General features: G+C 40.8%; 2 protein-coding genes across 6 annotated transcripts in view; both read left to right on the top strand.

Moving 5' to 3' along the window:
* Nucleotides 1-23,390, top strand: part of RNF217 (ring finger protein 217) — a 79,361-nt gene extending 55,971 nt beyond the window's left edge. For 2 of the 3 annotated variants that reach the window (XM_074990629.1, XM_074990627.1), the window contains 2 exons: nucleotides 8,838-8,909; nucleotides 13,468-23,390. In XM_074990629.1, coding sequence (XP_074846730.1) covers nucleotides 8,838-8,909; nucleotides 13,468-13,541 — 146 coding nt within the window. In that variant the 3' untranslated portion in view covers nucleotides 13,542-23,390. Of the gene's footprint in view, nucleotides 1-8,837; nucleotides 8,910-10,192; nucleotides 10,225-13,467 lie in introns of those variants that run through there. The other variant, XM_074990628.1, reaches the window with a different exon arrangement.
* Nucleotides 23,391-27,419: 4,029 nt separating this feature from the next.
* Nucleotides 27,420-71,767, top strand: LOC142011336 (uncharacterized). Of its 3 annotated transcripts, none has more exons than XM_074990625.1 (11): nucleotides 27,420-27,478; nucleotides 37,083-37,173; nucleotides 37,365-37,443; nucleotides 40,591-40,705; nucleotides 49,814-49,998; nucleotides 51,928-52,082; nucleotides 54,041-54,203; nucleotides 62,117-62,275; nucleotides 65,678-65,845; nucleotides 67,371-67,594; nucleotides 68,365-71,767. In XM_074990625.1, the coding sequence occupies exons 2-10, from the start codon at nucleotides 37,085-37,087 to the stop codon at nucleotides 67,590-67,592; spliced, it is 1,335 nt and encodes a 444-aa protein (XP_074846726.1). In that variant the 5' UTR covers nucleotides 27,420-27,478; nucleotides 37,083-37,084; the 3' UTR covers nucleotides 67,593-67,594; nucleotides 68,365-71,767. The 3 variants fall into 3 exon arrangements, with proteins under 3 accessions (XP_074846726.1, XP_074846725.1, XP_074846727.1); XM_074990624.1 differs by having other exon boundaries at nucleotides 67,371-67,597; XM_074990626.1 differs by lacking the exon at nucleotides 27,420-27,478 and adding an exon at nucleotides 30,815-30,860 and having other exon boundaries at nucleotides 67,371-67,597.
* Nucleotides 71,768-72,089: the final 322 nt, after the last annotated feature.

Raw genomic sequence — 72,089 nt, 5'->3', positions numbered from 1 at the left:
CACTGAAAGCCGGAAGAAAATGCCGAGCTCATTTAAATTTGAGGGATCGTTTGACTCCAGTTAAGTGAATTAAATGGTAACTCATGCTGCACTACTGATTACATGCCATCTAATATGGCAAAGCAACAAACTATAAATCAGATTCTATTACAACTGAAGTTTTTATATCAGAAATAACTGTTTAAACTTGTTCTTGTTCTAAGCCTTAGAAATAGTATGTTTTTATGCCTTCCCCGCCCCCATCTTCTGCTCCCTGTTCCCTTTTCATGACTGAGTGCCTGGTTTAAAAGAGTGCATACATGCAGTGCTTTTTCGTGCTGGTACTTGCCAGTACTGAGTACCAGCACCTCAGCAGCCAGAGACATGGGATTGGCAGGGGGTGGGAGGCAAGGAGCCAGCTGACTACCTGCACCCCCCGCCCTTTTTTTAAATATGAAAAAGCACTGCGTATATGCAACGTCTGCACTGCAGAAACCAGTGAATGTCCCCAGTGTGCAGTCTTCATTAGACATCTATATGCAGATGCCAAACTTATTTGCAATTGACATGGTAATAAGTCTTCATGTATGAGATGCTGAGAGTAGTAATTGCCTGGACTAGCTAGACCTGCATGTATTTGTGTTTTCCATGTATTTATGAATACAGTAGTTTCTCAAGTTATGCGAGGGTTGCATTCCCATGCACCCTCGTATAACTGTAATGTCGCATAAGTCGGGAGGCAGCTTTTTTTCCCTGGTGAAATGCACATTCTGCAGCCAGGGAAGCAGCAGGAGCACCTGGAGCTCCTTTTGACAGGTATTCCCTTGTAGGGACAGTTGGGGAAGGCTTAGTCTGGTGGTGGGTGGGTGCAGTGGGGTGGTCGGGGGGTGAAGCATTGGGTGGGTTAGGACTGCAGTGGGTTTTGGGGGGTGGAGTTGAGCCAGAGCTGCGTGTGGGGGGGGCAGTTGAACTGGGGTGGGAGGTTTGTGCCAGAGCCATGCACGGGGATGGTGAGTTGAGGGGGTTCGAACCAGGGCCAGACCAGGGCAGGGGGTGTTGAGCTGGAACTGTGCTCAGGTGGTGAACCGGGGGAGAAGGGGGGAGTTGAACCAGGACAGTGGGGGCAGTTGAACGAGAGCCACACACAGGGGTGATGAGCCAGAGCCAGCGCCATGCATGGGGCTTTGAACCCAGGCAGGGGAGTGGGAGGGTGTGTTTGAGCTGGAGCCATGCTCAGGTGGTGAGTTGCCTGGGGGCTTGAGCTAGAGCCCTGCGTGAGGGGTGGAGGGGTGAGCTGGGGTGGTGAGCGGTGCTGCGGGGTGGGGGGGTTGAGCCAGGGCTGGGGGGAGCGGGATTTTGAGTTGCACTTAACTTGCATTAATGCCAGTTAAGCACAAACCGAAATCGTGCATTTTAAGGGTTTACTGTACAGATGTTGTAGTGAATCCATGGTTAAGAATGTATTCAGATTTTTGCACAAATGGATGTAACGCGCTCAGTATCACATTAGTGGTTGAATTCAATCTCTAAATTTGTCTATATAACTCAATAGAACAATGGTTTTTATTTTAAGTAATGTTAATAATGCATGCACAGTAACATTATTTTGAAGGAGTAAATTTAGGTGTGCAGTGATTTGCAGTGGATTTGGAGTTCTCGTTCTCTCTTCTCAAAAAGCTCTCAACATGATATGTGCCAAAATATAGAAGGAACATAAGAACATAAGAATGGCCATACTGGGTCAGACCAAAGGTCCATCGAGCCCAGCATCCCATCTGCCGACGGTGGCCAATGCCAGGTGCCCCAGAGAAGGAGAACAGAAGACAATGATCAAGTGATTTATCTCCTGCCATCCATCTCCTGCCCTTGTTCTGAAGGCTAGGGCACCATACTTTATCCCTGGCTAATAGCCATTTATGGACCTAACCTGCAAAAATTTATCAAGCTCTTTTTTAAACACTGATAGAGTCCTGGCCTTCACAGCCTCCTCGGGCAAGGAGTTCCACAGGTTGACTGTGCGCTGTGTGAAGAAAAATTTCCTTTTATTAGTTTTGAACCTACTACCCATCAATTTCATTTGGTGTCCCCTAGTTCTTGTATTATGGGAAAAGGTAAATAATTTTTCTATATTCACTTTCTCCACACCATTCATGATTTTATATACCTCTATCATATCGCCCCTCAATCGCCTCTTTTCCAAACTGAAAAGTCCCAGTCTCTCTAGCCTCTCCCCATATGGGACCCTTTCCAAGCCCCTAATCATCTTAGTCGCCCTTTTCTGAACCTTTTCTAATGCCAATATATCTTTTTTGAGGTGAGGAGACCACATCTGCACGCAGTACTCAAGATGTGGGCGTACCATAGTTTTATATAGGGGAAGTATGATATCTTTTGTCTTATTATCGATCCCTTTTTTAATAATTCCTAACATCCTATTTGCCTTACTAACTGCCGCTGCACACTGCGTGGATGTCTTCAGAGAACTATCCACTATAACTCCAAGATCCCTTTCCTGATTAGCTAAATTTGACCCCATCATGTAGTACGTGTAATTTGGGTTATTTTTTCCAACATGCATTACCTTACACTTACCCACATTAAATTTCATTTGCCATTTTGCTGCCCAATCACTCAGTTTGCTGAGATCTTTTTGTAGTTCTTCACAATCCCTTTTGGTTTTGACTGTCCTGAACAACTTGGTGTCATCTGCAAACTTTGCCACCTCACTGCTTACCTCAGTAAGACAGTGCTTACCTCAGGAGACAGTAGAACTTCAGTGTTAGGAGCAGCCTGTGTACCACACACCTCATTTGGAACTCGATGCGCATAATCAAAGATCAAAAAACGCCAAACCAAATCCTGTGTAGCAGAGTACTGTGGGAAATGTTAGCTCCTTTAAAAAAAAAAAAAAAAAAAAAAAAAAAGTTTAAAAAGAGATTTGATATGGTAAAGTTCTTGTTTCATTTAAATTCAGATGTCCAAAAGCGTCATTTTAATTCTGAATAGAAACTTTTGAAAGCACAAACATAATTTGTAGTGTTTATGAACAACCTCCATTTCTGACATATTCTTAACTTTGCTTTAACAATGAAGGTGTAGAATTCTATTTTATTTTAAGTTTGGTTGTTTAGTTTCCAGTGTTTCTCAGCATTTAAGGTTTCCTGTTATAGTAATTGACAGTGTCATGATCCTTTTGTGTTTATTTGGGCTAGATTCTCAGTAAGTGTAAATTGACAAATATTTCACTTTAAGGCAGTGGGTCTATACCAGTTTATACCATCCATGTGTCTTGCCCAGTGTGATTTGTGTAGAGGTCATACCTATAAAGTGCATTCTGTTTACAATGAGAAACCAGTTCTTTAGTGGTGCCTGTAATAGACCCCTTTTTAGTGATGTAATTCATTATAATTTATTCTTTTATTTCATATGACTCATCACAAATATTCTGTTGTGGACTTGCATCCTATCTGCTTCTCAGCTTAAAGTCAACACTGGATATACCTGTAGAAAATATTCCCCAATGGACAATCTCTGAACTGGCAGTACAAAGGATTAATTGTCCTAAATACATCTTGCAACTGTAACTTCAGAAACTATATTAACTGAATTTGAAGCCGCAAATGGACTGGTTACAAGCAGTATTCTAGATACTCCTCTCCAGGGATGAGAAATCTCCTCTTTCCCTTCCTGCATCACTGACTGAAGTTTTCTCCTTATTACTTCCATTCATTCTGACAGAGAGGTTCTGTTGCATTCCTTCACCTTTTAAAAATGTAGTTACTTTATACATTTTATACAAATACTCTTTTTTCAGCTAAATCCCACAAAAGGTGATCTGTTAAGCAGTAAATGGGGGGATTTTTTACTGCCACTTAGCATGCTGACCAACATAAACTGGAGTGGATTGATTTAAATCACCAATTTTAATTGCAATTTATATCAGAAAATAGGAGATTTTTCTGGTTTGTTAATTTAAGTAACTATAGAGAGATGACATTCCATTGGGTACAGCTGGAGAATTTGAGCAGCATTGTCCTCTCAACCTTCCAGTCTCGGGTGCCTTTCACCCTGCTTTGCTGTGAGAACAGCTGTTGTTGACCAGTTCACATACAGCCTCTAGAGCTGTGGTGTTCAATACATTCACTACTCGCCACATGCGTATAGGACACGGCATTGATGCAAAAATCTCTCCCAAATGAATTATATAAATGGTTTTAGCCAGCCACTGCTGAATTTTGTTGCCAAGAGACACCAGCAAATTCTCAGATCCACGCTTGTCCCTAGAAATGTGCATCTTGCACTGCACTGCTCAACTCTTTGTTTTGGTGGAATACAAGCTCATAGAAAGTCAGTTTCATTAACAGAAAATTATATGCACAAACACTTATTACCTCAGGTTCCAGGCTCTTCAATCCAAACACACACTGTGTTTATTTGTTTTTTAGACAAAAATAAGTTTATTAACTACAGAAAGATTAAGTGATAAGTAATGAGGTATAAAACTCAGAATTGGTTACAAAGAAGTAAGATATCTAATTTCTGATGCCAAGGCTTTTCCTGCATTGGCAGATGCAAAGTGCTGGAAGTTACTGCGCTACTCAGAGTACTGCAGTTGAACTACTGTTGCGTGTCCCCACTGTCAGCTGCCAGAGCAGTAGTGTTATCACACTTGCCATGGCATTTGGAATGCTGCACTCCAGACAGCTATCCCACAGAGCACCTTTTCCTTCTCTGTTGCTGTGGCTTGTGGGAAGGTTGAGGAGGGGTTGTGGAGCATTCTGGATCCAGTCCCAATGTCCTGTGATGCATCACTTTTCCCAGCAATCCTTGTGCTTCTGTCTGTATTTGGCACCATTTTTCAACTGCTATTTTGCTGCAAGCTCTGCCTCCTCTGGGAATGGATCTGGAGCTGTTGAAGAAAATGCTGATAGGTTTCACTGCATCGCGAATGGCAGCTGAGTTATTCCTTAATCTACAAAGTAATGGGGGGAGTCAGATACTAGTCTTGCTATGCTTAGTAGCTATGACGTGAGCTTTCATGTGGCTTTCACATATGTGATGACCACAGTGAAACACTGCTTTTGGGTTGGATGAGTGGCTGACTGTCTTTTTGTCTGTGAGGAACTGGTTTGCGCTTCTTTTCTAAGTTGGAACATGTCTCAATAATTTCATGCAACAATCTTGTAATTTTACATAAAATGATGCTGCTATACACATTTTAGCAGGACAATAATACTTAATAGATTTAGAGTTTTCAGTTATTAATTGCAATTCACAAGGTATAATTTGTTTAAAAAAAAAAAAAAATTATCACAGTCTCAGGGGCAATGTGTGGAAACGTGCACAGGGGTCAAATGCACCCTCCTAGTGTCTAGAGGAGGGGGGAATCCCTCAACTCACCATCAGCGCTGCACTGCTTCTGGAGAATGGATAAGGGTGGTCTCCATGGGGCAGCCCTAGAGCAGTGCAAGCTTCCTAGCTTGCGCTGCTTTTCATCTGTGCCACTCTTAGTGAGGGGTGGGACTGCCACCTCACTCACCGGAAGTGGCAGGTGAAGGGAGGAGCGATGGTGGGCAGGGGTGAGCATGGCATGGACTGAGCAGAAACAGGGAAGGGCTGGGGCAGGGACATGTGGCCGGTGTCATCCCTGGAAGCCATGTCACCAGTTACCAACCTCATATTCCTGAGAAGTGGTGAGCAAACGGGTACAGTCTGTCCCAATAGATTAACATCCATTTATTCAGATTCTTTATTTTTAAATATTTTGTTAGAAAATGGTTGAATGACACACTTTTTTTTTTCTAGATTTTTTTTTTGTATTTAATGTGTTAAGCTATTTTTTCATTGTAATTGTAATTCAATTTAAAATGCACAGGTGGTATTTTAATATTTTTATTCAGTAAACTGCCATAACTATTCTGGTTAGAGAATAAGAAAGTTTATCAATTTTTGTTAATATAAACCAAGTTGTATTAAAGGAATTATTACACGCAGTTAATTATTTGAACTTATTGTTTCTGATCAACGTATTCTTCAATGTTTTGAAACTATTAGATTTCATCCTTTCATGGCTTTCACAGATTGGAAGGCTCAGGGAGGGGGAAAGCTTTTGGACTTTTTATGACTGTGTTTCTCATTTTTGAATGAACTAGTGTTCTGAATTGAAGTGTAGAAAATACACTCTCTGCACCTGCAGAGGAGGCTACTTCTGATTTATCTCTCCAGAAACTGATTCCCCATGCTGTTCAGCTGGTTGTTTCCAAGTTCTAGCAGTTCAATGATTTGATCTTCTGTAAAACTTCAGTAGCAAACACACTGCTTACTTTAATACATTTCATATGTTTAAGCATGAGTATAGCTTGTCAATTCAAATATTTTACAAATGGTTGCTTTTTAAAAATGTATATGCCAAGTTGATGGGTTTTGTCTATATGCTTATCCTCGATTGTCTAATTTCCTTGTGGTTCCCACCTTTCTATCTGCATCCATGTATTGTGTCTTGTGTTAGATTGTAATTTATTTGGTACATATACTGTTGTTTTGTTCTTTGTACAGCACCTAGCACAATGGTGTCCTGATCCTCAGAAAGGCATCTACATTTTATGATAACACAGATAATGAATTTGCCAAGTCTTTCCTTTTAATAATTAATCAGACTTTCAGAACCCTTCTCTCCCACTCAACATGCTCCATTTTTCAGACTTGTGTTAAATGTTTGTGAAACATCTTGTTTTCCCTTCAAACTGCGAAAATTAGTGGTTCGTTTCTGGAGAAGACTACATCATTATTCTCTTGATTGTTGAAATCATTCTCTAAAACCTAATCTTAGTCACTCTGTAGTTCTGGGATATCTATTTTTAATTTTCTTCTCATTCCAAACCAAGTTCCCTCTAAGCTGCGCAGCAGCCTGTTGAGAGTTGTACAGGCACTTGGGAGCCTGTCCCCTCACTCCAGCTGTAGAGCTGCTGGAGGCAGAGAGAAGAGGAGATATTCTACCCTCCTCCCTCCAAGACCTGCCTCAGAGCTTCCATGGCTGGAGAGAGTTCTCTTTCCCCCCCCCCCCCCCCCCCCCCGCACCAACTGCAGTTTTGGGCAGCTTGCATCGAAAATCCCTCATCCTGGGGTGTATTGATTTTTACTCGCTCCCTTCCCCTACCCCCCTCACCCCTGAGGTCCACCCCACCACATGAATTTTGTTATGTGCATCAATATGGAGATCGTGGTATGTGATGCACATACATGGGGAAAATAGAGGGAACACTGCTGCCAGAGTAATTTCTCAATGTCACAACCTAATTTACTGATTTATTGAAATTTACATCTCCAGTTGAACTACTGGAGCATTAAGAAAAAAAATATTTGGCATTTACAGCCCTTTTCATGTTTTCAGGCAGCTTGACCAGAGTCCATTTTTGCTACATCCTATGCAAACCCATGGAGAGAAACTAGCGTGGTTTCGAGAGTTCAGCCTGTATCAGCTAGACAAAGTAATTGTATTGCATGGGTTCTAGTTTGATCCAGATTCTCTGTTTGGCAAGTCTTTGGCTGAACAGTCCTTCCATGCAGTTCTACAAGCCGTAAACTGAAAAAATACAAATCTGAGGAAGAATAACCCATACAGGGTAAAGTCTATGCTCCTCTACTCAGCACAACTCTTGCCACCTAGGCCTGTGAGACCCATGCCATTTTGTAGGTATTGATTGAAAACAGGCTTAGATGCTCTTAAGGATTGGCCTTGCATCATGATAGTCAGAAGGCACTACTGCTGCTTTCACATAGCGATGGATCAGACCCTAAATGAGCTAGCTATCAGTTGGTAATGTCTGTATGAGATGCTGGTGCTGCTGCTGTGTAGTGAGGTTCATGTAGATCTGGGCTGAGGATCTCCAAGATGCCTGTTTCAGTGGGCATCTTCCTCGTGATGGTATTGGGGTGAATGAAGTAGACTTGTAGAGCCTCCCCAGAGGATGCCAGAAGTACTGAGTGGTGAATGCCTGTTGTTTTGCCCTTAGTCCTGAAATGTCTTAAAATTAGAACTAGTAATAGATGTAAGATCATGGTGAGAGCTGAGATAGGCACAAAGGTATGTGGTATGTGTGTGAGAAGTTAGCCTTCAGGAAGAGCAAAAGATTGGTTTGCTACAAATAGTATCTCACTGGAGTTAAACATACAGTAAACCCTTGATTTAACGGACTTTGGAAATAATAGATGCTGTACACCAGCGCCTGCTCCACTCCCCTGTGAATGCCAGTGACTCACTAGAGCTGGAGGAGCCACCACTGTGGCTGGGGCCGCCAGGGGTGAGTGATGAGCGACTTGTGGCAGGCAAGCCCAGAGGCTCTGCTCTGTAAACTGCACAAAGAACCCGCTGCTGAGCTCCCTCCCAAGCCTGCTGCATTCTTCCCAGGTCTCACTCCCTAATGTTCCTTGTATAGTACCCAGAGGCACTGAAACCTCATTTGGGGTGACTGAAGTCTCTGCTCTACAGCCTCAGCTCAGAGCCAGCTGGCCTTTAGCTCAGGTGGTAGAGTGCAGGGCTTTAGACCCTATGCTCGCAGGTTCTGTCCCTGGGGCCAGCAACCTGGGTCTGTCGGCAAGTTATACTTGCAAGGTGCCTCCAGTCCTGCTGATTTGGATTTAATGGACTTTATCATTAACAGATACCCCGTCACTGCATTAGTCCATTAAATCAAGGGTTTACTGTGTTACTAAGTGGAACACCAGTAAAACTTTAAAACACAAACAGTTTAATTTCAGAGGTACCTATGTGGTTAGATTATTTGAGGTATGTCTCAAGAGCCAGGAAGATAATAAAGTAAAATAACTTATTTTACTTTTTGAATGATCTTGTTTTTCAGCTGGAAAATTACTCATTGCACCCTTGATACTGGTATTGGGACTGGCACTAGGAGCTATAGCTGTTGTAATAGGTAAGAACTCATGCAACATAATAATGACTTTTCTGCTAAACATGGAATGTTTAAGTCTAAGTAGTCAGTATATCTGGAATCTGGTAATATAATTCATTTGAAACTTAGTGACTATCAAAAGGCTACACAAAACTGGGAATCGGAAGCTGCTAATCTGGGTTCTAATCCTGATTTTGTCACCAATGTGATATGCCTTTGAGCAATTCATTCAGGCTGCAGTATTGCCATTTTTAGAGATCTACATGGAGTCACAAACACATAACTCGGAAGGGTGTTGTTATGATGGATGTTTATAAAGCACTTTGCATCTTAATGCTTTCTATATGAGAATCTCTGTGCATCTTATTTTCCTGTACAAGATTGATGCCTGCCAGCTATTTAAAAAGAATAAATTCTCATCAGTGAGTCAGTGCTTGGGGCTGTTCTACACTAGAATGTTTTGTCACCTGAACTATATCAATATTGCTACAATATATTAAATATATTATATTAATCAATATATTAAAACTCCTGTTCGTGTGGATGTAGTTATACCAATATGGAAGTCTTAATCCATGTTCAGAAAACAAAATAAGATGTACAGACCCACTGACCAGGAGGTGGGGAGGGAGCAAAGGGGCTGCTTGCCCCGGGACCTTTTGGTACACCGCGAAGTGCTGTGCTGCAACTCTACGAGCAACTATGTGGGAGCATGATGAAAGCAGGGTTGACTGCTCTGTACACCATCTTTCTGCTCTTCACCACATCCCTTCCAAGGGCAGGGAGACAGCTCCCCTCCCCCTACCTTGCCCCCAGGTCCATAGTGGCTATTGGTGCTGCTGAAGATATTTACTGGTATAAAGCACTTTTATTCTGGTGTAATTGTGGCCATGCCTACATTGAGGGTGGTGGTGGTTGGTGTTCTTGTTTTGAATTTTTTGTGACATTTCTATACTGGCAAAAGCCCTAGTGTACATGATTTAGATTGACTTAAAAGTGCTCACTGAGCTATATGGTGAAAGCACTTCTTCTGCACTAAGAAGGGTTTGGGTAACTATACTGGCATAGGTGTAATGACTACATTTCTAAGTGTGAATTAGGCCTTAGCTATGATCAGATCACTAAGATGATCCTGAAGAGTAATGTGTGTGAGGTTTTAAAAAGACTCAGTGATTATATGTAATAAATTTCTGAAATAGAGGTAATTATAGCAATGTCTGGTACCAACACAGCTGTAAAAGTAATCTTAATAAGGAGTTATAAACCATTCTACACCAATAATTTCACCATCTGTATTTTGACAGTTCATTACGGTATACACTGAGCTAGGAGTAATGACTTCAGTAAATTTTCTTTATGGTATGATAGAACAGCAGTCTCTGAAAAGCACTTTTTTTTCCCTAACCAGTCCATATGGACAAAACTTACGGCACTGCTGTTTCAGTTTTGATTGAAAAGTACCTCTTCTAACAAACTGTTTGTTTTCAGTTAAAAAACACTATCAGGTTTATTGAAAATCTTGCATTTTACAGAAAGGCTTGAAAGGTAAACTAAAGTCTTGCTTGGACTAGGATCTAAAGTGTAATATTTAACACACATTTGCTGACCTGATGATAAGACAAAGTGCTTAAATTAAAACCTAGATAAGAATCTGGGCTTTAACGTGACCAATTTTAGCATGTTTCAGAACAAAACAGCAGTGTTACCCATGTTATCCAACACGTTATAAATAGCACACCTTTTAAATCCTAGTCTTGGCAAGGCATGAATGAAAACACTCCAAGTTAATTTGTATTTCTGTAGCACCTTCTCTCTGGCTAACTCAAAGTACTTTATAAATATTAATGAACTAAACCACATCCCTTTGGAGATAGAAAGGACTATAGCCTGCATACTTCTGAAAGTTGTTGTTGTTTTTCTTCCATTTTTCAAATGAATGGTGTCACTGGAAAGCCACTGATCTGCAGATGTTTAGTGCACTCATGTCTTGATGCAGACAATTGATGACCCAGAGGCCATACTTTTTCACAAGGGAAGAGCAGCATGTTTAAACTCTAGTAACAGGGAGACAGCTGTATTAGTCTTTGAAGTGCTACTGGACTGCTTTTTTGTTTTAATAGTATATAGACTAACAAAATAATTCATTAGGTGGTGAGCTTTCATGGGATAGATCCACTTCTTCAGACCACAGCCATACCAGAACAGACTTAAACTATGTTTAAACTGTGTATTTGAAACTTGATTAACCTGGAAGCAAGCCAGTTAGTTTTCTGTTAAAATATCACTTCACCTAATGTTTGGGGAAACTAAAGTTACTAATAGAAGATGACCTGTAATACTTTAAACCTCTGTTCTATGAGGAGATGAAAGGGACCAGAAAAAAATCTGTAATAGGGTAAACAGGTAATTAATTTTAAGCAAACCTATATAGTTTAATATGTATGCAAAACAATCTTTTCCACCTTGTATTCAGCTGTGATGCTTGGAGTAACTTTCCCAGACCTGAAGAAGAGCTTCTTTCTCTCACCAACAGAAGCTGGTCCAGTAAGATATTACCTCACACAACTTGTCTCTCTAATATTCTGGATCAACAGAGCTACAACATATAATCACTCCATACAGCCACTCAGTATAACATCAGTTACAATATCCTTATGACTCTAGATGTAACTTACATGTTATATTGTATTTAAGAATGACTTTTGGTCTGACCCAGTATAGCCAATCTTGTCCATTTCCAGCCTCTCAGGGAGGCTAGGGACACCATTCCTACCCATCCTGGCTAATAGCCATTGATGGACCTAACCTCCATTAATTTATCTAGTTCTTGTTTGAATCCTGTTAAAGTCCTGGTCTTCACAGCCTCCTCTGGCAAGGAGTTCCACTGGCCAGCTGTGCACTGCGTAAAGAAAAACTTCCTTTTGTTAGTCTTAAACCTGCTACCCATCAATTTCATTTGGTGACCTCATGTTACAGAAACAAATCAATAACTTTCCTTATTCACTATTTTTAGACCTCTATCATATCGCCCCTTGGTCTCCTCTTTTCTAAGGCTACGTCTACACTACGAGATAAATTCAAATTTATTAAAATTGATTTTTGTCATTTTTTAAATTCAATTTTGAGTATTCTCACTTCCCACAGGCTCCCAACAAATTCGACACGTTGCATCCACACTGAAATCACCAAACATTGACTGTTCAAGCAGTGCATTGTGGGAACCTTTCCCACAGTTCCCTCAGCCCCGCATTCTGAGCCTGGAGCCAGGTGCAGCAGTGCTGTCAGTTTTCCAGGTCTGGCAGCTTGGGTGGACCTGAGAAACTGACAGCGCAGCAGCCCCAGTCAGTTTCCCGGCTTCCACTAGTACAGTAAACCATCCATTTAATGGACTAATAGTGAGGAAGAGCTGTCCGTTCTTCTCGATAGTCCTTTAAATGTGAGGGTTTACTCCCCATCCCTGCAGGCTCCCTGAGCCCCAGTCCAACCCCCACTCCCCCCACAAACCTCCTGAAAACAACTCCCCCCAAAAAAACCAACCCTGCCACTCACCGACTCCGGTGGAAGAGCTGCTGGAGCTCACTGGCTGGGGGCACCTGGTCACAGGTGGCCAGGGTGCCTGAGGGGTGGGTGCCTGCCCATGGCATCTGGCCCCACGCTGCTTGAGCCGCCTGACCATGGGGTGCATGGCCCTGCACCATAGGAGTGCAGTAGCCCTGATCAGTTTCACAGCTCCCACTAGTAGCAGAGAGCTGGGAACCAGGTGCAGTACATGTAGCTTTGTGGGATACATAGGGGACACTTGTGGAGGCTAATAAATTCGATTTTAAGATGTGGTGCTTCCACACTGGCCTTTAATCAAACTTCTGAATTCGAGCTTGAGGCTATACCTGTCAGGTAACTGTGGTATTGTAATCTTGATATTAGGTCTCACAAAATTGAGCTAATGGTATTTAAAGTGAAGACAGTCGTGGTAATATCAAGTTAACTGCTTTAAATTCGAAATTCTCTTAGTTTACATGCAGCCTAAGATGAAAAGTCCTACTCCTTTTAATTAGTTCAGGTTATATCACCCATATAAGGTTTTCTGTTGTCAGAAATTGAGATTGTGGAAACAGAGAGTAAAATAAAATTGAGTTGAAGGTAACAATGAGGGTATTTAGATTTATGTGAAAACAAAAACTGATTTAACTTATTTGTGAATTTAAAACTGTGAGTTAAAATATTTTTTAAATCTGTGATGGAGTTCTCATGTCTTCATAGACTGGAGAGTATGGAAGCTCTTTTGAAATAAGAATATGCAAATAAGACTATGCAAACAGGGTGCCAGCTATGCAAATATGCACCTTATTTGCATTTTCAATTTACCTCATTTGCATACCTCTTTTGAAAGAGGAATGCAAGTGTTAGACACAATCTAAATGTCTTAACCTTTTAACATTTCACTGGAATTTATGGAGTAGTAATTGGATACTGGGTTGTGTGTGTGTTTTCAGATGATGCATGCACACTGAGAAATTACAATCGAATGTTTCATAACTACATACTAGTTCCTTTTAATTTTGTGTGTTCTTTTTGGCAGGTTTATTTGTGTTTCCTATCTATTGCCTTTGTAAAAAGCAGAGGAAAAGGTCACGGACAGGTATGCCCTGGTAAGATGGACCTTGCTCACCTGAACTGAGCTGGTTGTGTAAGGGCTATACAAAATTTGTGTGACAGAGCAATATAAGACTGATTAACAGCTTTGAGGCACCAAGTCTGGACAAAGAATGGGAACTTTCTGCCATATTCCTTCCACACAGTACACTACTGCAGACCAGAATGCCTCCTACTGTTGTGCACTCCAAACAAGATGGAACCCCCAACTGCTGCTTTTTAAATGTTTTTATTTTATTTTTAAAGATAAGTGTCTAAGTTTCTTTCCTAGACAATCAGTCTGTATTGTAGCCACAACTGTACTGATGAACATGTGAAGAAAGCATTTAATTGGTAACGTATTTTCCATTTAGCATCTGTATAGGCCTTTCAGGAGAAATGCCCAGAGGTGTTTGGACTTTTACTGCACACTGAATAGCCTAGACTAGTTTCAGCGTTTAATTATGTAAATACTTTTCATCATACAGTGTCATAACAAACCAATATGTAAAATCAGATGCTGGAAGATGATGGCTGGTTGTATTGTCTGCTGATTCTACAAGCGGATAAGGGAGCTGAACCACCTGTGTGGCAGAAATTGCTACTGCTAAAAATATCAGTGCCTCAAGGAGAAGTAAGGAGTAAAATTATTGGAACCAAGTCAATGACATTTGTTGTGGTATTTAAATTACATGTTAGAAGTATTAATTCTATAGATCAGTACAGCATTTCACCCCTTCCCAGCAAAAGAATGCCTGTATTAGCTAATGAAACAAATATTACTTGCTCTTTCTGTCTTTGGGTATTCTCTGAAATGAGATGGGAAACAGGTAGGAGAATTTGTTTTCATGGTGGAGCTAGAACTAATTCATATCTTCAGTTGTATTTTGGCACATGCAGTACAAACTACCTACAGTATGAAGATTCAATCTATGATATAATATTTACACAAATTGCACATGTTTGTTATGAAGCTCAAGTCTGAAAAAAATCCAGTGTCACCTGGATGGAGACAAGCAGAACATGGAGACAGGGAATTAGAAACAGTACTACTAATATTCCATGCTTTGTGTTTTTCTTCCTTGGTGTTTTGTTACTTGGATGAGATACAGTGACAGTAGTAACTTGGTTTGAAGAGCTTGGCTAGTCTATTTGTTCCTAACTTACAATCATATTATTGACTGACTGACTGACTTCTTTTTCAAGTTGCTATAACTTAAAGTACACGCACAAAAAATCCCACTAACTTACTATGATTCAGATATTTCAAATTCTTTTATGTTAGAAAGAAGAAATGAAGATATATTTAACTAAAATGTCTAAACATTATAGAAGGAAGAGGAAAGAAAAATACCAATTTTTCCATAAAGCATCAGTCAGACTTCAAAAAAATGAAAGAAGTAAGGTTGCTTAAAGTGGCCATATTAACTGACCACATTTAACCAGGTATTTGTATATGCTATTTTTTTGAGTCTCCTTGAAAGCTTCTATGTACTGTAAATTGCACCCAAATGCAGCATAGTTTTGAAAGTACGTTTTTTGCACCAGTATCCTAAAAAAAGAAAAAAAAATCTGAAACCTGAATATAATAGTAGCAGTTAGTGATCCATATTTATCCCTGCAGTGGAGAGTACACTTCAAAGCCTCAGTGGAAGAAACTGTAGTGGATTTTGTTTACTCAGCAACACAAAAATCACTTACTATTGTTGGCTAGTGTTTGTGTGTGTGTGTGTGTGTGTGTGTGTGTGTGTGTGTTTTAAACTTACCAAAAACACTGTACGCAAGAATATAATGGTAGCCAAGATAGACCCAACACCACCTCTTTGTGCACCTTCCATTTCAGTTTAAAAGTATGCTGACCCTGCAATGATTGTGAAAATAGGAACTTCTCAGTTTCATGTTAAAAGCTGAGGCAATTACCTAATTTCAAACTACAGTATTTCCAGTTAAAATACATATCTCATGGAGCTTTTAAAATCACATTTGTTATGACACATCTGTCCCTTATTTTGGTAATGCAGTTGAACTTTTCTATTCCGGCAACCCTGAGAAACGGAGTATGCCGGATTAAGGAATTTTTCAGACTAGGTAGCGGGGAAGGGTGCATGAGGGCATTGGGGTGGGGGCACTTACATGGTTCCTTGTTCCTGAGGGCACATGTGGCTCCATATCCCACCCACAGGCACCACCTCCCCCTGCTACCAGAGAAGCACGTCGTCTTGCTGCCATTCCCCCCAGCATGCAGAGCCACTTCCTAGTCCTCCTTCTGCCAGGATCCATACCACGTGTGTTCTCAGACTAGGAACACCCAGAGTATGAAGGTTCAAGTATACCTGAAAGTTGCCAGCCACCTTGAATTAGTCTGTTTTAAGAGAGTCTGTTTTCTGAAGGTCATACATATCAGTTGTCTTTGGATTACTCAGGGATTTTTTATTCCTTTTGTTTTAAAAGTCAGATCACTTTCTGGGGATATTTTTGTATTATTTAGAAAAGTTTCAAACCTTAGTGATATACACAGAGTTTGCAATGCAGACTATAAAAGTGTCAAATCAAGTATTTCATTTAAGAATATCTTACTTATATTGAGTAAGATTTTCTGTAATTGGTTACACAGTGAAATGAATCAACTGTTCTTCCTGGCTCTTTATACATGTTTGAAATATTCTTACAATGTGCAATGTATTTTTGTCAGGTTTTTTTTTTTTTCTTTTCAGTATAGGAGGTTTGAGGTAGTAACTTCAGGTTTTCCTATTGGAATGCACGCAAGATCTTAAGAGAATGGAATGAATAATATGTATTGCCACGTTTGTCCTATCTGTGCAGATAGAATAATAGGTTCAGTCAGATTTTATTATAATCAGAAAAAAAAATTCTGAACACAAAACGTGCCACTAACTTAAAAAAACAAAAAAAAACCAATATAACATCTTTCAATTCCCACAATACTGTCTGGTCTAGGGTGTTAATTTAATCAAGTTTAAAGAAATTCAAATGACATTTTCCACTTTGTTTGTTCATATAAAAAATATACAAAATTGGCCTAATGAATTTATAAAGATGAGACAGTATGCTTGTCTTTTGTATGCTCTCTCTCTCCAGAGGAATGCTAGGAACGATTGTGCTTTGTTACATGAGTGGAGAGGGATTCAGTCTTGGATTGCTTACCCACTCGATAGTTCTGTTCTTCACCTTTTCTTAAATTTAAAAAAAAAAAACAAAAAAACTTAAAAATGTGAACACTGTATTTAAAATGGCTATTTTATATTCATTGTATAAATATAAATTATCACACAAGTTAATACTATTCACGTGTGGATACTTAAGAAGTTTAACTATTTTGTGTTGATAAATTGTTGACTTTTTCCTGGGAAATAAATTTAATATTTGATCTTAAAGCTAAAATCACTATTTTCTAAACTATTTCAGATACATGTAAATTATATCACTTTCAGGAATAGAATTTATTTAGCTGCTAGGGTAGGGAAATTGAAAAATGGTTTTTCATTCATCCTTACAAAATATTTTTATATGTAATTTATATGGACTAAAACTGACATGACACCACTCTCTTGTACACAACAGTTCCACTCCACCTTTATCAGTAAATCACTTCCATTAAAAGACTAAGTTTGCCACTTGAATGATTCTAAAGACAGGTTTCATGTTAATGTATGCTGGACACACAGATTCAGTCAGTATACTGGGCAGTAGCTACACTAGATAGTAAAAGGTGGTTTTTCATTTGAGGAGCTTTTTCACACCAAAAATCATGTTCAGATGGGGATTCCACAGAGTAATTTGCAAGAGGCAGACCAGTTGAGGACATGATCGCTGCCCATTGTAGAGATTCCTGTGCAAAGATGATAGTCTTACCCTGAATTATTTTTCTCCTACTTTTCTGCAATTGGAAGCTCCCCTCAAAAGTAGGTCCCAGTATCTTCTGCCAGCTGTATAAACCCAATCATAGTGGCACCAGCTGTGGTCCCTGGTAAAACGAAGCTGGACAGAAGTCCAGGACTTCAGTGTGGAAGGCTCTGGCCTCCTGAAGATCTTCTTGAATCTGTGGATTTTGGACACCAGCTTTTTTGCCCTTCAACAAAGAGCAACTTACCATCTACAAGCCATCTTAAAACTTCCTCATCTTTTGTCCCCACAAAGACTGTCCTATCAGAAGAGAGAGTCTGGCTTTGTGTACTTATTGTCAAGGAAATAGCTTCCTTGCTATTTGAGGGCAAAACCCAGGAGGAGTTAACTCTGCAACAGCTCTACACCAGGCTATCAGAGACCGCTGAAGTTATTAACACTGGAAAAGAATTGTCTTAATCTTGCTCTCTGACTGGCTGCTCAGAATGGCTAGTGACCATCCACAGTTTCATAACAAATACTGCCACCTGGCAATCTAACTCTAGTTTTTCCAACATTTTTTGTCCCACATGCAGCTGTTTGCCCCTTGAGGAAGTCTTAGTCCCTTCCCTTCCTTCACTGTCCTATAATTAAATTGTTCATTTTTTGAGATAAATATTTTGTTTATTGCACAGCTCCTTATGACATTTTTATCATATCTGTTCACCTTGATTTGGAAGGTTGGTCAGTGTGATGTTTTAATTTTTTTTATAATGTTAATATGAGGACAGTATTGGCAATAATAGTCAAGAGCATATACGTTGCCAGGACAAATTATGTTTAACCAGTTGGCTGTTTGTTTTTGCAGTGATTTACAGCAGTTAGTGTTACTTAAAAAAGTGCAGGATAGTACCCCTCTGCTACAGATGACCGATAGTTCTATGCTTATATCTGTAGTGATGAAATGATTCTTAGAGAGTTTAATGTTTTTTCTTGCCAAGTGTATCGGGGGAAGTTGGTTCAAGTTCAGTGGCCAACTGAATTACATTTACAGGCTTTGAACTTTTAAATCTTGTGGCATTTCTTTCTAGACTGGTCCTTTTACCATTTATAGTTCTTGGCCATGGTTATGTCCACATAATTCTAAGTTGTGGATTTGAAACATCTAACTGTATTAGATAGCTTAGAATGTTGCTTATGGGAAGCATCCTACAGGAGCACTTTGAACAAAGAGCTTTTAATGGTTCCTTTGTGTAACATTTTAGTTGCCTTGGGACAAATTTGCTGCTGGTGTTTGCACAGTTCCATTGGAGCGATTGATGATGTGTCCAGTTTTATGCCAATAGTAAACTTGGTCCACAATGTTTTCACCAAGTCACATTAGCTTATGTTTAATGACTGTAACACAGCAACTGTAAAACCAGATGACTTTACATCTTCTGTAAGGGCAGAATTTTTCAGATTGGGTGCTCTTCTCTCCATCCTTGTAAGGCATCCCATCTTTTGTCTGACCATCAAACCTCTTAGCATTTTTTTTTTCTTTTTTAAACACTAGCACTAGATTTTGTGTGTTTGCAGGCTAGACTTTTTATGGTAACATTATTGAACTAAGAACATTTGATCTGGTCTCAAATTGCTTTCTGTGTAAGGTTGCACACTAACCGAATGTAGACTAGTAGTAGTGCTTCACTGTTTTTCCTCTTTGGGATGCTGGCATGCCATTATATAATGTCAATTAGGCTTTTTTTGAAGCCTGCCTTATTCAGCAGATCCATATCACTGCAGTTTAGGAACTGCAATCAGCAGCTTTCTAGTGTTTTAAAGAAGGATTTTCACACTGGGACAAACTTGAAGAGTAATCCTACTCAGCTTAGCAGTTTGAATAGCTAATATTTTTGTTATTTTGCCAATATTGTTAGTAAAAATATTTATATGAATGAAACTCAAATTTGTTTTATTTTACAATGAAGTAATCCTGTGATTCAGAAATCAGTCTGACATGGAAAACAGTCATGTCATGATTGTGTTGACATTAATTAGGTAGGAGTAATTAACTTGTTAGGAGACAAAGAAAAACTAAAATATATGAAAAGAATGTGAGTTTAAAGTGTGACTACATTTTTGTAATTTTTCATACCATTAAGCTGATCTAATCAAAATGGTCCCTACAACACATTGTGACTCCTTAAAAACAGCCCCCAGCCCCAAATTACTTTGTTTGAAGGGCTGTAATTTTTCTGGTACAGCTTCTTCCCCATCATTCCAATTGATATTAAAGGCTTTAGAGTTGTATACACTCTTTTTTCATATAAAAAGTAGAAAAATTAACATTTAAATGCATATATCGTTAATGTTCTTCTTAATATGGCAGTAAAATATTTTCTAATACCTACCGTAGAGAATAGGGCCTTGATCACAGAATGCATGATGTATTTGAGGTATGGGAATGTATAAGTAAGTTATAGTTACTTGTTTCCTTGAAAATTAAAATTTTGATGTCTAAATGTCTCTCATTTTCCTCTAAAAATTGTAACTAGTCTCATATAAAAGTAAAGGGCCCTGTTCTCAATGGTAATTAAGGAAAAATACTGAACACAGTGCAGCAGAAAGCCTTTCATTGTCTTTTTGACTCGTGAAATCCTAAATAATAAACTTGAAATTACGTGAATCAAAATCAGAATAGCAGAGGTTTATATACAAATTATTAAAGAAATAATTTTTACAACTAGGAACATGAAGAAAAAGTATGTGCAAGATCCTTTTAAACATTAGTGCCTGCTAGGTCTGTGCGTTCCTAGCAATAATTTTGAGGAACACCTGACATGGGCAAGTAGGAATTTCTTGGAGAACAGTGAGACAAAGGTACTTTGTTAAATAAAAAACTACTGTTAACTTTTTACTGAACTGATGATAATGTGATCCCACAGTTGCCTCATTTTACAAAGGAAAACAAGTGAAAAGAAAAACATACATTCAAAACAAGCTGTTAAAATACGAACTCTGCTGCTTGTAAATTGCTGAGGCAGTCAAAATGGGTTTGTATGTGATCCGAGCTCCAGAGCAAGCTAAACAGGTTGAATCTTGAGCCCATTTTTACACTGAAAATACATTGTTAAGAATATTTCATTTTAATCTTTCTTCTGCTTCAGACAGAAATTGCAAGGACAAGGAGGTAACCATTTCAGTCTGTGAGAGCCATCTCAAAATGTTTGCCTTACTGCCGGTAATACATTTTATGAAATCGTGTTCTCAGTTCACAAACCGATAGTTAAAGTGACTAAGGAAGACAATAATTGCATTTAAAACTGACCATTTGAGACTATATTGGTACAGTATTCTATTATTTAATGCAGTTTACCATATATAAATAGTATCATGTGGCATTATTATATACGGTTTATATCATTGCATAATGTCGTTCAGTTCAATAGCAATGGTTCCGAAAAACAGAATGCTTATAGGCTAGTGCAGGGGTGCACAAATTGTGGGATGCAACATTTTGCAAGGGGGGGGCACAGGGCTATTGACTTTCCCCTCCCCCATGGTTCAGAATGCTGAGGCAAGATGGAATTTGAATTCATTAAGCAGTTTCTCCAAATTTATTTTAAAATGAAATGTTACATGAGTAGGTGGCTATAATATGTCTCTTAGCCAGTCAACCAAGAGAGAAAAGCAAAGACCATTAAAAATTAGAAAAGTGGATATAATGTTAACACTTGCGTTTCAGCTTAGTGTATTGACACTTTTTATTATCCTCTGTTAGTGCCTTATTGCTTGAGTCAGATGAGTTTTCCTTTATAAAAGAGCCATATGGGAAATATTGACAGGTTGATTAAAGACATTGTTAGGCCCAAAGTCTGTTGTTCTGAAGCTGGAATATTTCCACATAATACATTTTAGGAACAGGAAAGGTAATCTAACTTGTTTAATTTTGTTTTATCTTAATCCCGTCTTTCTGTTTTTTAATCTACTATTCACTCCCCCACATTTTCTACAAATGCATCTAAATAAGTATTGCCAGTGTCCATTATGTCTTTTAATAAAAAGTACTTGTGGGTTTTCACATAACCTTTCAAGCGAATCTTAAATGAGAGAGTGGGGAAGCCAGGTTTTACAACCTAAGGGCAGAGAGGCATTGGGTTATGTATGGAAACCCCCGCTCAGTAGGTAGACTTTGCTGTGCTGTTGCCTTCTTGCCCAGCTGAGGGGGTACCTATCCTCTGCAACAGCACCCTCCATCCTGGCACCACAACCCTAATCCCTGTGAGGTGCAGGGAAGAGGCCTTGGGGTGATGGGGTGGAGGCCTGGAAAGCATACCTGCCCAACAACACATGATAGCTGTGGTTTCTGACCCACAGGGCTGGGCCTCACTCCCTGTCGGTATTGCCACCTAGCTCCAAGGGTCACAGCACCATTCAAGTTTGGCTTGGTTATCCTTTCATCATGACAGAGGGGCACTGCGATGTGGGTCATGGGATTATTACACCACTTGACCCTGTGTATCACGTTGCAACTCCTGGAATGGGTAACCAGGCCCAGCAGTACGGGACAGGAGCTGCTGCTGCTGCTGGGTGAGTATGGGGCAGGCTTGCAACGTCTATAGCATCCAAGGATGCTTGAAGAGACATACTGGCTAATATTCGACTCTTCATGATGACAATGCTGTCATATACCTCCTTTTGTCAGTTACATCATATGCTTGAAAAGGCACCACCCATATGTCTCCAAGCTGGGGCGGGTGAGGTGAGGCGTGGGTGGGACAGTTGCTCCCTACATCTCTATTAGGCCTGTTGCTGCAGATATATTGAAAGTTATCCTGAATTAAAAGCACTTTGGCTATGTCTACACTTACGAAAAACTTCAAAGTGGCCACGCTAATGGCCAAGTTGAATACTAATGAGGCACTGAAATGAATATTCAGTACCTCATTAGCATGCTGCCAGCCACTGCACTTCAAAAGTACTGTGGCTTGCTCGTCTACATGGGGGTCCTTTCTAAAAGGACCCTCATGTAGATGGGCTACAGGCAATCAAACCGCGGCACTAGCAGCATGCTAATGTGCCGCATTAGTATTCTTTGATTTGGCCATTAGCATGGCCATTTCGAAGTTTCTCATAAGTGTAGATGCAGCCTCTGTGTGTGACAAGGCTTGACTTAATCTTAATCTTGACAAGTCTTAATTTGAAACTGATGTTGGCCATACTGAATGAGTAGCATTATTTGTCCCTGTCAGTCTCAAAGGGAGGATGTGATTGCAACTTATTTTCTTTGTATGAAAATATTTGGTACAGTCCTGGCTCCCCAGTGACCTCATCGATGGCCAGGATTACCCCACTGTATTTTAGGTTGTGTGAAGTACTTACTTATGTTATACCACAAAAAGCTATTGATTACTTTTTTGTCTCTATGCTCAAATCTGGTGTCAGAATAAGGAACAAATTATGTTTCTGAATTTTTGTAGATTGTTCTAAACTGTTGAAAATTTAAAACAGTTAATGACAGTTTTCAAAAAGGAAATTATTGTAGGCAAAATGATTTTTACATGAAAACTCAGGGTTGTTTTGGAAAATTATTTCTTTACGAAACCATGACCATTAATAGGTTTCCTTTATAAATTGTTTGTATACTCTCTCGTTTGATCAAAAATAATTTGGTGGTGGTTTCGTTTTGTAGAAACTTTCCTGCTACTGAAATTTCTGAATTATAGAATTCCAGATGATGATTCATCCCATGTCATTAGCTTGAATTGCAGCAAGGAAAATCTTTGGAGAAATTCTTGTTCCCACCTTCATTTTTTCTTTTTACAAAGAAACTCGCAAGCACTTCACTAGGATTCAGTCAAATATTTCTTTATTTCAATATTCTACAGTTCTCAAGTTAATAAGAACAGGGACTCCATGGCCATGTCTACGCGAGCCAAAAACTTTGAAATTGCCATGCAAATGGCCATTTTGAAGTTTACTAATTAACTGCTGAAATACATATTCAGAACCTCATTAGCATGCGGGCGGCTGTGGCACTTCGAAATTGACACGGCTCGTCCAGACAGGGCTCCTTTTCGAAAGGACCCCAGCTACTTCAAAGTCCCCTTATTCCTATGAGCAGATACGAATAAGGGGACTTTGAAGTAGCCGGGGTCCTTTCAAAAAGGAGCCCCATCTGGATGAGCTGTGCAGCGGTGAGCCGCATCAATTTCGAAGTGCCACAGCTGCTGGCATGCTCATGAGGCGCTGAATATGTATTTCAGCGCTTCATTAGTAAACTTAGAAAGGGCTATTTTGAAGTTTTTGGCTAGTGTAGACGTAGCCCATGAGTCACAATTAAGTGAGACTCACTGAGTTACTATAACCGCTGTTTATCTACTGCCATACCAATAGCTTTACTCCTGTATCATCTTAAATTGATCAAACTAAGTACCCTACAACCTAACAAATGAGACCATGTATCATTAGACATGAGCTATTGTGAAAAGAAACATACAATATTTGCATAACAAATTGTTCCCTCAAAAGCACATTCCATGCAGCATTCAGACAACTAAAACACTGAAAGATAACAGACAATTACATTATACAGCAAAATTATTTCAAATAACATGTTAGCAAGAGTGATTGTCATCTACTAAATTTGTGAATGTTAATCTAAACATCTGTTCCAGTAATTTGACAAAAAGACTCCAAAGCCACACAACGGATGATTTTTTAACTAGTCTACCTACCAGATTGAGACTACAGACTAGTGGTCCCCAATCTTTTCACTAGTGCAAACCCCCAATAACCCCTCCCCAGATGGTTCACGAACACCCCGCCACACACACAAACCATCAAAGCAATTTAATTTTCTATGCTAATTTTTTATCTTCCTCGTCTGGGCCATGGACTCCCAGCAATACTCTCAGACCCCAGGTTAGGAACCACTGCTTTAGAATTATACCAATAGCCATTACTGAATAGGTTCCTTTTATAATTGCTTCAGTTTGTGCCAATGTTTTGTAATTAAAATATTTTTTGCTCTCCTTTTGAGTGCCTTTTGTTTTAGGTGTCCTCTATCATCTTCTGTACAATCTGCCATATTATTATCTGACTAAACTTGTCCTAATGAATGTATAACTAATATTAAAATTAATCCTGTTCAGAGATATTTAGATACAGGTATATATGCACATATACAAAAATATGGAAACCAGAAAAAGCTTTGTCCTGCTGGACAGGACTCTGAAATTAAGTGAAATTTTTAACAGTTTATTTTCAAAACTGTACCTCACTAATGTTCATTCTTAAGTATGTCACTGTACTGTTTTACTTTGCTAAATCCAATCTCACTTGTTGTAGGCACTTTCAGTTAAAAGCGTGTAGCGAATCTGGTGTATATCCTATAGGTGAGGCTCGTAAATCAGAAGCTTCAGTGTTTTTGAATGTCTAATGTCCTTCATTTATGAGGAGTGATTAAGGACATTTTTTTCCATGCTTAAATTGGAGGAGGATGTTACAAGAATCTGAAAGCACTCTACCTGTTCCAGACTTAATCTTGGAAGAGTGTTGTGAGTGTGTGTTATGGATTTTGTGAATGTATACAATGGAATTTTTCTTTACTTGCATGCTGAGGGTCATACAGTGTCATCTAGTAATGTCTACTTAATAAAGTTTTGGAGAAGAAAAGGCCGCTGATGTTTCTGAATCCTTTTTTGCAAACACAGGACCAAACTTCCACAGTTGTGCAAATTAGGCAACCAGCTCTAACAGTGGTCATGTTAGATATGATCATTTCACAGCTTAATCTCTCTTTCAAATTGGAGATACACATCTCCTAGAACTGGAATGGACCTTGGGAGATCATCTAGTCCAGTCCCCTGCCCTCTTGGCAGGACTAAGCACCATCCCTGATATCTACTTGCCCCAGTCCCTAAACGGCCTCCTCAATGATTGAGCTCACAACCCTGGGTTTAGCAGCTCAGTGCTCAAACCACTGAGCTATCCCTCCCCCCAAACACCACTAGTTACGCTCTGTTTCAGCAAGCACAGCATTTCTAGACACAGGACATGTGCTTTTGTCACTACAATTTTTACTCCAGGTGTTTGATTTCCTTTTTTAACAACAGAAGCCCATGGTTTGGGCCAAAACTTTTCTGAGTTGGCATTAGCCCTTCTTGTTATTTTGCATCTCTATCCAGCATCCCAGCCCTTGTATGTGTAACACTGACAGACGTGGGTTGCTGGCCCTAGGAATAGAACCTGCAAGTATAGGATCTAAAGCCCTGCACACTCCCACATGAGCTAAAGGCCAGCTTTGTGAAGTAATCTGGGAAAAATAAGTCATTTCAATCTATTTGTTACTTTTAAAATCTTTGCAATGCTAAATTGAATTTTCACTTCCCTATATTTTTAATTGTCAATTTAAGATTCTTAAGCTGTCCCCTTGTTAGTATCCCAACATTTTTCTTTGTTTTAAAAATATTAGTATATTCTATATTATGCTACACTTTCTGTTAAAAGGGGAACTATGCCCTGGCTACATTTTTTAATGTATCAGTTGGGTTAAGTGATTTTAATCTACATGCTTGGGGATCTCTCAGCCTAAAATCTGATCCAATGAACAGATAGTCACAGGGATGTCAGGAGATGTTGTGTCACTTTGGTCAAATTGCTTAATCTGTTTGTACTTTAGTTTCCTCTTGTCTGTAAAAATGGAATAATAATGCCTGCTCAATAGCTAAAGTGCTTTGGTTTCTATGGATCAAAAAGTCTTATCTAAATGCAAAACATATCTCTAATAATTGACTTTAAAGTGTCTAAACATATGAGTATAATCATGGTTATGCATGTAGAGAGTTTACAGGAAGAAATGCTTGGGAAATAAAGGTTGTTCTTCACAGAAAAAAATATAACTATGCTCAGCAGCCACCTTCCTATGATATTAGATAGCTTGGTTTTAAATTTGCCAGAAAGGACCTCACACAGGGTAAGCTGAAGATCTAAGAATTTGATCTCAGGCTGAGAGAGAAACTGAGATAATGAAGTCTTAGGTCACTAATTGTTAATGGACAAAATGCTCTCTCATGAATCAATTTCTTCATCAGAAAGCTAGTGACAGAAATAAGAATTCGCATAAAGCCTTTCACTGACAGACCCTATGAAAAGAAGCAGAAGGAAAACTTGCCAGTCATCCAGTTCCAGATATCGGGATAAGATGTATTTGGCTCTAAGACAGCCTGTAGGTGACTATTACTAATTCCTGAATAGCCAATAAACTAGTTGCACTTTAAAGCACCTGCTTTCTTTTGCCCTCTTAAATAGTTTTGGATTTAAGTCATCCATCTAATACCACTTCAGTTTGTTTTATTTTTAAAGGGTGGTTTGTATTTTAAAAAGTTGTACAACATCCCACCTCTTTTCGGGGGAGCAGGAAAAGGGGAAGGATAACTAAATTATTAAATAGTGATTATTAGACATAACTAAGCCTGAAGACTAAAATTTCATGATTAACTCAAAGGGTTACTTTTAGGGCTTCCTTTTCCAATGAATGTGCACTTACTCCATTGTTTCTACAAGTAACAGGTCATCTAGATGGCCATTATTTTGTGTACAGGCCTAAATATTTGGGCCATAATGGTTACTAAAGCTCATTTCTGAGTTAATTATAAATGGCATAATTATAACTGATGAGGAATTTTAGACCAATCAACCTGACTTTTGACACCTGGAAAGATACTGGAACAAATTATTAATTTGTAAGCACCCGCAGATATGGGGCCAGCATGGATTGGTTAAGAACAAATCATGCTAAACCAACCAAACTACATGCCCGGCTCGGCTCGGCCCGGCCCAGCGCACTCAGCCCCCAACCCGCGCGCTCCGCCGGCAGCGCCTTTCACGCCTTGCACACGCTGCGCCTCCAGCAGCCTTCTTCCCCGCCCCACGCGGGGGGCGTGGCCTCGCCGGCGGCCGGTCTGGTTCCCCTAGCAACCAACGACACAGCGGCCGCGTCCCCTATTTGTCCAGTCGCGCCCGCTGCCCCACCCGCACAAGCCCAGGAAGGAGAGTGGCGCGAGCGCGCAGCGGAGCGCGTGACCCGCCTCTCCGGGCGGCCGCGCGGGCGGGCCCAGCGGAGCGGTTAGGTGGGTGCTTCCGCATGGAGGGCAACGCTGGCGGCGGGTGGGGAGGGGAGCTCAAGCCGCGTGCCTCGGACTGCTGCCGCGGCAGGGAGTGGATGGGGGCAGGCAGTGCAGCCGGGCCTGAGGGGAAAACGCCGCGGGGTCCGCCTGGCGGGGCTGTCAGGGCGCTCAGTAGCTGCCTGGCCTGAGCTGACCTATGCACCTGGGGTCGTACGCCAGGTGTGCGTAAGAGCTGTGTCTGGGGCTACCGCGTGTGCTTTAACTGCGCCTGAGCTTGTGCGGTTCCCAGCCTTGACTTCGGGGAGAGGGAGTTAGTTCATAGAGGAGGCAGGGTGGGTAAGATAATGTTGTGGCTAGTCAAGTAATTGAAGGATCCTTAGATGACCATGAAACCAATGCCAATTACTCCACTTAAAAGACGGGAAACAAAGGCTGTGTATAAAAGGGGTGGCAAAATTTGCAGATAATAAAAATGACTGCAAATGGTTAGGTCCAGAGCTGACTGAAAAGTATTACAAAAGGTCTCACAAAGCTGGGTAACTAGGCAGCATAATGGCAGATGAAATGTAACGTTGATAATGCAAAATAATGCACATGGGAAAATAGAATCTTACCTATATGTATAAAATGATAGGATCTAAATTAGCTGTTACCACAGTACACTCTGTTGTATCCGGCAACTTTGGGGACCTGGAGTTTGCAGGGCATTCAAATATCCTGGATAATAGAGAGGTATAACTAGCAATACATAAAACAAAAGAAAAACAATATTAGACATTAGGAAGCAAACAAAAATATATGTGGAGTGCTTTAGTTAACAACAGTAGTATTGTACACTGTAAACTTATACTGTATTTGCCGTATTTATTTGTATTTACTTTAACTATACTGTGCTTGTGGAAAACATAATTACAGTGAACGCTATTCATTCAACCAAAACTTTCAAATAACCAGCACAGACATGCCACTTTCCCTTCTGCAAGCAAAATTGAGTGTGTGAGTAACACCCTGCCCCTTGGGGGCTGACCTGCTCAGTGCAGTCCTGCTTCCCGCAATCTTCCAGCGGAGCTTCCAACCCTAGGCTGCCGGGTTTCCCTCAGCACCTGCTGGCAGAGCTCTATACCCAGGCCGGTTCCCAGCCCTGAGGCTGCTGGGGTTCCCCTAGTCCCATGGGGTCCCAGGGCTGAAGCTGCTGGCAGGGCTCTGTGCTCCTGCCTGGTCCTGGTGCTGGTCCCAGGGGCTGCTGGGGTTCCCCCTCAAGTTCCCCAAACCCAAGCCAGTTCCCTAGGGCTGCTGGAGCTTCCCTTGTTCCCCTAGCACTGGCTGGTCCCTAGTCCTGGGGCTGCCAGCAGTCCTCCGCACTCCTGACAGAGTTCCCCCTGGGTCTGGGGCTTCTGGAGGTCCCACAGCCTAGGCCAGCTCCCTGGGGCTGCTGGAGCTACTGGTGTTCCCCTGGCTCTGGCTGGATCCCTGGCCCTGGGGCTGCTGGTGGCACTCCGTGCTCTGGGGCTGCTAGGGCTGCCTGCCCTGGGGATGCTGGCAGCACTCTGTGCCTTGGCCGGCACCCTGCTCCAGGGATGTAGCTTCCAGAGTTCCTCTGACCCTGACCAGCTCCCAGCCGTGGGACTGGTGGGGTCTCCACCTCCCTGAAGGAGATCCCTCACCTTTGTCTCTCCCCAGCTGCCTGTGCCTCCCTCAGCTGCTCTCCATTAACCAGCATATTTGAACATACGGCAAACTCCTGGTCCCGGGGTTGCCAGGTATGAAAGAGTTTACTGTAAGATTTACTTATGGTTAAAATGCCAGTTATTTGAGACTTCCAGATGATAGAATGTCATATATGAAAGAGTTTCCTGTACTCAAGAAAGAGATCATGGAATCATTATGTCTAGTTCCTTGAAACATCTGCTCAATATGAAACTGCTAAAAACTAACAGAATACAGGGAATCATTAGGAGAGAAGTAGACAATAATACAGAAAACATATTGCCTCTGTCTGAACAGTGCATGCAGATCTGGTCTCCCCATCTATAAAAAGGTAGACTGGATTTGGAAAAGGTACAAAGAAGGGCAACAGAAATAAAAAGGGGTAAGGAACAGCTTCCATATGAGGGTAGAGTAAAAAGACTGGGACTTTTCAGCTTGGAAAAGAAAAATCTAAAGGGTAGGAAACTGTTAGAGGTCTAAAATCATGAATGATATGAAAAAATTGAATAAGAAAATGTTATTTGCTCCTTCAGTAACAACCCAAATATGTCACCCAATGGCTGTGTCTACACTAGCCCCAAACTTCGAAATGGCCATGTAAGTGGCCATTTCGAAGTTTACTAATGAAGCGCTGAAATACATATTCTGCGCCTCATTAGCATGCGGGTGGCCGTGGCACTTCAAAATTGACGCAGCTCGCTGCCGCGGGGCTCGTCCTGACGGGGCTGCTTTTCGAAAGGACCCTGACTACTTCGAAGTCCCCTTATTCCCATGAGCAGATGAGAATAAGGAGACTTCAGAGTAGGCGGGGTCCTTTCCAAAAGAAGCCCCGTCGGGACAAGCTGTGCAGCGGCGAGCTGCGTCAATTTCAAAGTGCCGTGGCTGCCTGCATGCTAATGAGGCGTTGAATATGTATTTCAGTGCTTCATTAGTAAACTTCGACATGGCCATTTGCATGGCCATTTTGAAGTTTGGGGCTAGTGTAGACATGGCCAATGAGATTTATAGGCAGCAGGTTTAAAACAAATTATTTCTTGGTGGCCAGCCTGTGGAACTTATTGTCCAGGGATGGTGGAGAGGCCCAAACTATAACCGGGTTCCAATAAGAACAAAATATTTTCAAGAAGAATGGGTCCATGTTACATGCCAGGATGGGCAGCGATGAAGTGCCTATTCTCTTGGCAGAAGCTGGGAATGGGCAATGAGATGGATCACTTGGTGATTACCTGTCCTGTTCATTCCTTCTGAGCACCTGGCATTGGGCAGTGTGGGAAGACATGATACTGGGCTAGATAAACCATTAGTCTGACCCAGGATGAACATTTTGACAATCTTATATAGAATCCAGATGTATCTGTTCCCCATTGTAACCTGTGAGACCCCACACTTCCCACAGAGCTGAGGTACATCCAGAAGTTATGACTGTGAGAGTCTCTCTCCAGAGTTAATAACAAATTAAGAATATACATTAAAATTTTAAGCCTAAACAGTGTCTCTTAAGTGACTTGCCACAAAATGTCAGAATATGTTGCTATTAGAGATGAATTGAACTAATATATATTTATTTTTCTTTTATATAGGAATTAGATTAGATACCTTACAAATTAGCTGACAGGAGCACTGTATCTGCCAAAAAAAACCTAGTGTTTTCAAGTGCTAGATGACCCCCTGGAAAAAGGTGATGTGTATCGTAGGGGCGACAGAGTTGCTCTCCTTCTGATGTGTTGCTTGGTTTGTACTGAGCATGCTGATTAATACTACTGAAGTCACTGTCCTCACTTTGCTCCCCATGCTCTCAGTCTGCCCCTCCCTCATCACAGCATGCACAGGTTGTCTTCCCACCTAAATGTGCAATGGTGCCTCTGCAGGCTTGGTGCTGGCACTGCACCAACCAAAGACTGAGGGGTAGAGGAAGCTGCTGATTTGAAAAGTATCTTGCCAGTGGTGATTGGCTATGTGGAACTCTAGGGTATAAGCGGGATTCAAGGTGGGATCCTCCTGCACCGCACGCCCGGAGGGTTTCTGGGCAGAGTAGTAACACTTGTAGGAATGCCAGGAGGGAGTTGGTCATAGTGAACTGTCTCCCTCCCCATAACCATTACAAAGAGCTTTATTATAATAGTCTTACTTCATATTTGGCGGGGTTAGTTGTTTTGTTTTTGTTAATTATTTTTTCAACCAGAAAAGCTAGGGAAGGGAATCTTACACTTTCTGTTAAACAGCGTCTTTATTTCTGTTTATTAAACATCTTAATTTCACCTGTTTTTTTATGAGGTGAGGCACCAGCCTGAGCTTGTAATAAATTGCCCAGGTGACAACTCTTTGCCAAAATAAACAAGCATTAATTCAGCACAGCTTTCCAATAAGGCCTTCAATTGTTTTGTATTTTCAAATAAATCTACTGTTGCTTTTCCCTCAAAATCCTTAATAACTATTGCAAATACATAACACCACAGCACTGCTTAATTTGCTTCTAAAAGCTGTACGTTTTAACTTTTGTTTATTTATACTGAATTGATTCATAAAATTGGGCAATTTCATGAACAGTTTAGCAATTATAGAATTTATAAATGATTTTAACATTTGTGTAATCTATCAGTGCCATCTTTAGCTGTAACAGAAGGGTAAAAGGTGTATAAAGTGCAAAAGAAAACATTATTGTGTTTTGTCACAAAATAGTCTTTCCAGGTTTAAATATTTTCGTGAGTATGGTCTTGCATTATAAGGACTCAACACTTACAGGCCGTGTCTACGCTAGCCCCAAACTTCGAAATGGCCATGCAAATGGCCATTTTGAAGTTTACTAATGAAACGCTGAAATACATATTCAGCGCTTTATTAGCATGTGGGCAGCCGCAGCACTTCGAAACTAACCCACCTCGCTGCCGTGCGGCTCGTCCCAACGGGGCTCCTTTTTGAAAGGACCCCGCCTACTTCGAAGTCCCCTTATTCTCATCTGCTCATGGGAATAAGGGGACTTCGAATTAGGCGGGGTCCTTTCGAAAAGGAGGCCTGTTGGGACGAGCCGCACGGCAGCGAGGTGTGTTAATTTCGAAGTGCTGCGGCTGCCCACATGCTAATAAAGCGCTGAATATGTATTTCAGCGTTTCATTAGTAAACTTCAAAATGGCCATTTGCATGGCCATTTCGAAGTTTGGGGCTAGTGTAGACACGGCCACAGTTTTAGAAATTAAAAATCTTATGTAGGATATCATGTTTATATATGTAATGTATATTGCTGTCCAGGGTACCGGAACTATTTGTATAGTGTGATTGTTGAGAGGCACTGAACCAGCATGTAAACCCTGTATGTAATGAAAATCATTTCAAGCCAAAGGGTGTAGCAGTGCTTTCAGCACCCATCGTAGTAGCACCTGTTATCATAGCGCAAGATTAAAGCAAAGAAAGAACAGTACACAATTTTAATTTGCACAAAGACTATCCTAGAAGGAGACCACCACTGTGTAGCCAGACATGAACCCCCCATTTGGCCTTTTCTCCTTCTTCTCCCCGCCCCCCACCCCCCCACTGGGAGAGAGAGAGAGAGACAGAGAGAGAGACAGAGAGGGAGACAGGCAGCCTTTGATGCCCTGGGAACGCAGGTGTGCTGTCTCACCCAGACTCTCTACCATACACAGAAACCAGACAGTGAATGGGCTAGCTAATGGCTGCCCTTCTGGCTGATATCGTGACACGCCTGATCACTGCCCCCAGGAAAAGGGGGGAACCTCTGCCCATCACCTCCAAAGGTGCCCAATTGTCCACAATTCACAGGTGCGAATTGAGCCTTGCACCTTCCCTGGGAAACCTGGGGTTCAAACACATTCCTCCCTGATTGGCCACTTGAGACCAGGAAGAAGCCTACGTGACCAAAGGGATATAAAGAGGGGTTTGGCCGCCCACCCCCTTTGAGCTCCAATCACCTACACCTGCTGGCCAGGTCCAGTATTGACTCCCGAGACTGGGGACGCCTGGTTCGTATCTACTTCTTCCCGAGGGATTGAGAGGAAGATTCTGGTCACACCAGATCTATGAGGCAGGAGTAAGAATTACACCTGTATTACACTTCTTTCCTATAGGAATTGAGGGAAAAGACTGGTTCCACCAGGTCTAAGAGGCAGGGGTGAAAATCACACCTGCAACGTGCCTTTCTTGTGTACACATTAATTGTATTAGTTTAAGCTAGCTAGTTTGTCTAAAACTTGTCTTAAGTTAAATTGTGTTGTTTCCCCTTTAAAAACCGCGGGTACTAACTGTTTTTGGCTATATACTGCTAAAAACCATTAGCCTGTCAATCAAACGGCAGGACGCCCTTATCTTATCTTTAAAACGGGCTTACCATTTAGCTCTATTAGAAAACTGCAATCGGCCATTACCTTTTACATAGAACTGTAGAAAATCATTATCCTGTCACTCAAACTCAGTGGCCATCTTGGTTTCATTCATAAAGTTGGGCGGTCAGTTTAAAACCGCTTTTACTCGCGGCAGCCGCTTCTGTTGTAAAATTGCTGCCAGCGGTTTTCCTATTAACTGCTACTAAAGTTATAACAAATTCATATTTCTGTGTACCTTTTAATTACCAGTGAGTTAAATTGTTTCTATCTTTGTATAAATAAAGAAGTAATTGTTAAAGCCTCTAATAAGTGTATTTTTCTCTTGCTGCAGAACCTGAACGAAACGCAAACCAAAGAACCCAGCCTGCCCTGGCTGCTTAGCGTAGCTACCGGTGCAGCATCACACCCTTTGCCCCACCGGACCTTTAGCTGGCACCTGGGCATCGGCTCACACACGCTGTTATCAAATATATTCTTAAACTGACTCTTAGAAACACTTCTTAATGCAATATCTCCTGATCTCTTGAAGCCAGATTTCTAAAGATGCAATTTTATGCATAGTCAATTAGCTCATACGAATAGGATAAGCAGAATATTACTCCAAAAGCTTCTTTACTGAAAAAGCATGTACAGGCCTGCTGAGTGGGAGAGAGCAGAAAGGGCGGCTGCCATAGGGTCCTGTGATTGAAAGGGCTCTGATCTCCCAGCTACCGCTGCTACTATGGCAGCAGTGGCTGAAATCCTGGGCCCTTTAAATCACTACAGAAGGACTACGTGCGGGAGGATAGCCCGTGCCTGTTCTGTTCAAGGCCTTGCCGCTTCTGGGAGGGTGGAGCTGAGTCCCATCTTCCCCCAGCCCAGGGGTCTGGCTGTTCTATTGGCAGTCCTAAGGATGTGTGAAGGGATTGGAAGGAACAAACAGATTGATTTGGGTGTTGGATAAATAGAGCAAAGTTATGGATGTGGGTTAAAATTAATGTACAGGTTGAACCTCTCTCATCCACCACTCTCAGGACCTGACCTATGCCTAATGAGAGTATTTGCCGGACCATGAGAGAGAAACATTGTCTAGCAACATTACCAATACTTCCACTGCTTACTGGGCTTTATAGGACATTTAGAGTTAAATAACATCACAGAAGACTGAGAGCCAAGAACCGTGGCTGTAAATAAATTTTATGGGACCATGGGAAACTTGGCCACACCTCTGAGAAGTAGTGGTCCAGCTAACGAAAATCATGCTGAATTACAGATGTTGCCAGGTGAGAGAGTGCTGGATTAGTGAAATTCAACCTGTAGTGCCTTTAAGGTGAGGGGCAAGGAATTTTTGGTGGTGTATGTGATGGGTTGTTGTGCAATTTGTTTTCCCAGCATGAAACAAGAAATAATGAAAGGACTGAAATGAGTTGCAAGTGTTCTGGAGGACAGGATTAAAATTAAAAATGATCTGGACAAGGTGGAGAAGTGTTCTGAAGGAAATAGGATGAAATTCAATAAGAACAAATACAAAGTGCTCAACTTAGGAAGGATCAATCATTTGCACACACATAACAATGGCTGCCTAGGAGTGAGTAGTGTGGAAAGTCATCTTTATGTCTCAGGAGTATCAAAAGCAAGACAAAAGATGTACAGGTTGAAGCTCTCTTGTCCAGCACCTTCAGGACCTTACCAGTGCCGGACAACAGGAGGGCTATATTTTCTAGGACATTACCAACACTTCTACTGCTTACTGAGCTCTTAGAAGACATTTAGGGGTATATTACATCTAAATAACAGCACAGAACACTGAGATCCGGGACTAGTGACTGGAAACTTTATAGGACCATGGGAAACTTGGCTACCCCCATGATAAGTGGTCATCTGGCTAACTAAAATCATGACAAATTACAGATATTGCTGGAGGGGAGAGTTCCTGGTTCGAGAGGTTCAGCCTGTAAATCTTCTGCTTCACTCTGTTCTGATAAGGCCTTAGGAATACTGCGTCCAATTCTGCATGTCACATTTCAGGAAAGGCGTGGGCAAATTGCAGAAAGTCCAGAGGAGAGCAACAAAAATGACTAAAAGTCTAGAAAACATGACATGAAAGGAAAGATTGGAAAAAAAATAAATAATAATAACGGGTTTGTTTAAACTGGGGAAGAGAAGACTGGGAGGGTGGGGAGAAGACAATATAATAGTTTTGCATACAAAAGTTACAAGGAGGAAGGAGAAAAAATGTTCAGCCTCTAAGGATAGAACAAGAAGCAGTAGTCTTATAGAAAGGGAGGCTTAGGTTGGACATTAGGAAAACAATCCAAATGATTAGTGTTGTTAAACTGTCAAGGAAGGTTTTGGAGTTACTGTCATTAGTGCAGGGGCAACATATAGTGGGCACAAGGGGTCTTGTGAACCCCCAGCAACCTGGATCGGAGGGGCCTGCCAGCAGCCAATGGAGGACCCCTACTGGCAGCACTGGCTCCCCGACCGTGCTATTACTCCAGGGTGCATTGGTTGGGCAAAAAGTTGGGGTTGGAGTGAAGCACGGTCAGGGCAGAAGTGGCTTGTCTCAGCCATTCCCAGTCTGGGTGGCTGGACACATGGCCCCCAGAACTCCCCTCACCAGTCACATATGCATAGGGGGATTTTAAGAGCACCTCTTGGGTGGTGCTTTGAGTGTAGGGGGCTGGACTAAAGAACCTTTTGAGTGTCCTTTCTGTTCCAAGATTCCAGGGCAGAAGACTGCTGAAAAGGTCAGTTCGTTGGGAAAAGAACTTACCTAGTAGCAGATTTGAACAGGATGGATGGCACCTCTTTGTAAATGACATGCTTTTGTGTGTGTTAAATATTGACTACATTAGGGGATGTTTGAATCTTTATACCCTAGCTTTGCTAATTGTGGAGAAGCAGAATTTCTGTCTGCGTTGTTTATAAATTTTACAAAATAATCATAAATTCTTCAGAAAAAAAACAGGGGTTGGTCCTCAGATGTTTTCCTTATACAGGGCGAACATCCCTACTCCAGCGCTCTCTCACCCGGCAACATCTGCGATCTGGAATGATTTTAGTTAGGCAAGATGTCCATTTGTTATGGGCATGGTCAAGTTTTCTGTGACTCCCATAAAGTTTATTTACAGCCCCCAGTCCTGGCTCAGTGTTCTGTGCTGTTACTTAGCTTTAATTTGCCCCTAAGTGTTTCTGAGAGCCCAGTAAACCATGGAAATGTCAGTAATACTGCTAGACAGTATCAACACCCTGTGGTTTGGCAATTTCTGTTGTTCAGCACCAGTCACATGCTAAGGATGTTGGACAAGAGAAGTTCAACCTGTACAAGGTATTCCCTGATATCTGAATTGGAAGTCATCTTATTCTTAGCATTGTTGTTGCTACATAGCAATTCTTTTGGAAAATGTGTGTTATGGTGTGCTGCACACTACTGTTATCAGTAAGGGTGAAAATATATTAGGATGAGCAGAAGAAATAGGTTAAATAAAAATATTTTAGCATAAGGAAAATAAATAATGAGACAATAATAGTTTGTTGTTTTGAAAGTTAAAATGTACATATAGTATTGAATTAATCTTTTCTAGTAATGGAGAATGTAACTTCAAGTATAGAATCTGAATACATCAAGAACCTCCAGCAACAAATATACTTCCTTGAACTGGAAGCCAATTTTCTATATCCTTCAGTATACCTTGTATGTTGTAAAGATACCCAAGAAAAAAAAATCTTGGAAATACATTAAGGTCACACAAGCTGAGTAAAACCATTTTAATTGTTTAGTGTTATCATTTTCATTACAGAAAAGATTTTTCTGCAATTTATGTAATTAATTCAAAATTATTTTTACCTTAATTTTCTATCATCACGCGTGAACAGACTAAAAAAGCCACAGATCTCCAACCCCGCATTACTTCTGAAACTGAACACTTGATTCAAAACCTAAAGGTAAATTTTCCTAGTTATACAACTTTATTTCCGTGTGAATAGTTATGGTCTATTCTGTTTTTATCAAATACAGTAGTTCTTTTGCACTTTGGCTCTGTTGATTGATTGTAAATAAAGTGAAATATTTTGTCAATTTGAAACATAATTTCAAAAAATGAATTAAAATAGTTTCATCTAAGTCCTCCTGTCTAGTGTTAAATTTTTACCATCATTTAAAAAAAATCCTTACTCTTGTTATCAATGACAGACTCAACAAAAATGGAAAATTGAATAATTAAGACTCTCATTCTGTGTACACATACTTTACTGCACACATACATGACTCAGTTGGGACTTGTCTACACTAGCTCCCTACTTCGAAGGGAGCATGGGAAGTAGGGTGTTGGGAGTTTATCAATGAAGTGCTGCAGTACACATGTAGGACTTCACTAAACAAACCCCCCGCCCCTCCCCTGCCCCCGGCAGCTTCGAAGTGTTAACTTTGAAGTGCCGGCTTGCATGTAGCCATGGCTCACCTGCCGGTACTTCGAAGTGCCCGGGGTCTTCGAAGTCCCTTTACTCCTCAAAATTTTAACATTTAACACTTTGAAGTTGCCATGAGGAGGAATTTGCATAATGAAGTGCTGCATATGCACCGCAGCACTTCATTAATAAAGTCCCAACACTCTACTTATCACACTCCATTCGAAGTAGGGAGCTAGTGTAGACAAGCCCTTGGAATTCTCATGATCTTAAAATTAAGCATGTATATAAAGATTTGCAGGATTTGCAGGAGACAGACTACAAAAATGTTGTCAAATACATAAACAGAAAAAATACTGTGTTTTCACAAATCTTTTAATTATAGTAAATGTAAGTGTTACTTGCAACAGTAATAACAGAAGAATTTTCATTGTTCCATCTTTTAAAGTTGACAACGTCCTGTTAAAAAGTGTATTTCCTAAACTGGCTATTTCTACATATGTAGGGCCCTGATCTTACAAAGAGAATAAAGCATAAGTTAGTGACCAGAAGCTTGTGTATATCGGGAAATTGACCGGCATAGCTATACCAGAATACTTATTCTGCTGTAGTTCTGTAAGTGTAATTTCTTTGTGTGTACACACTTCTCAGGAGAAAATGTGACTTTATTATGGACTAATTACTCCACAGGGGATTTCTGTTCTGGAATAGAGTGCCCACGTGGGGAGCTGTACTGACACAGCTATTGTGAAATAGTAGAAGGTTTTGGTGCAGAGTGGGGCTGTGCAGCCCACCATAAATCCATGAACTAATCCACGTGAAGGAATATAGTGAGAAAAATAGATCATTTTTCAAAAACTTCAGTATGTTTTCTATGTAAATAAAAATGGAAAAAGTATTTTTCACTTTTGCTATGTCAGGAAAAAGCTATTTAGTCTCCTAGGGTTTCACAGCCTTGCTAAGAGTGTCATAGTCATGCATAAATATTTTTTGATAGCCCACCATGACAGAAAAAGGCAATGCTCAAGAGGGTTGAAAGACTTCACATTTAATTTATTGTGTGTTGTTGGTTTACATCGTATTTCAGTTAGTTTGTATGGTGTGCTGGTTTGTTACCATGCTGTTAATAAGTTTGTGGAGGTGTTAATTAAAGTTAATAACTAATAAAAGAACAGCACATCAGATATAAGTTGTTATAAATCAAATGAAGGAAATTTTATGAGACAATTCTGTGTCTAATCAAAAGGAAAAATACAGCCATTTGACTGTAAAAGGATTTTGAGTTCTTTTGCTTATGAACCAGAAAATAAAATCACTAGTAGACACAAGCTGCAGAGTTCAGTTCAGAAATATATTGAAGTGGAAAATTGCCTCCATGGATCTGCAGTGGGAACTGATATGGGCAGCAGGCATTTTTGAAAACCTGACCATCTAGCTGAGTTCCTGATTTTAGGCTCTTTTTTAATAGTAGCCTAAAACCACATTTTAAAAGGGGCAAAATCTTCTGATGACTAAACATTTACAACTTTACAAAGATTTTTGCAGAACTGTGGATCATAAAGTTTATCTTAGCTATACTACATCCTTTGTTGTGCATTAGTTTAAATTTAAACTGCTTAAGTTGAAACATTATTACAGTACTATGGCAAATGAGACGCCATTTTACATTCACAAATCAAAATTTTATCATGTCTGAACTTAATTGCATTCAGTATGAGTCTAATACACATTTGAAGTAGATGGGTACCAAAGAGGAAGCCGTGCTAGTCTATACACTATCAAAACAAAAAGCAGTCAAGTAGCACTTTAAAGACTAGCAAAATAGTTCATTAGGTGAGCTTTCGTGGGACAGACCCACTTCTTCAGACCATAGCCAGACCAGAACAGACTCAATATTTAAGGCACAGAGAACCAAAAACAGTAAGCAAGGAGGACAAATCAGAAAAAAATGATCAAGGTGAGCAAATCAGAGAGTGGAGGGGTGGGGGGGAAGGTCAAGAATTAGATTGAGCCAAGCATGCAGATGAGCACCTATAGCCCCTCAATATTTAAGGCACAGAGAACCAAAAACAGTAAGCAAGGAGGACACATCAGAAAAAGATAATCAAGGTGAGCAAATCAGAGAGTGGAGGGGTGGGGGGGAAGGTCAAGAATTAGATTGAGCCAAGCATGCAGACGAGCCCCTATAGGGGCTATACAGGCACGCCTGCATGCTTGGATCATATAGCCCCTATAGGGGCTCGTCTGCATGCTTGGCTCAATCTAATTCTTGACCTTCCCCCGCACCCCACCACTCTCTGATTTGCTCACCTTGATCATTTTTTTCTGATTTGTCCTCCTTGCTTACTGTTTTTGGTTCTCTGTGCCTTAAATATTGAGTCTGTTCTGGTCTGGCTATGGTCTGAAGAAGTGGGTCTGTCCCACGAAAACTCACCTAATGAACTATTTTGCTAGTCTTTAAAGTGCTACTTGACTGCTTTTTGTTTTGAAGTAGATGGTGTGGGATGCTGACACTGTAAATGTGTGATTTGTGTCTGAATGCATTTGTCTGTGTTTAGTTTCTGTTTAAATTTTTATTGGCTTGAATTGAAATGCAACAGGAGAGAATAGATGAGTATTTGGCGCTTGTGGAAATATTTAGTAATAATTAAATATATTTTCACCACAAAACTATTTATTTTACAGGAATTACAGTCTCAAGCTGATGGTCTCCATTTGGAACTCAAGCGAAAGGAAGCCAGTTTAAATATTCTGAAAACAGACCGAGAAAGAATTAATAACCAGATCAATTTTGCAGATGGTAATTGAATTTCAGGAATCAAATGTCAACATTTGAGTTTATGTAGTCCTTTTCTGCCTCTTAATACTCTGAGGCCGTCTACACTAGCCCCAAGCTTTGAAATGGCCGTGCAAATGGCCATTTTGAAGTTTACTTAATGAAGCGCTGAAATGCATATTCAGCGCTTCATTAGCACGCTGGCAGCTGCGGCACTGCGAAATTGATGCAGCTCGTCCAGACGGGGCTCCTTTTTGAAAGGACCCCGGCTACTTTGAAGTCCCCTTATTCCTATCTGCTGATAGGATAAGGATACTTCGAAGTAGGCGGGATCCTTTCAAAAAGGAGCCCCATCTGGACGAGCTGCACGGCGTCAATTTCTAAGTGCCGCAGCAGCCCGCATGCTAATGAGGCGCTGAATACGTATTTCAGCGCTTCATTAGTAAAGTTAGAAATGGCCATTTGCATGGCCATTTCGAAGGTTTTGGCTGGTGTAGACACGGCCAGAATGTCATAGATAAATATAAGATTGACTGGATAGTAAATAGTTAGCACCTAGTAGTTAGGGTGAAGGTGAAGTGACCTGTTAGTAGTTAGCTTATAGTAGTTATGGTGAAGGTGAAGTGTCCTGTTAACACAAATGTAGTCACAGGAAAAAGAGGTGGAGGGATAATTGTAATAAGCCATAAATCAAGTGTCTTTATTAAAACCATGATTTTTCCAGACTCCACTATTAAGTTCTTTTGGGAAGAAGCTACTTTCTCTTACACTGGAAACTTCAGGTTTTGTGGCTTCCTGACCAGAAGATACAGCTGTCAATGCCTTTTAGCAGCTAACTGGTCCAAGCTGTCAGCTCCTCTGTCCAAGCCTGGCACCACCATTGATCCCAGTCAATGGAACTAAAGAAGAGCTTTACATAGCTTTAAAGCTTGTCTCCGTCACCAAAAGAAGTTGGCCCATTACCTTACCTGCCCAGTCTCTCATATCTGAGGATCAACATAGCTACAACAATATGCTCATTGAATAAAATAAAAAATGCTTCATGATGAGAAATGATCTTTAGATCATAGTCTTAAGGAACCATAGAAGACAACACAGGCAGAACAAAATACAGATAGCCTCCTGACTAGCCTCCAGTCTGTTCCTTTATCAAAGGAGTAGTACACCTTCAGTGTCTAGTCAAGCAGTAGTAGTAGTAGGCATCCTTCAGTCTACATAGACTATGGATTGCGCCCTTCGTAGTTCCATTTGGAATCATCATTTGCAGCGTCGACTGTGACTGTGAAGGCCCACACGAGAATGACAGTCCTTGCTCCATCTGTTGCATGTGTAATGGGTGTCTGGCAGGTCCTTATTGTGCTTTCTGTGGGCTCGCTTCTCCTCTGCTAGCTGTCTGATCCTCATCTCACCCCTCTGAAGACCCTTGTGTAATTCCTGCCTCCATCTGCTGCGATCGTGTGCCAGCTCCTCCCAACTGTCCGGCTCGATGTCTACCTCCCTGAGGTCCCTCTTTGTAGCGCAACTGGGGGCGTCCGGGAGGTCTTTTGCCAGAGCCTAGCTCGCCATACAGGATGTCTTTTGGGATCCTTCCATCGTTCATCCTGTGGACATGGCCAAACTAGCGGAGCCGCCGCTGCCTGAGGAGGGTGTGCATGGTTGGGATTCCAGCTTGCTCGAGGACAGTGGTGTTGGACACTCTGTCCTTCCACAATATTCCAAGGATACACCTGAGGCAGCGCAAGTGGAAGACGTTCAGCCTCTTTTCCTGGCGGGCGTACAGGGTCCAAGACTCACTGCCATAAAGGAGGGTGCTGAGGATGCAGGCTCTGTAGATTTGCATTTTGGTGTGGGTGTACAACTTGATGTTATTCCACACTCTCTTGCTGAGTCTGGACAGAGTTGTGGCTGCTTTTCCGATACTCCTATTTAGCTCAGTCTCCAATGACAGGGTGTGAGTGATGGTGGATCCGAGGTAAATGAACTCGTGGACGACCTCTAACATAGTTGTCAGTGCTGATTGATGGAGGTTCAGCAACGTCCTGACCAAGTACGTTTGCCTTCTTTGGGCTGATGGAAAGCCTGAAGTCCTTGCATGCTTTGGAGAACTGATCCAGCAGTTTCTGAAGCTGGTCTTCTGTGGTGACACTACAGCAGCGTCATCTGCGAACAGTATATCTCTGATGAGGACTTCCCACACCTTAGATTTATCTTTCAGCCTTGCAAGATTAAACAGTTTCCCATCAGATCTTGTGTGCAGCAAGATGCCCTCTGTTGAAGATCCAAAGGCATGCTTCAGGAGGAGTGCGAAGAAGATCCCGAACAACGTTGGAGCAAGGACACATCCTTGTTTGATGCCGCTCCTGATGCTGAAAACATCCGATGATGTGCCGTCATATTGGATGGTTCCTCTCATGTCTTCGTGGAAAGACTGGATCATCTTGAGTAACTGTGGTGGACAGCCTATCTTGTGGAGCAGTTTGAACAGTCCATCCCTGCTGACCAAGTTGAAGGCCTTGGTCAGGTCAATGAAGGCAATATAGAGTGGCTTCCTCTGCTCCCTGCATTTCTCCTGCAGCTGCCTCAGAGAGAAGACCATGACAACGGTAGATCTCTCTGCATGGAATCCGCACTGTGATTTGGGATACACCCTCTCAGCAATCTTCTGGAGTCTGCCGAGGATGACGCGAGCGAACAGTTTACCAGTGATGCTTAGGAGGGAGATTCTACAGTAATTGTTGCAGTCGCTTCTGTCTCCTTTGTTCTTATACAAGGTTACGATGTTAGCATCGCACATATCCTGTGGAACCTCTCCCTGTCTCCAGCACAGGCACAGTAGTTCATGTAGGGGTTCCAGGAGGGTGTCCGTGGCACACTTGATTACCTCTGGTGGCGTACCATCCTGGCCTGTGGCCTTTCCTACCGCAATGCTGTCGATGGCTTTCTTCAGTTTGTCCACAGTTGGTTCCTGATCCAGTTCGTCCATTACTGGTAGGAGCTTGATGGCATCGAGGGCTGTATCAACCACAATGTTCTCACGTGAGTGCAGCTTGGAGTAGTGCTTGACCCAGCACTCTGTTTGGCTTTGTCAGTGATGACTTTATCATATTTGGATTTCAGAGGTGCCATCTTGTTCTGGGTGGGTCCTAATGCCTTCTTGATGCCCTTGTACATTCCCCTAAGATTACCAGAGTCAGCACTGGTCTGGATGCTGCTGCATAGCTGGAGCCAGTAGTTGTTGACACAGCACCTGGCTGTCTGCTGTACTGTTTTTCTGACTGCTCTGAGTGCTTGCAGGGTACTCTGGCTTGGTGAGCGTCTGTACTCCAGGAGTGCAGCACGCTTCTTTTCGATGACTGGAATCATCTCATCGGAGTTAGCTTCAAACCAGTCATTGGTGTGTCTAGCTCTTCTTCCAAACACCGACAAGGCTGTGTTGTAAATTGTATCCCTCAGATGCTGCCATCTGGATGTCACATCGGCATCCCCAGGGCTGCTGCACGGATTCTCCTCGAGGGTCACTCTGAACTTTCGGCTCTGTCTGAGTTTGCTGTCTTTCTGGCATCAATGCGGGGCCTTTCAGTTGGTTTAGAGCTTCTGTACCAAGAAGCTAGTCAAGCAGTGATTCAGATATTTCCCTGTCCAGTTAGCCACCAGTGACAGTGAACCAGGACTGCATGACAATGTTGCACTTCAAAGCTCTCTCACTAAATCTGGAGACTTAGAGCAGTGACAAAGCAGACATGGTAGATGATTCCCTCTGATCTTTACTATAAGCGACTTCTTCCCTGTTCCTGTTCTGCAGAAGCAGAAAACTCAATTCACAGGGCAGAACTTAGATATACAGGACCTTCAAGACATACATCTTTGACCCTGTCCTAGTTCACCTAGGGCTGAAGTTTTTTTGGTAGTTGTATATGGAATACATATATCCCATTATGATTACATATTAAGTACAATATGATTGAATAGAGGAGTCTGGAAATGGGATTTTTTTTCTCAATTTTGAACCCAGTTATCTGAAAGATTAGAATTGTTTGGGTACCTTGGTGATAGGAGAACCTCTCTAGTATAATCCTCTGCCTTTAGTTAAGTCTCTTAGCCATAAAAGACATTTTGAGACCTTAATTTCCATCTGCAACAGACCAAAACCCAGGGAGTAAGGGAGAAGCAGGGTTGTCATTTGTTTTTTGGTTAATATTTTCAAGACTGACTTAAAATACTGATGCTTCCAAATGCAAAGAGAAGAACAGTGACCCTAGTCCAGTGGCATTCTTAATGGCTGTTAGCTCATGTGGTAGAGCATAGGGCTTTGGCCCATAAGGTTGTAGGTTCAGTTCCTTGTGTCAATGATATGGATCTGTTGGCCTTGTACATATGTTAGGAGGGTAGGGATAGGGTCCAGAATGATGTAAATAAGTTAGAGGATCGGGTCAAAAGAAATCTGATGAGGTTCTAATCTACAAGGAGAAATGCAGAGCCCTGCACTTGGGACTGAAGAATTGCAAGCATTGTTACAGGCTGGGGACCAACTGGCTAAGTAGAAGTGCAGCAGAAAAGGTTCTGGGGGTTACAGTGGATGTGAGTCAACCAATGTGCCCTTGTAACCAGGAAAGGGTACTAGCATATAGGGATGCATTAGGAGAATCATTTCAAGCAGATCTAGAGAAGTTGTTATTCACCTCTATTCAGAACTGGTGAGGCCACACCTAGAGTACTGCATCCAGTTGTGCCCCCCCGCCCCCATCTCCCAGTATAGAAAGGAGGTGGATGCATTGCAGTGGGTTCCATGGAGGGCAATGAAAATGATTAGGGGGCTGGACCACATGACCTATGGGGAGAGGCTGAGGGATTTGTGCTTATTCAGTTTGCAGAAGAGAAGACTGAGGGGCAATTTAACAGCAGCCTTCCCCTTCTTGAAGGGGGCTCTAAAGACGATGGAGAGAGGCTGTTCTCAGTAGTGACAGATGGCAGAACAAGGAGCAATGGTGCAAAGTTCCAGAGGGAGAGGGGTAGGTTGAATACTAGGAAAAACTGTTTTACCAGAAGAGTGGTGAGCACTGGAATGTGTTATCTAGAGAGGTGGTGGAATCTCCATCCCTGGAGGTTTTTAAGTCCTGGCTTGACAAAGTCCTGGCTGGGATGATTTTAGTTAGGGTTGGTCTTGCTTTTTAGGCAGGGGGCTGGACTAGATGACCTCCTAAGGTCCCTTCCAACTTAAAAAGGTAGTATATAAGTGTGAAAGTTGCTAGGTTTCACATGAACATTTGTTAGTATTGCAAAAACCTTACAGGCTAATGTCAGTTTTATGGGCTTGATCACTGGATTATACTTTTAATTTTCTATACTATATGAAGCATATAAATGGGTTCTGTATCTTAAGTATTCTAAGAATATTGTTGCTGAACATTTTATTTTCATTTAATATTTGAGAGGACAATCAAATAAAACAGCCACAGATACAGTATGTAATTTTTTTGCTTACTAAGATGATTTTTAAAACATTTGCCTTCTTTTAGTTTTTCTTTCAGTAAATATGGATGTTTTGCATAGCAGCTCTGAATACTCCAGTTTTAATGCATTTTGGGTTGCAGCTGAATCTAGTCACATGAATAAGAAAAAAAAGATGATCAATAGAGATGTAAAGAAGAAAGGGGTTGGTGAATTTTGAGCAAGTCTAATATGCTAATATCTGTTACAATAAACTATAATCACAGAAGTTCACATTGCAGCTTAAATAGCATGGGAAAATGTGATTTTTTTTTTCTTTAAAAATAAGTCTTTAGAAAAATATATTTGGTGCCATCAAGTGGTAAAGTTGTGTATTGCCACTTCAGATCAACAGTTCATTGTGGTACATTGAAAATGTCAGATCAAACCTCCTTGTCAGAGCCCTACAAAATTCACATCCATAAAAAATGCATCCTGGACTGTGAAATCTGGTCCCTGTCTGTAAAATATGGTCTTTTGTATTTCTCAAACTGGGGGTCCGGACCCAAAAAAGAGTGGTAGAGGAGTCACGGCGTTGCCACTGTTACGTTTATGTCACCTTCAGAGCTGGGTGGCTGGAGAATAACAGCTACTGTCCAGGTGCTTTGCTCTGCAGGCAGCATCACAGAAATAAGGGTGGCAATACCACATTATACCATGCCATCCTTACACATGCACTGCTGCTGGAGACTGCTGTGCTTTCAGAGCTGGGCTTCTGGCCAGTAGCCACTGCTGTCCAGCTGCGCAGCAGGAACACAGGAGTAACGATAGCAGTACTGCAGCTCCCTACAGCCAATAACCTTGTAACTACCCCTGAATTCCTTGGCCGTGTCTACACGTGCCCCAAACTTCGAAATGGCCATGCATATTCAGCGCTTCATTAGCATGCGGGCGGCAGCGGTGCTTCGAAATTGATGCGTCTTGCCGCCGCGCGGCGCGTCCAGACGGGGCTCCTTTTCGAAAGGACGCCACCTTCTTCGAAGTCCCCTTATTCCCATGAGCTCATGAAGGACTTTTTGTTTTGTTTTATTCATTTCTATTTTCTAGGCTTTCTTATTAAATCCAGCAGAAAAATTGGTTGATATAAAATGTATGTGTTTAAGGGTAATTCTCAGAAAATCTGCTGACATTAAAGGTATGCCTACACGGCTGTTTAAAAAAACCCCAGAGCACCTAGTCTCAGTGCACATATCAGCTGACTTGGGGTCACAGAGCTATAAAATTGCAGCATAACTTTTTTGCTGAACCTAGAGTCCAATCTGAGACTCTTCCATTTTGTGGAATCTCAAATTCAGGCCCCAGTCTGAGACCACAAATAAACAATATACTGTTATAGCCCAGCAGCCAAAGCCCCAGTACCCTGAATCCACTGACCTGGACAGCAGATGATGTGCCATAGTTCTTTTAGTGCAGTGTAGAGATACCCTAACAATTTTAGGGCTAGTCAAGTACACTTTATTCTAGCTTGACTAGCTGGGCTTGGTGCTATGAAGAAGCATGAGAGATGGGGTAGAAAGTAAGGGAAGAAATCTTCCTCATTTAACCAAGAGACACAAATGAATTTGTACAGACACAGGACTAGATTTCAGTAGCAGGTTGCAACTGTATCAATATCACACCTTTCTCCAGAGCTGTCTACCCCCTGTACTGATGCCAGCTATTGCTATGGTCCAGTATAGACTTAGTAGGCTCCAACCATAATGCCCTTACCCTATGATTCATTTCACTTGATGAATCATCTCTCTCACACGCTCTCTCTCACAGACACACACACATGCTTTGAGAAGGGAGACGGAGGGTACCAAAAGCGGGACCTTGGTCTGCAAAGACTCCCCTTTTCTGAAGGTCCACCAATCAAATCCCAGATCTGTGTAACTTCAGGTATCTGGCCATTTTAGTCTTTTATCTGCACTGGACACAGTCTATGAATTCCAGTAAGCTAAACAATCATACAAAGCATCAAAATTAATACTTTTAAGTCTTATTTCTGTGTAATCTACTTTTGTTGTTCTTGATGTTGTGAAGAAGATGAAAAATCACCATGTCTTTGACAATTTGGCTCAAATGGAAAACCCAAAGCCAATGATCAATGAAAACCACAGTGTCCTAACAGAGAGGAAGGATGGAGCAGTTAAAATAGGAGTTGGAGTTTCCAAAAATGGTAAAATGCCAGGCCAGTATTTAAATTAATGAGAAGGGAGTGGAAGCAGCTGATCAGCTCCCATCTGCCAAGCACAGAGCTCATGAAGCAATAGTGTCTACCCTGGTGTTCCAAATAGGTACTCCTCCCACCCTTTCTCACAGACATTGCCTTCCTTCCTGCAGCTCAAATAAGATTTCCATCTGTTAAGTTAAGTGGATAATAGTTTCTCTCTCCCCTGGTCCTGGGCTGTTCTAGTTGTTGCAGCCTTGACACCAGAGCAGGCCTTTGACCCTTCCTTCACCTATTCTCTGGTCCCAGTTAGCTTCTGAAAACCTTAGCTATATGCTGTCATTGAGCTAGATCTTTCACATTGTTCCTAACATGTTTGAATTGTAGTAGTGCCCTGAATGCAGTAGGCAATGTAGATAGGCTTGTAGAGATGGTTATGTTCTTAAAAGAGAAAATAAATATGTTGAAAAGTGGGAGAAAGATTATACATTTTTTTCCTTTGGTATCTCTCCACCTAAAGTTCTCTATGCTAATCCTTCTCTCAGAGCTCATTTGCTCTTCTTGTAGCTTGTAACAATATTTTTTTTTTCACCAACAGATTTTAATGGAAATCAGAATAATAAAATTTGCCTTTTGTTCATGATTTTTGGAACAGCACAGGGGGATGTTTCTGAGCCCTGAGACCTTCTGGCAGCCATTTAACAAAAATCTTAGCCTGTTTTGACATTTTGGCTTTATTGGAAAACCCACAAATTTTACGTTCTTGCTTCTTAATACCTTTCCTATCAAACTATCTGGCCTGAAGAAAGAATTCATCAAAATGCTCAATATACATATGTAGCCATCCAAAACCTTTGTGGTTTAGCTTTTTAGATTCACAAAAGTAATTTCTTTTAGGGACATAACTCAAACAGACTTGAAGGCAGATGCATATAGATGCCCCTAACAAATTAAAAAGACTGAGTGTTTCTTACTGCTTCTATCTCTCATGTGACATTTCAAAAACATGCAGTATCTCCTCCTTTTGTAAAGTGAGTACATGACTATTGAATCAGTATTGTTGTTAGCAATGCAAAGCTATTTCCTGTTGGTTGCAGGAATAGTGTTTGAAAGTAGATGACCGAGGGTGCAGGCCGACTGCAAAGAGGCAGTTTTGGGGAGCCTGGAAAAATAAAAATATAATATACAGCGTATGTAGCAAAACATATAAATCTAAATAATTTGTGTAATCTTTTTAGCATACCTTTTTGGTACGAGACACCCAATTCCTACATCATTTTGGTTAGCGTTAATCTAGATACATGTAGCAGTTAGTGTGTTAATGTGACTAAAAAACAATGGATCGCCATTAGGTAACATAATCTGTAGTTAACCAGCATGATTGTAATATACATATTTGTAATTTGAGGAATGTTTGCTCACATATAAAAATGTCAACCTATATATGCTGAAAAAAAATGAATCCCGTTAAAATTGCTTCTTCCTTCTTTTAGAACTTCATTCAAGAGAGAAGAAGGCTTTAGCTGAAGAGATCATGCAACTGAAGCAAAGGAAGGTGCAGGCAGACGGACCATTTTCTGAAAAGGAAATGGAGCTATTGCGTGCCAGGCAGGAATTAGAACAGCAACAAACCAACCTGAGTAATTGTGAACAGAAAATCCTTGTGATAAAATCAAAGGTGGTACTGCCTGTTCCCATTATTTTATTACATCAGTCGAGAGCATTTATGGAATTTTATTTCTTCTGTCTTGTGGCAGGCAAGAGGTTTTAATACGAATCTCTTACATACGTATTCCAGTTACTATGTTAGATGGAATTCAGCTGATCAGGAAAAAAATCTTATTGTTGGTTTGCAATTTATATTTTCTTTAAATCTACAGCTATGATAATAAATTATTTCATAATACACTGAAAAATCATGCAATGAGCTTTGTGTGGAATAATAATTAACCAAAATTATGGCTCTAATCCTGCTTGGTGTCCTCAGACTCCACTAATTTTACTGACATTTTTCTGAAAATGGTACAGAGTCTGTGAACAAGCCTCAGGGGAACTGATTTGTACCATTTTACTCATCACTCTGAATTCAGCCTCACACCCAAAATATACTTCTCATTTCATTAGCAGTCATCCCACACAATCAGCAGAAGATGTAGCCCTTGGACACCTTGTCCCATCAATACTTCCAGTACAATGTGTATTATGAGGCTTTTACAAGTTGCTTTATACCACAATGTTCCTAGTATTCCCTTTAAATACTAATTATAGGCTATTGTGAATATCACAGTAACATGAATTGCCTGCAGACGTAATAGTGACTTCTGTATGGTTCCAATGAGTGGATTGAATTCTAGTCCTTGATCTTGCAATGACCTTTGTGTCCACGTGGGTCCTTAAAGGCCTAATCCTGCACTACTGAAAATAGCAGGAGTTTTGCATTGACTTCAGCTGGCACAGGAGTCTGCAGAGTGTAAGACTTTGTCAACACTCCTAAGTTTAAAGCATGGCCGCATATTCACGGCATGAGCAATGAGTGATAGCTATCCCAGCACTTTGTATAAACCGCCTCCATGAGGGGCATAGCTCACAGTCCTGGGATCCTGTTTACACTGGTGCTTTATAGCGTCATAACTTGCTGTGCTTCGGGAGTGGTTTGGTGGGGGTGCTTTTTCACGCCCCAAATGAGAAAGTTACAGTATAGTAACTTGCTAGTGAACATAAGCCCTAAATTGCTTGAGGGGGAACTCATCTTGGTTGGAGAGTCTAAATGCTGCCACATTTTAAATAATTATAAATTACAATATTTGGAGAGGAATCTATTTCTTGAATTCAATCTGTGCATTTATATAAGGCAGTATAAATAATTCAAATATTTTCAGAGACTTTTCTGATGTCAAACAGAAAGAAAGCAACAAAAATATGAAATATTGCTGACAGAGTTTAAAATGTGCTTGTGTTTCGTCTAAATTTTATTTCTCCAGTTAGTCCAATAGGACTACTTGTGCATAATATTGCTGGCATGTATATGTGTTTGCAGTAGCCCAGTAACTCTTCGTTTCCCTACTGTTTTTTTGTTAATTGGTTTGTTTTTTCCAATATTCTGATGAATGGTTACTTAAAAATAAACAGAAGTTTGTTGCTCAAATATTTGTGTGTGTGGTACAATTTGATGGAGACACCTGAATTGACAAAGTTTGTTGATCAGGAAATGTTAAAATAATTTATATTTAAAAATGTGTATTCTTTGCACTCATTATAAATACATTTTCTCAAGCATCCATATAATAAACCCTAACCACATACATGCAGATAGCACATTCCTCAACTGTGACTGAATTTAGAACTTTTATCCTCAAAAGCACAACAACCTTCTACATGAACTTTATGTACCTGGTCAAGAATCATTATGTAGGGTAAGACAATAAAGGAATAACACTACTGAGCAGCTTTATAGTAGTCAAACTAGTTTTAACTAGACTGTTTATTGGAACAACTTAATGAGTGATATATGTTTTATAGTTATTTTAAAAATAAACATATAGTAAACCTGAATCCGTCTTCATTCTACTGTATCATTGTTTCCTTTTATATATATACGGACAACAAGCTGAAACAATGGTCAGAGCAGCAGAAGGCAATAGAGTTGCAGCTTTCTGAAAAGAGAAAGGAACTTATGAAAGCGCAGTTTGCTGTGCATGAAATGGAAGATAAAATATTTAAAAACACAGAAATGATGCAAGACAGGATCACACATGACATCAGGTAATGGGCAAAGTATTTGGCAAGTTTTGAGGTATTGATAATTTGGGATTTATTAACCTGTTAAGCGTTTGATTATTGGTGTCTGTCTTTACTGTGGATGGGGTCACTTTCAGCTGGCACCCATTTTCTGACATGTTGCAGGGAGTCATGATGTACTGCTTTCACTTCTTTTCCATTTAGCAAAAGGTGTTACACTCTGTTGAAATAAAGTGAAAAATTAACATGTTGAACAAAAGGTAGTCTCTCTCATTCCAGTTCAGGACTGACGAACGTAAATGGGTCAGTGCAAGAGAGCTTGCACAGTAGTTCCACTTACAGTGTTGTAAGAAATAAATGGTTAGTTTTAGTCCATGTAGTCATCAATTTAACATCCATCAGGAATTTGCTTAATTTAAAAATTACAGGGTTCCATCCTGAAAAGAGCAGCCAATTAGAACTGCTGGAGGAAGCAAGTGGAGCTTTCTTCCTCTCCGCTTGGGAGTGGAAACAATTCTCACAGGAAGGAAGGAGGGAACAAAAAAAGCCCAGCATCTCAGGGCAGATCCAAACCCCTTTCTCTCCTCCTCCCCCAACCTGATTCAGATTCTGTCAACAAAGAGAAAGCTCTTCTCTGCACACCTTCCCTCTAACACCAGGCCCGGGGCAGGGCAGGGAGATGAAGAACTCCCATGCTGCTACTTTCACCCAGCCTAGAAGGGGAGAAAGAGAACATTGCATCATCCATCTGCCTTAACTTGGGAGAGTGGGATGGAGAGCCCCAGAAACAGGAGCAGAAGTAAGGCTGGGGCGATTCTTCCTTAGTTTCTCTGAAAGACAATACATTTTTTTCTTCTCAGAGATGAAAAATAATGAAAAAATGAATATTAAGCCTAAATAATTCTTCTAGGAATTTATCAGTGCATCTGATTGTCTCTGTAGGGCCACAGTAAACTAAGGCTGTGTAAGTAAGCCAGGGAATATGAGGGACAGGATAGAGAACTGGTTCACGTGAGAGTTGTGGGAAGTGAGAATGATGAGAGAGAGGAAAACATACATGTGGGAGGAAACAGGTATAGAAGGGAAAGAGATACTGGACCTGTGAGTAGAGGGGAACATGAGGTATAGGAGGGAGGGGGAAACGGGTTGTTGTGCGTAGATAGGAGAAAGAGGACTTCATGTAGTAAGGGAAAATGAGGGTGTGCAGTCCAACTATTCTGTGCTAGTCAGGCAGTGCAAAACAGCTGGAAATCCAGCTTGACTGACGGTGTACTGTTGCTGCTGTGCTGTGCTTGAGATGGTCCAAATCAGTCAGATCAAATCTGGCTTCAAAGTAGAAAATAAAAATGATTTAAGACTGATAGTACATACCTTTAGAGTTTTAGAAATGTCAGATAATAGTATGTGTGTGGGAGGGGAGAGCTTGTTAGTGTTCAGTTATAAACTTTTTAATTTTAACTGATTTTTTTTCATTTTACTTGAGTATCCTGAGGGCTTTTAAATTGTGTAATATATTTTACAAGTTCATGCATAAAGTCTTGTTTTGAGAGAAAAAGAGAGTATCTATGTGCACACACATTAGAGTAATTCCCCATTGTTACAACAGAATGTCCTCCTACAAGTAAGATGTACCTTGCTAGTAATTCACCCTTATTTTGGAAATTATTCTTAATAAACATAGATATGTTATAACATAACTATATACTATACCTAACAATGTTAGATTGCTTATTGGCAGATTTAGGATACAAAGAGTATAGAAAGAGCTGATTTTAATGAGATAATTTAGAGTATTCAGAAAGCTGTATAAAATGTCCTAAGATTAAAGTCTTATTACACAAACTTCGTACTTGGATCTTAATGTTACAATATTTTAAATAACTTACTTGATAATTCCAGATGTGTTTAAAATATGATTTGTCATTTTCAGAAGGAAGAATTTTTAACAATAAATATTTTCTCTGTGCATTTTTTCTGATCAGAAGTGAGATACGTTTTCTTCATCAGCAACTGAGAAAAAAAGATCTACTAGCAGAGCAAGACAGATTCTTAAGAAGTAAAATGATGGATGATTATGCATCCCTGACCACAGAAAATGCTGTGCTCCGTTCCCAGCTCTTGGAACTTAACAAGCAACTGAACATAGTAAGAATGGGATAAGGATAAACAATTCATCTTACATATTTTTGAAAAAAAGTTAAGGAAGTGGAAATAGCATAGATTTAGATGATATTCCTTTTTCACTGCCTTACATTAATATATCTAAGATTCTACATTTTTACACTTCAGTAATATTTAGACTATAATCTTTTCACTTTCCTCAGTAAAATAAACAGTTGAGACAACAAAGGAAATTTGATCCAAATTAGAAAATACCTTTACATTTCTGAAGATACATAATAAAAGCAGACTAACTAAATGTTCTTTCTTCGTCCCTCTGTAGGGTAGTAAGCTGTTAATAGTTTTTAAATATGAATACATCAGCACGCAGTTCAAAATGAGAAATTATGTTTATTTAATTATGCATGTTCTTATTAAATCAGCATTTTCCTTAAGCTTGAATTTGCTATTTAACCTGAGATGTTGCTTAAAGACTTCCCTCTGCCTTTTAATTCCATTTAATGGCAGCCACTTCTGAACTCTAGGCAAAAATGCTAGAGCAGCCCTCCGTATGTGGTATAGGTATGAAAAAACAAAGGCAGTTAAGATGTGCTGAATTTACCACCTTCCCTCAAATACAGAATGAGTTTCAAGTTTCTGTTCTTTCTTCTTGTCATGACTACATTTTATTGCTGCACTCCATCCTATTCAGCTGGAAATCTTCACTTCCTCACTCAACAAGATTAAACTTGTATTTCCTTCAGAAATCTGAAAACCACACATCTCAGAGCCCCTATCTTACCCATTGCATGGATTGGAATGACCCAGCAAAGCATATCTTAACCAACTTGGTCAGTCTTATCCATAACAACCTTCTACAATGGCTATTCTGGATTAACTAGGGCTCATCTTCAAGAGCCTCCAGAAGTGAGTTTCCATTCCAGTATCTCCCAGAGAGGGCTCATCTATGAGGCTGAGCAGTGACTAGCAATGAGGTGCTGCGCTGTGTATGCAGCACCTCATTAGCATAATTCTCACCACGTGAACTTCAAGGTTGCTAACTTCAAAGCGCTGGCAAGCTGTGAAGCTGTGGGCACTTCAAAGTACGCGCTCAAGTTCGAAGTTCCCTTACTCCCAAAACTTTTGGGAGTAAGGGAACTTCAAAGTTGCATGAGTATGTCACAAGGCCTGTAGCTACACAGCTTGCCACCGCTTTGAAGTTAGCAACTTTGAAGTTTGCACAGTGAGAATTATGCTAATGAGGTGCTGCATACACAGCGCAGCACCTCATTGCTATTCACTGCTTGGCCTCGTTTACATGTCCCCTTCAAAGGAGGGGGCTAATGTAGACGAGCACAGAAGGATTCATCTCCCTTTGGCTTTAGTCTCACACCTCCCACAGAATCTTGCAGGGGTGGGAGTGAAGAAGTGCATAATGTAGGAGTCTGCAACCAAAATAGCGAGAAGAGCCATTTTTTCAAATTCAGTTACAAAATCAATATTTCAAGAGCTGCAATGCATGTGAATGAGACTAATAGTCAAACTGTACTTTTTGTCAGCCCATTTTAAGAACAGTGTGCACATGATGATTTTGCCAGTTAGAAAGTTGTTACCCCTGCCCCCCAGCTTTCCCCCATCGTGTTAACCCATCCCCCTTACCTTCAGGCTTAACTCCTCTGAGCCCCAAACCACTGTTTCAGCTCCAGGTTTAACACCTTCAGCCCCAAACCCAGGGTTTGCCTGGGTCAGCTGAGGAGCCCCACACACTGCCACTATTCCCCCTGCGGCCTCCTTCTCCATGTAGCTGGGCCGCTCCTCCCCCCAGATCTCTTACAGGCTGACCTTAGCTTGGCTTCCTCTTCTGGGGCTCCCTGCCCTGCCAGCTTCCCCCCAGCTGCTGCGGCTGACTGGTCAGTGCCTCCGGAGGCTGCCAAGGCTTAAACAGAACAACTAAATTTCATTTTAACTATGGGTGTTGTTTAAGTGGTGGCGGCCTCTGTAGCCCCATATGGAGTCAGTGGTGGCAGTGCTAGGAGCCCCAAATGGCTCCTTAAAGAACCACAGGTTTTTGACCCCTGGAATAATAAGAAAGAATCTGATTCCAAACCAGTGAATCACTGGCCTTTAACATCTCCCAAAAATACATCATCATCATCATCGTTTCCCAAGGAGACAGTCTCTTTTGCTTTAGTAACAGTTGCTGCCTTGAATTGCAGATGCTGAGGATCAAAACTCTGGTGATCAAGAAAAAGCTCCATAAAATATTGCTTATCCTCCACAGGTTATCAGTAAAGCATTTTGGAGCCATCAAAATATCTCTGGCAGAATCTTGTTATATTCGCCACAACTGCAAAGCAAGCAAGAAAAAAAAATCCACAGAGGGGCTTTGAACAATTCTATAGATATCCAGTCCCTCAATCTATGATGGTTGTGTGGTCTGCAAGAAAGCTAGTCAGCCTAGTCTATCAAAGACTAGATTCCAGATAGGTAGATCTCTTTGGAAGGAAGGCTTCTTCCTCCATTGCATTCCAGCTATATACAGCAAACTACCAAGCATTATTTGCAAGGTACTTTCTCACTTAAAACAAATGATCTCCCTTTGAAAGCAAAAACATCTCTACACATAGTTCTGGGCACTTCTGGTATCACAGTTTAGTCTGTGGCCTTGGCACTTATAACAAGGAATGATTTCGAAGTTTTAAGTGTCATGCAAAAAGGTACAAAACACCACAGAGATCTTTCCCTTTGCTTTGCAGTTCAACAAAAGGGGACTTACACAGAAGGAAGCCCTTTAGATACCAGTATCAGACCAGACAGAGCATCTGTTTACTCTTTTACGATAGCCTACTGATTATTCTCTGAAGAAGAAACCCAAGTTCTCTCAAAGGCCACTATTCTGCTCTGTATTTGATTTTGATTAATAGAGAGGAACTGGTTGAGAATTTAGAAAGTAGAAGGAAGCTTGGGTGAAAGTGGTTATGAAATGGTAGAGTTTATGACTCTAAGGAATGGTCAGAGAGAAAACACCAAAATAAAGACAATGGAAGTCAAGATGGCAGACTTTAGCAAACTCAGGGAGCTGGTAGGGAAGCAAGTCTAAGACGGCAAATAATTGAGGACAGTTGGCAGTTTTTCAAGGAGACGTTTTTAAAGGCACAAGAGCAAACTATTCCAGTGCATAGGAAAGATAGGAAGTATGGCAAGAGACCACCCTCGCTTAACAAGGAAATCTTTAGTGATCTCAAAATCAAGAAAGAGTTCTATAGAAATAGACAGTAGGTCAAAATACAAAGGATGAATATAAACACATAACACAGGTATGTAGGGTCAGAATTAGAAGAGTCAAGGCACAAAACTCAATCTAATTAGCTAGAGACATACAGGGTAATAAAACTTTCTACATATACATTAGAAAGAAGAGGAAGAACTAAGGACAGAGTAGAGCTGTTGCTCAATAAAGAGGAAAAACAATAACAGAAAACACAGAAATTTGTATTTTGTATGGAAAATTAGTCCACAGGTCAAACAGGCATGGCCCATTTTGGGAGTGACCACCTCCTTGGGCTCACACTTGGAATACTAGCAACCTATGTTGTGGAATTGAAAGAATTTACCACCTTTTTTACAAATCGCCCTTATAGCCTTACTCTTATGGACCATATTTATATGTTTTGCTGACTTTCCAAATGTAGCTAAAATTTATGGGCAAATGGAACAATTATAGCATTCAACAGGATATTCCAAATAGAAAATAGAAAATCTCATCTTTAAATGAGCCACTATTTGTGAAATTTATAAAATTAACCTATTATTAAAACAGTAGATAAATGAGGAAATGTTCCCTTTCACTAAAATACAGGGCCTCCAAGGTGTCTAAATGCATCAAATTTGGATTAAAATAATCTATTTTTAAATTATCAAAAGTACCATTGGTAAAAACCAAACGTAAAAATGATAAATGATTCACTTGGTCCTTACCTAACACTTGACATTCCTCAACGCCTGTATTTGATTTAATAAGGAGGTCATCTACTCACTTAAAATCATAACAGAGAGAAAGCTGTGCTAGTCTATATACTATCAAAACAAAAAAGCAGTCAAATAGCACTTTAAAGACTAACAAAATAATTTATTTGGTGAGCTTTTGTGGGACAGACCCACTTCTTCAGACCATAGCCATACCAGAACAGACTCACTTAAAATCATTTTACTCATAGGTCCAGCGACCCAAATTAAACCCCTAATATATTTAACACTGTCACCCAGGGCATTAAAACCAATAGTGGGGGCATTGTTTAACAGGTCTAGTCCCAATCTAGTATGAAAATAAAAATTCTTGTCCTCTATAATGAAGAAGATATACCCTTCTCAGGGGGAGGCTATCCCTTACCAGGGAGAGGCTACCCTCTCCAGGAGGAAACTGCCTTTACCAGGGGAGCAGAAATCGCTCAGGGATTCTTACACCACCTCACCATCCCTGTCAGGAAGGAGGCATCTTCCACATTCTGCATGGCAATCCTAGCCAATTACCAACTCTCACCATGAGGGGGTGGTGGGTAGGAATCGCAATCCAGAGGCTTTCCTCACTTGGGGGTCCCTGCCAGCTTAATGTCCATCCCTAATGGGAGTATGAAGGAGGGCTCACATCTTGGCAGAGATTGCCCTACATGCTAGGGTTCACACCCTTCTCTACTTCACTGGTTACCCAATTCACCATCAGCCCTTGTGTATTCAAACTGGACAGGCTCAACAACTGATCAGGGTGCAGAGACACATAAGAGAGTCCTTTACTTCCTCCTATTCATGAATGGTTGTTTCAGTGGCCACTGATTGTTTTGGTGCCCACTGATTTTTTAGCAGCCTTCCCACTTCTGATACATTTTAAAAATAATCCTGTAGGTTTTGGGGATTTTTGCTAGTTAATCTTCAAAATCGTGTTTGCTAAAATATATGTAAATATAATATGTAAAAAGTATGTATCTATTCTGAAAATTACGTTCTTAAAATAAGCCAGGACACCAGGAGGTAACATTCCTTGGACGGGTTACATCAGGCAAGGGGTGGTAAATGCTTGTCTTTCTGTATATTGTTCACTTTGCAGTGGGATCCTATTTGCATAGAGCCTGATGCTAATGAAGAGAGTCTGAAATCATGAAAGAAAATCTGCAGGAAAAAAATGAAACACAGGGGTATCCTATTTATAAGTAAAGACTTTTGGAAAATAACTGGGAGTTAGTAAGGTACAGCATGCTGTACCCTATAGTGACTCAGAAAAAAGGGAAACAGCCGAGCTGTCTTGTGTATTCAAATTCAGCACATTAACACGTGGTTTGAACCGGGATGGGAATTTTCTGAGTCACTATAGGGGCTCGTCTGCTTACTTGGCTTAATGTAATTCTTGACCTTCCCCTCCGCCACCCCTGTACTCTCTGATTTGCTCAACTTGATCATTTTTTTCTGATTTGTCCTCCTTGATTACTGTTTTTGGTTCTCTGTGCCTTAAATATTGAGTCTGTTCTGGTTTGGCTATGGTCTGAAGAAGTGGGTCTGTCCCACGAAAGCTCACCTAATAAGTTATTTTGCTAGTCTTTAAAGTGCTACTTGACTGCTTTTTGTTTCGATAGTATATAGACTAGCACGGCTCCCTCTATGTTACTATACAACTCTTTCTGATTTGGGAACAATTTATACCTTCAAGTCAGTGGTGCTGCTACGGGCACCCATGTGGCTCCACAATATGCCAACATTTTTATGTGCGACTTGAACAACATTTTCTCAGCTTCCATCCCCTAGTACTTCTCCTCTCCTTATGCTACATCAATGACATCTTTATCGTATGGACTCATGGTAAGGAGACCCTTGAAAAATTCCATGGGAATTTCAACGATTTCCACCCCACCATCAATCTCAGCTTGTACCATTTCATACAAGAGTTCCATTTCCTGGATACTACAGTACAAATAAATGAAGGTCACATTAATACTACTCTCTACCAGAAACTCACTGACCGCTATTCTTGCCTACATGCCTCCAGCTTCCATCTAAGATACATCACATGATCCCTTGTCTACAGCCAGGCCCAAAGATGCAACCAGATCTGCTCCAATCACACTGACAAAGACAAAAATTGATAAGATCTTTTTTAAGCATTTGTAAAAATTACCCACTTGGCCAAGTAAAGAAGCAGATTAACGGAGCCCGAGGAGTACGCACAAGTTACCTACTTTGTGATAAGCCCAAAAAAGAAAATAACAAGACACCACTTTGTCATCACCTATGACCCGCAGCTTAATGCCCCCCACTGCATCACTGACAACCTAAAATCTATACTGGAACACAATCCCTCACTCTCACAGGCCTTGGGTGATAGGTTTGTCCTCTCACAGACAGCTGTCCAACCTCAAGAAAAAGCTCATCAGCAGCCACACACCAGACCACAAAAACACTAACTCAGGAACCTGTCTCTGCAACAAACCCTCTTGCTAACTCTGTGCACATATATATACTAGCAACACCATCATGGGACCTAACCGTATCAGCCACAGTATCAGGGGCTCATACACGTACACATCCACTAATGTTATATAGACAATCATGTGCCAGCAATGCCCCTCTGCCATGTACATTGGAGAAACTTGACAGTCTCTGTGCCAAAGGATGAATGGACAAAAATCTGACATCAGGAATTGGAATACACATAAACCTATAGGGAAATACTTTAACCTTCCTGGACATTCAATAGTGGATTTAAAAGTAACCATTCTTCTACAAAAGGATTTTACCTCAAGATTACAGAGGGAGACATCTGAATTAGAATTCATTTGCACATTTGACACATTTAAATTAGGCCTTAACAGAGATCTCAGTTATTTTATGCATTACAAAGGCAGTTTCCCTACTTTTGGTATTCGCAGGAATGGAACACATCCTGTTTAACTTAATTGGCTTCATCTACTCGTCACACCATTTTTTCCTCTTTTCTCTCTCCACCCAACTCTATACAAACTCTGGATTCTAATTGTCTACTCCAATAATCTGAAGAAATGGGTCTTACCCACGAAAGCGCATGATCTAATAAATGTTAGTCTTTAATGTGCTGCAGGGCTGCTTGTTATTTGTGAAGCTATGGCCTAACATGGCTACCCCTCTGAGAATATCTAAGTTCTGTGTGTTAAGAGAACATGTGACCTAGGCTGTAACTGGTTAGCTGTGGGTTCTGTTCTTTATGGGAACAATAAATCTCAAAATTCTGTGTGTCCCCCCCGGTCCGTGTCTACACTAGAGGAAAACTTTGAAATGGCCATGCTAGTAGCCAAATCGGAGAATACTAAAGAGGTGGTGAAATGAATATTCAGCACCTCATTAATGTGTTGTCAGCCATGGCACTTCGAAAGTGCTGCGTTTCGCATGCCCGTGGCTTATCTACAATGGGGTCCTTTTCAAAAGGACCGTGCAAATGTTGAAATCCCTTTATTCCTATCAGCTTTTGAAAAGGACCCTTGGGCACACAAGCTGCATGCGAGTGAAACGTGGCACTTTCGAAGTGCCACAGCCAGCAGCATGCTAATGAAGTGCTGAATATTCATTTCCGTGCCTCATTAGTATTCTCCGATTTGGCCATTAGCATGGATATTTCTAAGTTTTCCCCTAGTGTAGACATAACACTGGAGTAGGAGCTGCACACTCCAGGGAGTTGCTGAGCAAGCTCAGGCTTTGGAATGTGCCTGTCACTAACATGCAGAGGTTACAGCAAAGCCTGCCCTGGATAAGAAAGGAGTGCCTGTGTTACCCATGGCCAGTGGACTCAGGAAGCAGTCATCCAATGGGCACGCACAAAGCTTTCTCATGATAAAAATGGGTGATAGCAAATTTCTTCACAACTCTGGGGGGCTCCTGGGAAGTATCACAGCAATCATTTTAATACACTTTGGTCCAGCTGTGCATTTATAACATTTCAGGAGAGAGCCCTCCGGGAAGAAAGTTGTACATCTAAGTCTTCCAGCTTTACTCAGCTTCTCACGGTGAAAGACCACAAAGAGCATCTGAAACATGAGATCAAGATCCATCAAGAGCTCTTGCAGCAGGAAAAGAAAACCTTGCAAGACTTTATGGAAAAGGTTGTCTATGACTTCATTGACTTTCTAAATGTGTCTTCATTGTTCACCTAAGTATAAGGCATCATATTTTTTTCTGCCAGATTCATTTGTTAAGGAGGGTATACTCCAATTTGTTCTTGTAGGACCTGATCCAGCTTCCATTGAAGTCAACAGTTCTTCGTTTACTTCAATGGGAAATGGAACAGATCCATAATGCCCTGGTTATTGAAGGAAGGCCTAGTGGTAAGGTTTATTCTTCCATTTATAGTATTGCTGACTCAAACCCATCAGTCAAAGGCTTTTTTTTGTTTTTTGGGGGGTTTGGTTTTTTTTTTTTGTTTTTGTTTGGGGCCATTTTATTATTGTTCAGTGGTCATGGGCCACATGAATCCATGACACCAGAATCTTTCTTGTGATCTGCAGTTGGAATCCTATCTTTCTGGCTGACTTTCCCATTCTAGAGTCACTGAGTTTTATCCCAGTTTTCCAGGATTCCTCCTGTATGTAGCTACCATCATAACACCTTCCCACTTGTCATACATTCAGCATACGCAAACAGCTCCACGCAGAGATGCTGTCAGTGGCTTTTTGTTCATCCAGTTGGGGGTTTGCCTTGAAGTAATATCACTTCTTCTTCCCCCTTTACAACTTGGCACGGGCAGCAAATGAACCACAGGTTTTGGGAGGTTAGCTCCCAGCTGGCCCACCTCTCCAAACCCTTTCTCCTACCAGACTATCACTCCCCAGCCCTGCAACACCCAGCTGGTGCACAGTGCAAGCACCATCTGGAATACCTGGCTGCAGGCCAACCTGGGTAAAGGTACCAGAGCCCTCCCAAACATGGATGGAGTGAAGTGAGCAGGAGCCAAAAGCAGCCCCTGCCCATATCCCAGGCTCCATGGCCATGACAGGTGAAGGGTCCTAGGCTCCCCACAGCTTCCCAGGCTCCTCAGCAAGGCTCAACACTGGCCTGGCCTCATGGAGGGAGGAGGAGAAATAGGATGGCTATGGCCCCCCTGTCCCCCACTTGATTCTGGTACCACAGCCCAGGCCTTGACAGCAGAGCATGACAAGAAGCAGGAGAGGGCCTTGAAGAGGAGCGTGGGTGGGGCCACACAGGCAGGTTGGGTAAGTTTAGCCTTCCCCTGCCTTTGATACCTGCCACCCGTGGAATTGGTGTTCTTATGCCCAGGGGCCTACCAAATTCACAGTCCACTTTAGTCAATTTCATGATCATGAAATTTATTATTTTCCCATAGCATTTTAATTGTCAGGGCTCTGATCCAAAAAGAAGTTGTGTGAGTGGGGGTTCACAAGATTATGTGTGGGGGGGTTGTGATATTGCTACTCTTCTGTGCTGCTGCTGCTGCTGCTGGTGCTGCTGGCAGAAGCACTGCTTTCAGAGCTGGGCAGCTGGAGTGCAGCAGCTGCTGACCAGAAGCCTAGCTCTGAAGGCAGAGCTGCCACCAGTGGCAGTGCAGAAGTAAGGGTGGCATGGTATAGTATTGCCATACTTCTGCATTGCTGCTGACAGGGCACTACCTTCAGAGCTGGGTGGCTGGCCAACAGCTACACTCTCGGGCTCTCTAGAGCAAATAAGGGTGGCTGTATTGCAATCCTTCTAAAATAAACTTGTGAGCACCCCCTGCCCAAGCAACTCCCTTTTGGGTCAGGACCCCCAGTTTTGGAAATGCTGTTTCCCTCACAAAATCTGTATGGTATAGATAAAAAACACATAAGACTAGATTTCATTGATTTGGGGAACCAAATACCTGGTCCAGGATGCATTGTTCGTGGCTGTGAATGTTGTTTGGCCTTACTAATGTGGTAGCATAATAATTCCTTAATATGAAACACATGTTCCTGTGTTTCTTTCTCGTTCTGAATTTTCATTGATCATAGCTCTTGAAGAATATCAGGGTTGCTTTATTATTGGTACACGGATGGTATTTTGAGAACTGTTCCCTGCCATAATAAAAGTAACAGTAAATATCACTCCTAGGGAAGTTTTGAATATCACTTAAGTCTTTACTCATCTTGATATATTATATGTATTATCATACCTCTGAATCCTAATAATGGGCCAAGTTCCTGTTTTGCTAGGTGCTGTACAAACACAAATGAAAAATGGTAGTCTAGCTTTCTGGGGATACTAAGAGTACATCTACACCATTGCTGGAAGCAATTCTTGCAGCCTGGGTTGACAGCCTCATCCTAAAGGGGCTCCGGAAAGCATGCTAAATATAGCTGCACAGACATTTCTTTGATGTTCAAGCTTCAGCTCAGGCTCTGAAACCCATCTCCCTCCCTGCACTCCAGCATGAGCTGGAACGTCTGTCTTCATCGCTGTTTTTAGCACATTAATGGGGTCCCAAGAGCATAAGTCTTTACTCCCAGCAGCTATGTAGGCAGATGCAAAGTGTGCCAGTTGGATACCATGCAAGAAGTGTGTCTGACCACAAAAATAGGAACTCTGATAACTAGTTAATCTGGCCCAGAGTTTGTTTATTATTTGTCGAATAAACCACTACTACAAAGTAAATGTCATACACAAAAACAAGCTGGAATGCAAAAGTAGTTCTTAATTCATGCCCCAGGCCAGCAGAATGCAGGCTTGTCACAGAGATGATGGCTTTATTAACAAAAAGGTTGGAAACAGTAGTTAGTTTAATGTTCTGTTTAATACATACTTAACCATTCACTTTGCTCCTAGGTGTTGGTCAGAAACTGAAAGTTACATTTGCTGATCCTGCTTGCATGTGGCAGGTGCATAATCAGAAAAACGTCTTTAGGTCTCAGAAGAAAGAACACCATACTGATTGCAGATGCCTATTCCCAGAGAGCTGTCCTAAGCTCAGAAATCAGTATCACTCTTTACTTAAATTGGAAATTCATTTTTTTAAATAGAATATGGGAGTGGTATAATCCCAGAGGTTCCAAAAGTTTACATGACTGGAAGCATTTCTGCAAGCATTTGAAATTGAAAAATATTGCAGACTTGTGTGTACTTGTTCACATACATAGTTTATTCTATCTATCTTATCTATCTATATACAGTAAACACTTTCTATCCTCCACAACTCTCAAGTAACTGGCATTTTAACCATAAGTAAATTTTAGTTATGTTTTCCATAAATACAGTATAGTGAAAGTAAATACAAATTAATATGGCAAATACAATGTATGTTTACAGTGTACAATACTACTACTACTGTTGGTAGATAAAGTCCTCTGCATACATTTTTGTTTGTTTCTTAATATCTAATCTTGTTTTTCTTTAGTGTTATGCATTGCTAGGTACAACTATTATCCCAAATTTTTGAATATCCAGCAGTCTGTCGGACCTGGGACTGCCGGATATGAAAGAATTTACTCTATCTATCTATGTCTTTTATGATCTTGACTGTGGCTTGTTTTTCTCAGATTCACATTTTGAAACAAGGAAGCACGTCTCTTGACTTAAACGTTGCAACAATGTGTAGTCGAATAGCTGAAATGAAGGGTATGCTGGACAAAGAGGAACAGGATAATACTGAACTACAAAGAGATAAAGCTTTGTTGGTAGACCTTGTATCAAGTTTACAAAATCAGGTAAATTATTTTATCTAATTTATATGATGAAGTGAGAAACCTTAAAATAAACATAGGGCCCAACTTACCATTCATGGAAGCGAACGATAGTCTGATGTACTGATTCAGTGCATTCCCACTCCCCAATAAGGTTTGTGGATAGCCCCTGGCAGGGGTTCACACAAACCCCCTCATTAAAATGTCACATTAGGGTGGAATTGAAATCCCTAATCTCCCTTTTCCCTGGGGGAACTTCCCCCTATGCACAGAGGAGCATAAATCTATCCTTTATTATTATAATTGCATCAGTTCTATCCATAAGTCTGACTTTTGTCTATTGTAACTTGTAATATAGACATTTCCTAGGAACCTGTGTTTCCTTAGTTTTCAGAACTCTACTAAATACCAGGTATTCTTTGGATACAAAAATAAACTGCAAAAGAACTTAGAAAAAGTGCAAATGAAAACTACATTGTGCTTTTTATTCTCATTTTCAATATTCCTTTGAAAAATTAACAAATATATGTTAAGGACCTAACTTAAATGCAAAGCAAAAAATGGGAAAATCATGGAATAAAATTATAAATATTGTACCCTAAAGTATAACTTAATATTTTCCCACTCTCTTATTGAAATAAAAGTAATCCAAGCATGACTTTGGCATTTCCAGCAAAGTATGAGACTCAAAGTATGTCTACATAGAAAAGAAAAATCTCAGTTGACCTGTGCCAGCTGTTGGGTTCAGGTTGTGGAGGTGCTTCATTGATGTGTAGACTTCCCATCCTGCAGGGTCCTGGAACCTGTCCCAGCTCAAGCCCAGAGGCTAGGCAGCAGTGAATTAGCCCCATGGCTCAAGTCCAGCAATCAGCAACAAACAGCAATTTGCACAGTCCAGCTTTGGAATTTCCTTTGCTGTGAAGACATACCCTTGTAGGCTCTTGTTCCTCTCCCCATGACCAACTGGTGGTAAATCTAATTTTCTGGCAGTCTAGCAGAAATTAGTGTTCATCTACATTCATTGTAGGCTGACCTTTCGCTCATGCAGTCTCTTCATGTCTGTGCTGCAGCTTCATTCTACTATGTGATCATTCAGCCCAAAGGACTGACAGAAGTGACGAGATTGTATTGTCATCCTTAGGGCTGTGTTGAGAATAATGCATCACAATCCCTCAGTATTAACGATGAGAAGTTAATGGGATTTAAGGGTGCTCAGCATCCTGCAGAATCTTGCTCTTAATCTCTCCATAGATGAGATTTAAAGTTGATTACAGATGACAAACAGAGCCACTAAAGGGTCTTACTAAACCAAATGGTGTCATTTTAGTATATGTGTCACCACAAGGCAAAAAAAACCCTGTGAAAGATACTAAATATCTCTAACAAAATTAAATCTTTGTCTTTGATTATTGTGTTTTAAAATCGGTGAGATATCAAATCTGTACATATCTGTCCAATAATTTGTAAGATTAAAAATCTTAAATCTGTTGCTTTTGGTTTTGTTCCATCTGGCCTCCTTTTTAAACGAACAATATTTTCCTCGTTACAGCTTGTTGGGAGGGACAATGAACTCTCACAAACATCTACTAAGATGCTGCAGCTTGATCAGGATATCTCAGCTCTGAAAACAAAGCATGTGTTACATCAGTCTCTTCAGTCAGAAAAATGGCAGGAAATCTCCAAAATGGCAAGGTCAATGAGGAAGCTTACCAAATCAGTGACAGATGTAGCAGATCATGTGGGCAAATATTACACTGGAGGACACAATTAGAGGTGGTATGTTGTAGATAGAAAATTAATCCTTTAAGTACAACATAACTTTAGCTCAGTGGTTAGAGCATGGGTGTCCAACCTTTTGGCTTGCCTGGGCCACATTGAGTGAAGATAGTCTTGGGCCGCGTACAAAATATATAATATAGTTAATGTATATAAATCACATAATAATGTTAAAAGTTTACGATCTTGTGGGGCCGCATTACTAGCTGTCCAGGGCCGCATGCGGCCCACGGGCCGCAGGTTGGACACTCCTGGGTTAGAGTATTGGCCTTACAAATCCAGGGTTGTGAGCTCAATAGTTGAGGGGGCCTTTTGAGGTTCTGGGGCAGGTAAGATTAAAAAAAAATTGATGAGGGATGGTGAATAGCTCCTGCTGTGAGTGCAGAGGACTGGACTCCATGACCTCTCAAGGTTCCTTCCAGTTCCATGAGATATGTATATTTCCATGTTTCCATTACTTGGTACCAGGGCCCTGGTACCAAGCACATCCTGGTACCCAGATTTGCTTTTGGCTCCAGACTATATACCACCAAGATTCCAGTCTGTGACTTTTGAAGCTCTTCATATTTTGCTTTGTTCTTAACTACTTGGAGCAGTTTAAATCAAATTTCACCACCTCACTGTTTACCCCTTTCTCCAGATCAATTATAAATATGCTGAATAGGATTGGTCCCAGTACGGACCTTTGGGGGACAGCACTAGTTACCCCTCTCCATTATGAAAACTGACCATTTATTCCTACCCTTTGTTTCCTGTCTTTTAACCAGATATCAGTTGATGAGAGGACCTTCCCTTTTATCCAAGGACAACTTACTTAAGAGCCCTTGGTGTGGCACCTTGTCAAAGGCTTTCTGGAAATCTAAATACTCTGTATCTGCTGGATCCTCCTTGTCCACATGCTTGTTTACCCCTTTAAAGAACTCTAGCAGATTAATAAGACATGATTTCTATTTACAGAAACCATTGATCAACTTTTATTGCAACTCAGGAGCAAGTGGTTTTACTCCCATGGTTTCCTGATTCCCAAAGTTGCACCAAAAGTTGTTCAGTGGTTTCTGTAAAGAAAATGGAGATTGAAGTCCCTTTCTAGATATAAGGGCATTAAATAAATATGGGATGGAGCAGCTCTAGAGCAAGGAGATTGCAGGTCAAGGGCTGGAAATCAAGCTTCTACTTCCATATCTCAATACTACGTTATATTTGAGATTTCCTACAGTATAACTTTAGACAGGACCGTTATCAGTACAGACTGCTCCACCTAGGGTAATAATATCAACACTAACCTTGATGAAGTGAGATCATTCCTCCTATTACACAATTCACAGTGCTCCTAGTTGTTGGACAGAGACTGAAAGTTACATCCTATTACACAGATTCACCATCCTGGGATGGATGCCTCCCTAATAGGGAGCTCATCTATACAAGCACAAAGTTCCATATAAATTGCTTTCCAGAAAAGTGACCCTCCGTATCTCCCTTTTGGAGCTAAGAGCTGGCAGGAACACCTGTGCACACTTTCTGCCTTTCATCAAGAACACCCATATGAAGGTCACGTTGGACTTAGTAAGACCTATATGTTTTACATAAATTGCCAAAAGGGAGCCAGATCTCTCTCTGTAAGGAAGCACTCAGATTTTGGAATTGATGCATTCATCACAATACACTCATCTAAACTATTGATCTACCAGGGACATTAATTTCTGTGTTCCAGCATGGCTGACTATTGGCATATTGTTTTATATGTTTAATTTGAATCATTTGCTCTGAAAGAATCTATGGCAATATAAAAAAAAAACCCAACTTTTTCTTACTATTATTATTTGTAGTATATAAAAAGACTAGCTGAAAGAAATTAGAAGTAAATGTTCTTTTTTCGTTTTGTTGAATTCGTGCATTTAACAGCACTGCATATAACCACTTCCACTATTTTCATCCCAGTCATTTCCCAGTGTGCTTTGTGTGAGTCTTTCACATAGCAACACAGGAGAAAACGTAAGTGGTTTCACTTAATACAGCAGTGACATTCAGTAAAGTATTATACACGAAACTACTTTTTAAGGAACATTCTCACTTTAAGATTCTGAAAATTTTGTAAACACCTCTGTCTGTCTACACTGCTAAGCTTAAAGCACAGCTGCAGCAGCACTTTAATGGAGCAGTATGGTCACAGTACCAGCTCTGGGAGAGAGCTCTCCGAGTGATCTAGGTAAACCCAAAGCCGGTCCAATCACATGGGCAACCTAGGCAGTCACTTCACTTAGCGTGCCAGGCTTGAATGGGTGCCAGATTAGATGGATGTCCTTTTTTCTCTATTTAAAAATATATTAATATGTTATCTCTTATAAATGAAAGTACCTAATATTGTACTTGCAAAAAAGTGTATCATTGCAGTGCCAGAAGATGAGTTATTTATATCACATTGTAGAGCATGGCTGTGTATGTAAATACAGTTAGAATGTGTCACAATATAGCTTGAAAAGAGCATTGCTTGGGTTTGCTGCCTCAGGAGGGCCGGGTCTGGCAGTTCAGTCATTATCAGTAGCCCAGTGTGGGCCAGTCATACAGTTGAGTCAGTGTTGATTGCCACTTAGTGAAGGCCAGTTAGTGACCCACAACAGCTGTTTTGCCATGTTACAAGCCATGATCCCAAAGATGCTATGCCCAGGAAAAATTTATGTTGTGTTAGACTTGAAAAATTTGGTAAGAAGTTTCAACAAGGTTGTAAAAGGAGAATCACGTGTATTTGTAAGATTAAGATTGCCTTTATTGCAGACTAGTCCTGTGAAAGTAATAGCCTTCTTTCTTTCTTTCTTTCCTTAAACCCTTATACTCTGAGTGGAACATAGGTCATCTACAAGTCTCCTTCACTTCACTCTGTGTCAGAACAAACTTCTCACTGACACCAGGAGTCCCCAGTTGTCCTTCAATGACCCTGTGATCCATTCCTTGTCGTGTGTGGCTTTTGACCTGGAGAACTATAACAGTGGGACCTATAGCTCCTGGAAGGGTCACCCAAGCTAGACAGGTCAAAGGGAAGAGACCAGACAAATCTGGACCACCTCTTCCCAAGGTAAAAGGGATGAGCTTAGTGTTAACAACCCTATCCATAAAAACCAAAAGTTACAGAATCATTTACAAAGAAACTTACAGCTACACAGGTCTTGGGAGGAGTTGGCAATCTGCACAAGTTAAAGTATTAGTAAAGCCCTAATTTTTGAACACCCGACTGCTAATGTTAACGAATACTACTTAACAGACACCTTCCTTTTCATTCTAATTACAAAAGTGTTTGATGGGCTACGTCTACACTATCCATTTGCTCATAGGAATAAGGGGACTTCGAAGTAGGTGGGGTCCTTTCGAAAAGGAGCCCTGTCTGGACTAGCCGTGCGGCGGCGAGCCACGTCAATTTCGAAGCGCCGCGGTCGCCCGCATGCTAATGAGGTGTTGAATATGTATTTCAGCGCTTCATTAGTAAACTTCGAAATGGCCATTTGCATGGCCATTTCGAAGTTTTTGGATAGTGTAGACACGGCCATGATAACAGAAATTCTGGCCTTGTTTAATTTTCAAACAGTTTTAAGTGAGGGTAAAACCAATAAAATAAATTAAAATTTGCCAGATTTATGTTACTATGATCTCATTGCATGTGCAGTAACTCATCAGGAAAGTTTTCAATAGATAGCGAGCTATATGCTCTATTGTCCCATGGCAATGCAACATCATAATTTTTCTCTTTCCATATGTTATTTGCACCATGAGTTAAAATTCGTACTAGCCATTTTGATTTACTTATCTTTTAGTTAAACATAAATAGTATTCTACTTTACGATCATTGTTCTCTATTTTCATAATTTAGTTAAAACAGTTGCTTATTTTTTTTCCAGAAAATTAGCACCCTGGCAGATAAAAAGAAACTGTCTAGACCTCGGTATTATAAAATGAATGCTGAACAAATAAAAGAACAAACAAAGGAAAAGGTTTCTTCCTCAAATATTAACTGTTTATAGTGTTGACCACAAACAGTGTGTACAACTCAAAACAGTTAAAACTTTAAAGTGTCAGCTACTGGATAGCTTACTTTATACAATATAACTGTGTTAGGATTAATGAAAAATAGAGAAAATTAATACAAATAGTTATTTTAACTTTTATATTGCTCATTTTGAATGCCAACTAAATAAATGTAAAGTTTTATTTTAGACTTCTCATTTTTCTTTATATAGAAAATGGGGGAGTTGCCAAAAACCCTTGGGTTGACTTTGGTATGGCATAAACCACTTCCACAAGAAGGATAACAGCACCTGGAGCCTATCTACACTGGTGTTTTACAATGCTGTAATTTGCTATACATGGGGGTGGAGGTGTTTTTTCATACCCATGAGCCTGAAAGTTACAGCGCAATAAAATGGATTTGCATTTATGAAAATGGAATTTACACTGCTAAGTCACTTAGGACCAAGATCCTCAAAAGTAGGCTCCTATCTTTCAT

The sequence above is a fragment of the Carettochelys insculpta genome, chromosome 3 (genome assembly GCF_033958435.1).
Source record: "Carettochelys insculpta isolate YL-2023 chromosome 3, ASM3395843v1, whole genome shotgun sequence".
Lineage (NCBI taxonomy): Eukaryota > Metazoa > Chordata > Testudines > Carettochelyidae > Carettochelys > Carettochelys insculpta.
The sequence above is the reverse complement of the archived record's forward strand: the minus strand, read 5'-3'. Positions and strand labels throughout refer to the sequence as shown.

Bases quoted from the DNA above. Each gene is read 5' to 3' on its own strand.
- LOC142011336 (XM_074990625.1), top strand. From the start codon at position 37,085: ATGGAGAATGTAACTTCAAGTATAGAATCTGAATACATCAAGAACCTC. The intron at 54,204-62,116 runs GTAAGAATGGGA...ATAACATTTCAG, and splicing joins TTAACAAGCAACTGAACATA to GAGAGAGCCCTCCGGGAAGA. The intron at 65,846-67,370 runs GTAAATTATTTT...TCCTCGTTACAG, and splicing joins TATCAAGTTTACAAAATCAG to CTTGTTGGGAGGGACAATGA.